The sequence below is a fragment of the Populus trichocarpa genome, chromosome 1 (genome assembly GCF_000002775.5).
Source record: "Populus trichocarpa isolate Nisqually-1 chromosome 1, P.trichocarpa_v4.1, whole genome shotgun sequence".
NCBI lineage: Eukaryota > Viridiplantae > Streptophyta > Magnoliopsida > Malpighiales > Salicaceae > Populus > Populus trichocarpa.
The window spans coordinates 34372538-34444626 of NC_037285.2; the positions used below are offsets into that span (position 1 = coordinate 34372538).

The 72089-nt window shown below is 33.2% G+C and overlaps 5 protein-coding genes and 1 long non-coding RNA gene across 8 annotated transcripts; 2 read left to right on the top strand and 4 right to left on the bottom strand.

Annotated features, from left to right (window-relative positions):
* Positions 1-13327: 13327 nt before the first annotated feature.
* Positions 13328-17406, bottom strand: LOC7467693 (uncharacterized). The gene is made up of 2 exons (XM_024585425.2): positions 15798-17406; positions 13328-14912 (listed from the first exon to the last, which is right to left on the bottom strand). Exons 1-2 carry the CDS (start codon positions 16500-16502, stop codon positions 13584-13586), a joined length of 2034 nt encoding a protein of 677 aa, XP_024441193.1. The 5' UTR covers positions 16503-17406; the 3' UTR covers positions 13328-13583.
* A 4369-nt stretch (positions 17407-21775) lies between these two features.
* On the bottom strand, positions 21776-23309 carry LOC7456209 (54S ribosomal protein L37, mitochondrial). The gene is made up of 2 exons (XM_024596953.2): positions 23197-23309; positions 21776-22454 (listed from the first exon to the last, which is right to left on the bottom strand). The coding sequence occupies exon 2, from the start codon at positions 22430-22432 to the stop codon at positions 22037-22039; it is 396 nt and encodes a 131-aa protein (XP_024452721.1). The 5' UTR covers positions 22433-22454; positions 23197-23309; the 3' UTR covers positions 21776-22036.
* A 5734-nt stretch (positions 23310-29043) lies between these two features.
* On the top strand, positions 29044-32699 carry LOC7467692 (prohibitin-3, mitochondrial). 2 transcript variants are annotated; one of them, XM_002300048.4, is made up of 3 exons: positions 29044-29478; positions 30075-30606; positions 32234-32699. In XM_002300048.4, the coding sequence occupies exons 1-2, from the start codon at positions 29167-29169 to the stop codon at positions 30600-30602; spliced, it is 840 nt and encodes a 279-aa protein (XP_002300084.2). In that variant the 5' UTR covers positions 29044-29166; the 3' UTR covers positions 30603-30606; positions 32234-32699. The 2 variants fall into 2 exon arrangements, with proteins under 2 accessions (XP_002300084.2, XP_024449423.1); XM_024593655.2 differs by lacking the exon at positions 32234-32699 and adding an exon at positions 31346-31607 and having other exon boundaries at positions 29046-29478.
* A 4378-nt stretch (positions 32700-37077) lies between these two features.
* On the bottom strand, positions 37078-40938 carry LOC7467691 (glyceraldehyde-3-phosphate dehydrogenase, cytosolic). The gene is made up of 11 exons (XM_002298558.4): positions 40644-40938; positions 40471-40571; positions 40234-40349; positions 40038-40137; positions 39403-39549; positions 39247-39307; positions 39063-39160; positions 38225-38367; positions 37839-37922; positions 37524-37613; positions 37078-37390 (listed from the first exon to the last, which is right to left on the bottom strand). The coding sequence occupies exons 1-11, from the start codon at positions 40669-40671 to the stop codon at positions 37345-37347; spliced, it is 1014 nt and encodes a 337-aa protein (XP_002298594.1). The 5' UTR covers positions 40672-40938; the 3' UTR covers positions 37078-37344.
* Positions 40939-41153: 215 nt separating this feature from the next.
* Positions 41154-42117, top strand: LOC112326968 (uncharacterized). Its single transcript, XR_002981006.1, has 2 exons — positions 41154-41586; positions 41679-42117. It is a non-coding gene; the product is annotated as an uncharacterized LOC112326968 (long non-coding RNA).
* A 2302-nt stretch (positions 42118-44419) lies between these two features.
* On the bottom strand, positions 44420-47832 carry LOC7456208 (probable flavin-containing monooxygenase 1). Of its 2 annotated transcripts, none has more exons than XM_024611634.2 (5): positions 47335-47832; positions 46404-46644; positions 45594-45772; positions 45119-45468; positions 44420-45028 (listed from the first exon to the last, which is right to left on the bottom strand). In XM_024611634.2, the coding sequence occupies exons 1-5, from the start codon at positions 47782-47784 to the stop codon at positions 44680-44682; spliced, it is 1569 nt and encodes a 522-aa protein (XP_024467402.1). In that variant the 5' UTR covers positions 47785-47832; the 3' UTR covers positions 44420-44679. The 2 variants fall into 2 exon arrangements, with proteins under 2 accessions (XP_024467402.1, XP_002298593.1); XM_002298557.4 differs by having other exon boundaries at positions 47329-47832.
* Between the last annotated feature and the right edge of the window lie 24257 nt (positions 47833-72089).

The window sequence follows — 72089 nt, forward strand, 5'->3', positions numbered from 1 at the left end:
CTTTCGCCATCTCATTTAGTTCTCTTTTGTGTCCTCTTCCTTTATTTATGATGTGTGGCATCTAAAGGTGGTTGATTTGTCGCCAATGACCATTCCTATTTTCCCTTTCATTTCTTTCTCCTACACCAGAAAATCAACTCATGTCCTTATTGTTATTAGTCCTTCAGATTCAGTCCTTTTAGTTTTGATTTTTGATTTTTGTCATTTTCCTTTTTGTTAAAGTTTTATTTGTTTTCAAATTAATTCTTCAATTCTAATTTGTAAATGTAAGTTTTTCAATTAGGTCCTTCTACTTTTGATTCCTTATTTTTTTTCATTTGCTCTTTTGTCAAAGTTTTTATGTTTTTTAATTTTGTCCCTCATATCAGGTTTTTTATTTTTTTTTCCAATAAGAATAACACTAATTTTAATTCTAATTAGTAATGATGATAGTGGTGGTGGTGATGGTAGTAATAATAGTAATAGTAATGATAGTAATAATATTACTGATAATTATAATAATAATAATTATACTAATAATAATGGTTGTAGTGGTGGTAATGATAATGATGATGATGATGGTAGTAGTAGTAGTAGCAGCAGTAGCAGCAGCAACAATTGTAGTGGTGGTAGTGGTGATAATAGTAATAGTAATAGTAATAGTAATGATAGTAATAATATTACTAATAATACTACTAATAGTGGTAATAATGATAGTTTATAATAATAATGACGATAATAATAATAATAGTTGTAGTGGTATGCTGCTGATGATGATAGTAGTAATAGTAATGGTAGTGGTGGTAGTGGTGATAAAAATGATAATAATAATAATAATAATAGTTATGGTGGTGGTTTTAATAGTAGTAGAAATAATAATATTAATGAAACTAATGGTAATGATATCAATACCAATAATAATATTAATAACAGTGATAATAATAATAATAATAATTAATCACAACAAAGTAATTTATCTAAAATTAGTTGGAGTGGCGAATGGTAAGTTTTTTTTCATAATTTATATTTTTCAATATTTTTTAAATAAAGCAAAATATTTTAATAGAATTAAATCATTCCTCACTGCCTTCAGTTAAGGATCTTTTCGAGGATTTTAGCAATAACATGATTTAAGGACTGAGGATTGTATGGATTTGTTGTGTTGACACCGATGTTGTCTCCAATTTGATATGGATTTAGTTATAATTTGGTGAGGGTTTTTCCTTTTTTTTGTAAAGTATTGTAGAAGACAATATTTTAAATATTAAATAATGTTATTGAGAGGGATGGTTAGTTGAAATCAATATAAAAATATTCTGTGCGTTAAAGTATCGTGTTTGTGTTTAAGAGTATTGTTGCGGTTGCTTTTTAAAGTGTTTTTCACTCGAAAATATATCAAAATAATGTTTTTTTTTAATTTTAAAAAATTATTTTTGACATCAGTGCATCAAAATGATCTAAAAACACAAAAAAAAATAATTTGAAGCAAAAAAATAAAAAAAATTTAAATTTTTTTTAAAAATACTTTTAAAACGCAAAAACAAACAAGAAATATGCTTTTAGCTTTTCATTGAATTTGAAGTTATTTAATGTAATTGAAAAGGTTTCGTACATTATTGACAAGTGAAATTTATATTATTTATGTTTATATCCTATCTCTTCTTTTATTTATATATCCTCTCATAACCTTATTAATTTTCCCTCCTTCTCTTTCATTTCCTATCAACTTTCTATGATAAATCTTGTTGACATTTCTTTCTTTTCTTACAAGTTATATATATATATATATATATATATATACATGACTTGTAAGGGGGTGCAACAAAATTAAATAAAATTAGTGTATCTAATAAGTTGACTTTAAGATTCTAAGCACCTCTTTGCGTCAACTCCTTACACCTTACTCAACTTAAAAAGAAAATGATTCATCATTGATTCTTAATGAGTTTTGCCTGCCTTGTTTATATTTGATGCTTTCAATGATTGAATCTTTTTTAAGAAGAATTATTGAATTTTGTATTGGACTTTTTATTGATTAATATTTTTACTAATTGTTTTTTGTGCCTTTTCTTATATTTTTTTCCCAATATAATTTGCTTGTAAAACCAAATTATATCATATATATATATGAAAGAATTTATTGGTAGAGAATAAACTTAATTCTGAATATGATGAAAGTGATGAGAACTCAGAGCATTATTCGACAATTTATAATTAGAGAAGGAAACTCCTTCGTCGTTTCATTCAAGAGTTGCTTAAATCTGCTGTTGTTTACATGGCTGCGCGCAAGTAACTTCACTCTTCATTTTTCTCCCTTTAATAGGGGGTCGTTTTCCATTTTTTTATCATCCTCTTCTTTTTTAATGCAAGTTGTGTTGGAGTAATTTGTGTGTCGCAGCACCAGAAGTCAAGGGCTTTTGCCCTTTCCCCATGCACTGCAAGATATTATTGCTTGCTTTCTCCATGATAAGGCAAATCAATTTGCAAAACGTTGAATTATCTAGCTGGCCAGTGATAAGAGTTTGGGATTAAGAGGTTTGCTCCCTCTGTGGTCTCAAGTTCGAGCCCTGTGGTTGCTCATATGATGGCCACTGGAGACTTACATGGTCGTTAACTTCAGGGCCCGTGGGATTAGTCAAGGTGCGCGCAAACTGGTGCGGACATCCACGTTAAACTAAAAAAATAAAAAATTTGCAGAACGTCGACAGACACAGACAGCCAAAATGAATTGAGCAATGGGAAAGAGCTTGTAATTTCCTTGAAAAGAACCTGCTCATTTCCATGACGATGACTCCAAATTGTACCCAGCAACACATTCAAAAATCGATCCCAAATATAGATATATTGAATTAGGGCCCTACATGTTCTTCTTCTCTTTTATTTTCTTCAAATTGTACCCTCTTTCTCCATACGTGTGTACCCACCCTATTTGACATTTTAGTTTAACAATAAACTAAAACATGGGGGAAATTCCTGCAGCAACGAAGATTACTTTCCCTACGGTTTTTAGTGGTGTGGCCTGCAAATACATTTTTCTTTGTTTTTTTTTTAAAAATTTTATTTTTTAATATTTTATTTGTTTTCTATTGGGTTATCTCACTCTCATGACATGAATCACTGATTTAGCGGGTTAACCCAGTTGTCTAGGGTTTTTTTTATTTAACTTTTTTTCTCAATTTCATCATTTAACATTAAATTAATTAGAAATTAGGTTTCATGATTTGTTTTATTTGCCTTCTATTAGGTTATTCCAGTCTCATGACATAAAAATAGTGCTTAATAGTTTAACCCGAGTTGACTCGAGTTATTTTTTGTTTTTTTTTCTAATTGATTTTTTTTTAATTTTATCATTTAATATTGGATCGGTTGAGAATTGAGCTTTATAATATGTTTTGATTTATTTTCTATGGGGATATCTTAGTCTCATGGTCAGGGTCACAAGTTTTGGTATTTTAACCCTTGTTAAATAGGTCGTTTCTTTTATTTTTTTTATAAGAGGTTATCTCAGTCTCATGTCCTTCAACATTAGATTTGCTTTTTATTGGGTTGCTCCCGTCTCATGACTCGGGTTGCGAGTTTGACAGGTTAATTCAATTGACTCAGTTTTTTTTTAATTGTTTTTTTTCCAACTTAATCATTTAATATTGTGTTTGATTGATAATTACGCTTCATGATTTATTTTGGTTTGATTTTTATGAGGCTGTCCTGACCTCATGACCCAAGAATAATGCTTAACGAGTTAACCCATATTGTCTTGACTCATTTTTTTGTCATTTTTTTAATTGAGATTTTTACAAATTTCATAGTTCAACATTGGGTCTGGCATGATTGATTGAGAATTGAGTTTCATGATTTGTTTTAATTTGTTTTTTATAGAATTATCTCAATTTCATGTCGTGGACTTGGCAAATTAATCCGGGTTAAATCAAGTTGTTTTTTTTTCTTTCTATGTGGTTATCTCGGTTTCATGACCCAAATTATGAGTTTGACAGATTAACTCGAGTTGTTTTTTTAGGTTTTTTTTTTTAATTTTATCATTCAACATTGGGTTCATTGAAAATTAGGCTTTATAATTTGTTTTGGTTTGTTTTCTATGAGGTTATCATGGTCTCATAACCCGGGTCGCATATTTGACATGTTAACTCGGGTTGACCCAAGTCAATCCAATATGTTGTTATTTTAATATTAAAAAAAAATATCATCTTGAATTTTTTTTTAATCAAACTATATTTTTACGAGTCAACCAGGTTACATCAAGTCAATCCCCATATGGTTTAAATTTAATAACATTAGCAATATATGAACATTCTTTTTATGTTCAAGAAAAAACCGACCCGACGCACATAATAGTGCTAGTCAATAATATAATTTGAATTATAAAGATTCAAACATGTAAATTGAATAACCGAATCTCTTCATTTCTAAAAAAAAAAAATTGAGATGTTTGATTCCAACACGAATTTCAATTTATTCATTTTCTTATCTTACAAAAATTCAAATTGTATAAAAACTATATATGCTGTGAATTTGAAGTTTAAGTTTAGAAAAATCAATATGGCAAAGCATGGACTAAACCATGAGATATTCCTTCCTAGAGATGGTTGTAAACTGAACACCAATGGGAATATTAGGTGTTCTTCATCCAAGCAATGACCCATTTAGGTTTGGCATTCTAGTTTAACTCTACTTTTGAAAATTCTTGAAATTGTTTTAGCTTTAAATTAATTTTTTTTGTGTTTTTTTATTGTTTTGATATGTTGATGTTAAAGATTATTTTTTTTAAAAAAAATATTTTTTTAATAAATTTTCAAAAAAAAAAACTTTAAAAAGTAATTTCTACAATTTTTACCATACTCTTAAACATACACTAAGTGGCTTGTCAAATTTCACTGTACAATTTTTTGTAAATCGAACAAAAAAAGACTGCAATAATTACTTTTGAGTGTGCATTTCATTTAAAAAACATTAAATTAATATCTTTAATATTTTTCGATGGTTTTGATGTGCTGATATTAAAAATAAAAAAAATCTGATAAAAAATTATTTTAATATATTTTAAAACAAAAAATATTTTTAAAAACAACTTGCAATACAAAATCAAACACTCTAATCTCTATATTTCCAACTTGTCAACCATGCAATTCAAAATTATTACGCATAAAGTAGTCGTAGTTGCTTTCTTAGAGACCTTTTTTGGAGGGTTTGACTGATATTCCTTTAAATCAGTATACCATCCAGCTTTTTTTAGCTGTACAAATTTGATTTCACAGGCTTTCTTATAAACCATGTGAAGGAAATCGTTGACCTGCCATCTCCACACTTTTTAGATAAACCCTAATCGAATCCATTCCTTTGAAGAATCTCATACTAATTAATTTCTCTAAAAGTAGAAAATTAATTTAATGGAGGCGGTCTAAGGAGCCGCAAATTAATTTATGTGCGGTCAATGAGAGCATATGTGCGTACTCCTCGTTGCGTTTACACTGAACCTTCCATGTTCCTGCACTCCAAATTTTGCAGTGTGTGGACTTCGAGTATTACTACGGATGAATTGTCTCAGAGATGAAGATGTGATCATCTTCAATTTGAACAAGAAAGTAAATCGTAAGAATAAAGAGGAAATTTTTTTCTAAATACATTCGTCCGTCCGACCAAAAGTTAAAACCTATTAGAATTCCTAGTTATTAACCCTGTCTTGTCTTGAGAGTTGAACTCCGTAGCCCATCAACTCAGGATCCAGCCTAAATCAAGTTTTTTCTAAACCAGTTTGGATATCAACTCAATTAGATCAAAGTGATTACGTAAGTCAATCTAGGATTCAGTTGACTCGAAGAAATCTGGATTAACTCCAAAGTTTATATATGCATAAATTCCAGTACAAAACAAGAATATTTTATTTACAAAAATATTAAAACAATGTTATTTTGAGGTTGATTCAGATTACATTGAATGTTTTTCCGGGTCAGCCCGATCCCACAATTATATAGCCTGATGTATTGATTTTAATTGATGTCAAAACTTAATTGGCAGGCGAATAATGTTCACCTGCAAGTGGGTTTTTGCCACCCACCCACCTTTTCTTTCGCTCTCAAATACGTCTGACCATAAGAAAAAAAAACATGCAATTGCAGCCATAAGATTACAGCTCTTGGAAAATTCGGCAAAGCCGCACGAAGACTTGGACTAAAACTTGCCATCAATACTATGTATGTCATGATGATGCATTAATTTTTGTGATATAATATTATTTTTTAAAGTATTTTTTATTAAAAATATATTTTTAAATTTTTTTAAATTTATATTTAATATCAACCTCTCAAAACGATTAAAAAAACTAATTTAAAATAATAAAACAAACATGATCTTCTTCTTTTGAAATATTTAAGGCTGCCAATGTATATAGCCCACAGAGATGGTAACTCCAGACGGTTTGTTCAACTCGACGTTCTCGTTTTGCCCTTTCCCAGCTGTGGCTCGTTGGAACCATTTCACTCTTTCTATCTCTCTCTCTATGGTACAAGCATTCAATTTCTATTTTAGGGTGCTAGAGAAGTCCACGAAACATCCGTACACTCAACTTGTTGATTGTAGGAGAGAGTTTTGTTGTCTAATGTCGTACTAGTCAGTCCACTTGGTTAAACAAGAACCAAGATAATCGAAGCCGTTTGAGGAATTGTTTTCAACTCCATCCGGGAAAATGATGATCGGAAATTTAATATTTTCAAAGCATATGATGTCAGAGTACAAGAAACTAATGGTTGCTAGGGACAGGTTTGTGCTCATCGTTGAATTTGAAGTGTCGTGCTCCGGCGTGGACCGGCAACCGTGGAAGCTTTTGCTTGGATATATATACGATGATGTTAACATTGAAGAAATTCGCTCAAGTAATTTTGGTTTTTTATTGATTGAGGGGACCAACTCAGATGCTGTTTGGTTTTGTGGCTGCGGGTGAGGTTCACCCGCAGCCACACATTTTGATGTTTGATAAATGAAGCAAACCTGATTTTACTTGGTAGGGCCTACTGGTTTTTGCTGCACAGCCGCAGGAATGGAGAAGCAGCAAAATATGGTAATTTTTTGGAACAGTGGAGCATGGCTCCAGCCATGCTCCACTGTTGCAATGTTCAGCTCTTTTTTTTTTTTTTTTTTTTTTGAAAAATCAATGAAAAAGTTTAGTTTTTTTTTTCCGAACAACACCAGTGCAGTTAATCGTGGACAATATTTTTTTTTTTGTTTTTTTTTTAAAATTAGTTTAAGGTAAATTAAATTTATTCGTATTGTAATGAAATTGTAATTTTTTTTAAAAAAAATTGTGTTGTACTCGAAAAATTAGTATTTAATATTATTTAATAACACTACATAAATTAGAAAGATATCGCATGATGACGTAACATTTATGGAATTTGATCGCAATTCTAATAATAAAGATATCACAATCTTTATTATTTAATAACACTACATAAATTAAAAAAATCAGTTTTTGTTGTTGCGCGCTTAAGAAACCATGAAAAATATAATCCTTGTTGGATAGATTTCGTATGTAATGACATTGCATATAGTTTAATGGAATAATAAAAAATATTTGATATCAATATTATTTATTTCATGATGTAATAACAGTAGTTAAATTTACAATATTTAAGTTAAAAATCATTAATATATATATATATATATATATATATATATATATATATATATATATATATATATATATATATATATAACTTCAATTTGAAAAGCATTTTTTTAACCAAACACGTTAAAACTACTTTTTCTTCAACCTCAATTTCAACCACAGTTTTAACCAAACACCTATTTTTTCAAACCAACCTCAACTAAAAGTACTTTTTATAAAACAATTTTTTTCAAATCACAACCACAACAGCTACCGCAATACCAAACACACTCTCAGTAGCAAACATAGCTGAAGTCCAAGTCACTGAAAATCTCGACATTTTTTATGAGAGAAAATTTCTTATTTGTGGAATAATTGTGTGTGTGTAAGAAAAGGTATGGAAGACACTAGTAACTCACATGGAAGAAGATGTCTGTTGTTGGATTTGCCAAGTCCACCTCAAACTCTAGGTTGATGTTTGATTCAAAAAAATAAAACTTAATTTTACTGATTCAAAGCAATTGAAACTTTAAGGATTATATTTAAAATTGAAATAAATATTCAACTATTTTCTTGCCAAATTAGGGAATGAAGTGAAAAGGAAGGGTAAAGTGTTTAGTGTGTGTAACACGCGCACCAATATACGAGGGAGGCTGCAATGATACGGAGGCATGTGCAGCTTCCTTTGAGCATCAAAGACAGCCTTTCATTGTATCATTGGAATCAACTCAACGTATGATCATGGAAAAGCTCATGTGTGGTTGTGACAACCTATTCTTTCTCTCTCTTTTTTTGTCTTTATTTTTTTTTAGCAAAACTTATAGTTTGGTTTTGTAAAATTAACATTCGTTAAACCATGAAGTGGTGTTTGAAATCATGAATACATGAGCCAATACGAGATGAGAAAAAATATATAAAAAAGATGGAAATGCAATATTCGAGGAAGGCACAATCAAATTGCAATAGTTACATATAATGTTTTCTTTTTTCTTATGGTCCTTTGAATATTTTTTGTGTCACTTAGCTGCTTCTTCTTCTTCTTCTTCTTTTTAATTTAATCATTTCACATTGATTTGGTTCCAGACTACGCATGTTGATATGTTTTATTTGGTCTGATATGTGGTTCTCTTGATGTTAACAATACATTTTGATATTAAATTTATGCTTGGTTTGGAAAAAATAAAATTCGATACTATTAATTCAAAACAATTAAACCATTAGGGATCGAAATTGAAACTGAAAAAATATTTAACCTCTTTTTTTTCTATTATGCATGGAGCATTTTTTTAGTCCCTATTTATTTTTAATTTTTGGTCTCTGTTTCTTGAGGCTTTTACATTTGGGTTCAAAACTTCATATTCTTTATCTTTTAATTCATGAGATTGAGAGAGGAGTGAGAGGGTTGCTAAGAATCAAGGGAGGTGAGAGGAAATGGGTCAGTTGCTCGCAATTCACCTATTGAAAAAGTTGTTCATCGTGTGAATGGATTTCATTTAGTAAAAAGAGTTCTATTATAGTGTTTTTTACCCTTTATCTTGGTGAAAAAGGGTAGATTGGAACTCTAGAATTTTTTTTGAATCATGTTGTTTTGTGTTTTGGGGAGATAGAAAGCTAATTTGAGGTTATTAACGGGTTTATTGAGGTCTCTAGAAAATTATTTTAGGTGTTTTCAGGTGAAAAAAGAATTGAAAAGTAGAACTTTTTATGTCAAAAAGGTTGGAATATGAATTTCCTACCATCTTAGATGGCCAGTCATCATACTAAAAGGCAAAGCGTTGTTTGTCACTTCGCAAGATATATCACCTTTTTTTTCAAAAAAAAAAATGGCCAGACAAAAAAAAATGAAAATACTTGATTTATAGTTTTGAAAAAGTTGGTACATTCAAATGAAAAATTAAAATTTTTAAGCTCAATAGATAAAAAAATTAAAAATTTATATATTTATGATAGGTCATGTATATAGAAAGAAAGAAAGCTAAAAATTACAAGATACACTAGAACGCTTAGGTAAAACACTGCAGTAATCCACAGTAACTTAAATTTTTTTTTTTCCATTTCCATCCTCAATTTTTATTTCAATTGCAGCCTTCTACTCCCAAATTAATTAAAAATTTATTTATAAATGAAAAAAAAAAATCAATAAAAGAGGCCCAAAGTGTAAAACAAGGAGTTCTTTTTAGTCCATATACTTTTTTTTTCTTACTCTCCAGTCCCTTTAGTTTTTGTAATTATAATTTTGGTTCAAAAGTTGATTTTCTTAACATTTCAACTCCTTACTTTGAGAAAGTAGAGAGCAAGTCGCTTGAAAATGATGAATGAGAGAGAAATTTGGTGAATGGTTACTTTTCAGCGACAAAATCCATCATTTTTTTAACGGATTCTATTTGATGAGGGGAGCTCGATGGTGGTGTTTTTCCCTATAAACATGACTAAGAAAGCAAATCAAGTTTCATTTAGATCTTTTTTTTATTTGATTGATTTTTTATTTTTTTAAGTGATTTTGGAGTGTTTGGTGGTTGATAAGTGGTTTATGGAGGTTTTTATGGTGTTTATTAGTTTTTTTAAGTGAAAATTAGTTGAAAATTAATTTTTAGGCAGGACCCTTGATTTTTCGACTATCGCAATGATAGCTGAGTTCTAGGTAGACAACCACAACCAACGATGAGTCACCTACCACTATAGGTGACTTATCGTCCTTTAATAATAATAAAAAAAACAGAAGCAAACAACTCCTCAAGTAAAAAAACAATTTCAGGCATGGCTTGAGCTTTTTTATTAAGGTCAGGCGTGTAGGCCTAGCCCATCAGTGTCTGATCTTTGTTTTTTGTTTATTTTCTTATCCCTTTCCATTTATTGCTTCTATTGAATTAACTTTGTTTTTTTAAATATTGATTGATTTTTTTATATTTTTTTTGTTGTATGATATTTCAAAGAGATTAGTTTAATTAGTCATGAATTGTTTTCCTTTTATATTTTATATGAATAAGTTGTATTTGTATAAAGTTTTTATAAAAATAAAAATCATTTGTTATTAACAACAACAATTAACATGTAAGATAAAATGGATGAATGTGTTAAAACAAAAATGATAATCGATGTAAAATATTTGCATGTGCATCTATATTTTATTTCTGCTATGAAGATTATCTTTCCATTATCGCTTTAATTGGTTTAATAACTTTTTATTTATTTATCACGTCTTATGTTTCTTAATTTATTTTATAAAACATAAATAATATTTTTTTGTTTCTCAATTAAAGAAAAAATAAATTAAGAATTGAGTTTCATAATTTATTTTAGATTATTTTCTATAAAGTTATAGTAGTCTCAAACAAATATCTCGATATTAGGTTGATCCTTGATTTTTTAAGTGTTTAATTTTTATCATATAATTAAATAAAAAATAGTTTGGTAAAATTTTATTTATTAAACCTGGTGAAGTTTATGATCCGGATCGCGAGTTAGGTGTATGAACTTAGGTTAACCTGGATCGATCCAATATGCTGTTGTCCTCAATGTAAAAAAAAAATTATGTCATTTTCAAAAAACATTAATTTTGAAACCACGCTTGTATGGTTCGATCATTCGATCTATCTTTAGATCTGCTAAGTTGACTAAGTTATGCAAAGATAACTCCCAAACATTTTGATTTGAATCACGAGTAAAGTAGATAGTTAGATTGAAAAGTTTTAAAGCAGACATGTTACATTGAATTTAATGATATTTTTAAAGAGTTTTTTATTATCTTGATATTTTTTAAAAAAAAAATTAACTTGTAAAATAGCACAGACTATTTATAAAATAAAAACTATAAGAGGTGAAAAATAAAAAGAATCTACGTGCATTAAATCCAAAATAGGAGGAACCAACTCTTAGCAACGAACCACAACCCCTTCGGCATCTGCAAAACCTTACCGAAATAAATAAGATTTAATGCAATGATCATATTGTTGGCAAGTAAATGTTCGCATGACATTATTCATGACTTCGAGAAAATATGAACGATTATGTTCTAAATATCATTGTTGATTTTATTTATTTTTTATTTGGATTAAGTGAGATAAATATATAATTAGGAAGAGCTTAAACAGACGTGGAGCTTAGGAATAAAGCCATATTGACTTTGATCTTCTTTTGGGGATGTGATTAGGAAAGTAGCCCGACAACTCACCAAGAAGCAAGAACCCATCTTAACTATGATTTGCTTGGTCACATGCACGTTTCGGTGATTTAAGCCAGCCCATTGGCTTCATAAATATTTGCTTCGGATCATAAATTTATTAATAGGATAATTAATTTTATTAATGAATAAATTAAAAGAGAATGGTATTAACATTATCCAAAGCCTAAACTAGCTATCCTTACATCATAACTCAGGACATCAGAAAGGATCTCCGCATCAAAGAAATGAAAATACGAGGTGCTAGAAAAAAACAACCAAAGTAATAACTCTTGGCAGACTATCTTCCTCTCAAGCTCACACACACAAGCCAGAAGCTGATCATGAGGTAAGAAAATGCAAGGCAAAGAGGACATATCAGTGGTGAAGTTGTTTGCAAAGCTTAATTAGAATCATCAAATCCAGGTATAGAAGCACCAAATACAGGCCATCAGCATGCTCCCTGGCATCAAAACTCGATAAAATCACCAGCCACGAATCCTGACACAAACATCTTCCAATGATATTAGAAATTGCTGCCATAGATCTTCACAAACTAGTTCCTCATTGGAACGTAAACATTCATAAGAACACACTGAAGACATTCGATATCACCAGCTCTCACATCCATATGGTGTTTGTGTGTGTGTGTGTGTGTGTGTGTGTAACCTAAAATTCAAATCTAATAACTTCGAACAACAAGTCAACCCTTCATGCTTATTGTCTAGTAAAATACTTGGCATCATATTCAGGCATTCTTTTACCCACAAGGATATAGTGTAGATTTCTTGCAGAATGAGAGAGGTCATGAGAGACTTGATGCTACTAATGTTTTTAATTTTTCTTTTTGGAGCATGCGCCACTAGTGATTTTTAGTATATTAATAATGGACTTTGTAATTAAACCGGAAATAAAGAAAAGGAAAAAACCGAGGAACTGGCAAGCTTTCTAGCATTACTTGTGGTGGAATCTTCAGAAGTAAAACTGCTAGTTAAATTGTCTTCAGTATTTACGCAGTCAAGGTGCTTCTGCATAATTGGAGTACTGGACAGCCCTGATTCAACTCAGCTGCATGAGACGTATTGCCGTCTAATATTTCCCCCGTTTCATATGGTCTGTAGGCTGTACTTCCCTTTAAATTGCAGCATTCCATTTAACTTTTAAGACTATCTGTCCATGCACAATATAACAGCAAGATCATGAACCAGTTTGTCCATGCACAGAACAAACAGATCTTGGACTTGAAGATATTGCCCATTGTCCAACTGCTTCTTCATTGGGTTAATGCTTCTAGGTTACAAATTCAGGCTGTTTCAATCACTTGACAATAGCTCAATTTACGTGAATAACTTGACAATAGAAACGACAACACAACTCACGTCTAAAATCAATGGTAGGTTTTGCTTTCCTAGACATATTTTAAATGCTTCTTTCCATCTCTTTTCTCGTATTTCTGATGACCAGAAACAAAACCAACCTCTCTTTCTGTCATCTTCTTGAAAGAAATGGTTCGGATCCCAGAAGACAATGATAACTGCTCCTACTTTGCTACCAGAAGTAAATGAAGGTGTAACTTCTCAAAGGCGTCAGATGTCTTAATCACTAATTTTCTGCGGATAGAACACGAGATGTAGTTCAAAGGAGCAGTTCTTTTCAAGTACATTTTTACATAACCTACTCTTAACAAACAAGGAAACATTCTACGATGAAAGGCAAACTGGACCAACTAGAGGACTTGCTAATCTTCTTCCTTGTTAGTTGATTTTGTGCTTGCATCAATCTGGTCAGCTGTCTCCTTACATTGTTTAACAACTGAACTACCTGATTTAATCAAGCCACTGAAAGAACAGAAGGATTGGAACCCTGGCTGCGGTGCCTGCTCACTGGTGTTTTCACTGACAGACTTGCAGCACCAAAACAAAAATACTGGCTCCTCAACTTCTTACTGGTCGAGCCTTCTTTCTCTTTCACATTTGGCGTTCCATCATCGAATAATCTATTGGAAGTAGATGGCCCAGCGACATCACTTTCAATAAACACACCTTTCTGTTTGTCCAATGAACTAGGAGAAGAAATGGATGATTTTGAAAATGAACTTGAGCGTGATCGACCTGGGATAGTTATTTGTGGCAAGCCCTGCATAACACCATGCATCATCCCTGAGGCTAACTTCTTCTTGGCTGTTGGACTAGACTGATTACTCCTGACAGAAAGCGTCCTCTTGTTGTTTGGAATGGATGAAGCATTTGAAAATCGCTGACGAAGTGGGGTTGGAGTTTCCTCTGAACCACTGCATTTCTTGCCTGAAGCCACCGAACCCTGATCGATTGATTTCCTTAATTTTTCTGGCTTTTTATCCTTCAGCCGGGGCCATTGGAGAACCCTTTTCAATTGCTGAGCTGCATAATTGAAAGAATCTCTTCTCTTATGAAGTGCTGAGCCCTGGTTGTCATTGGTTTGGTCAGGGTGACTCAACTCAGATGAGGATGGACTCACTCCTGCTGTGGCTGGATCAGCGTAGGCATCAGAGGCAATTTCAATGCCCGTGTACAAAAATATTTCATTGTCAGAGATTCTAAATGAAGATCCTGGACTGCCTCCATTGCCTTGCATCTTTAAGCGAGAAGCAATGGCTCTTCTTGTAGTATAATCCTGACAACCAAATATTCCGCCTGCTGAAATGAGTTGCCTCATTAGTATATCTGATGATGCAGAATGTGGCCGTTGCCTAAGGAGATCAAGTGGGGTCATGCCATCTGCATCACGAACATTGACATTTATAGATCTTGCAGACATCAGGAGCTTTGTTAGATCAGAGTGAACATTCCCAATAATGGCCATGTGAAGAGTAGTCCTTCCCTCATTGTTTTTAGCATTTATGATATCTTCCATTTTGAAAACTTTACCACTCATCAACTGCTTCATCAGCTCAATCTGCCTATCCAATCTTCTAAAAGCAGGATTCTGGAAGCCAGACACTGCCATGTGGAGAAAAGTTTCTCCAGCAATGTTTATTGAAGAGGTCAATAAGGGGGATGCAACAATCAAAGCTTCAACAACTGATGATTGGCCCCTGTAAGCAGCAATGTGCAATGCTGTGTTCCCCAGATTGTCTGTGGAGTTCATGATTTCAAAGGATGCTATAAGATCTTTAACTACCTGCATAAAGAGCAGAAATGCTTATAAGCTTAAAAGATCCAGTAGTTGCCAAATTGGGATGTTGGAGTTTACTCATTCACAAAAGAACACATCATGATCTCATCATTGATAATATTTTCACAAGATAATTTCAGGGGATAATAATGGCATTATGCATAATGTTTCAAAACCAAGAGCGATGATCTAACTGTTTATCATCACCCATGATGAGCATTTAATATGGGAATTTACTCACTGTGAGGTTTAAATGAGTTGCTTGGTTTGATGTATGAACTAAACTCTATGATGCGTATCCTGGATCATCGTGTTACAAGATTTATGGGCATACATGCAAAAAATCTATAGTACAAACAATTATCCATTTAACTTCAGATAACTAATTTGGAACCACACATATTCAATTGAACACTTGTCAAAATATTCATCACATGATGGTTATATTACAGTCTCACTGGGAGATCAAAAACTGAGGTATGTTGTACTCCTTTCATGCCTCTTCTTGGGACACTAAGCATGGATAAAGGGAAAAAAAAAAACCTTACTTCTCAATCAACAATAAAATTAACAGGAAATGTACATTAATGATAGACAGGATCTAGATGAGCCCTTCAATATCACCTGTTTTTTGTTCGCCATTTTGAATACTAAATACTACTTAAAAATTCAACAGAAAGTCCACTAGAAAGAAAAGAAACTTCACACAGAGTATAAATTTGATGTCAACTGCAATACAAGGTTATGAATTGTGTGGAGCCTCTAATTTCACTTCATAGGAAGAGAAAAACAACAGATCAGCTTGCTATTAACAATGTAAGATTGTAATCAGAATTAGTTCAATAAATGGCATAACAAATCTCAACTTGAACACGTTAGTTAGAGCCTCACCTCAACCTGCCCTCTGGCGGCGGCAGCATGTAAGATCGTTGCGCCCTGCTTATCTCTGTAGGCCAGAACATCAGTGCAATTACTTAGGAGCTCCTTCAAAATGGTCAAACTCCCTCCTCTAGCAGCGGCATGAACAGCCCTGTTCATCATCTCCCACTTGTAAAGAGACGGAATTTCTCCTATGTGCTCCTCAAATTCTCCTTTAGCTGTCAAAAACCTTGGAGAGATAGCAAAATCATAAATAAGCCTAAAAACCTCAGAGTTCTTACTCCTGGCAGCAGCATAGAGTGTATCAGTAACTCCATACTCTCCCTCACCAAAAACAAGTAAAGGGTTCCTTTCAAGAAGTTCTTGAACAAAACTTAAGTCTCCAGCCGAGGCAGCTGTGTACATAAGCCATCCACCATAGCCAGCTTGGATGAGAGAGTTCTTCCCCTTCTTGGATTCACACTCGTGGAAAAGTTTTCTTGCAACTTGAGAGCGACATTTAGCAACATCATCAAACTGTTCCTCATCATCCCACACAGACTCAAGGCGGCGAATCCGCCTGAGAGACGTAAGGTTGATGAGGTGATTGTTATCAATTCGAAGGAGCTCTCTTACCAAGTCATAGTGACCATTAGCAGCTGCCCAATCAATGGGAGAGGCAAACCACCACTGGTCTCCTGTACTCTCCCATCGAAGAGGAAAATATGTAGGAGGCATATTGACAATTAGAGAACCACAATCAAGTCACGAATGCAAGGTTGATAAGATTATTGTGGAAAGACAAAAAATTTATGCAAGTTGATCAGTGTCCTTATGAAACAGAATTCAAGGCAGCTTAAAATGGCAACAAGCTGTCTTGTCAGCTAAACATCTATCACACTGTGAGCAACTGAGGAGAGTAGTAAAGCAGGAAAAGTACTTCAAAGGCAGAAAGGAAAATCCCAGCTCAAGACTGGAAGCACAGGACAGAATCTGCTGAACTAAAGGCAACAGAACAAGATCAACAAGTAATTTTATGAACTAACAAGACTTGAGAGGGCTAAAACTTACGAAACAAGAAGGGAATAACCACATGCAAAAAAAAAAAAGATAAAGACAAAAAAAAGCAGCTAAAAAGCCTAACCAGGGACTAAGAAGATCTGTTTAACAATAACTCAAGCAGTTGAACCACCTGCATCAAAACTCATTACAAGTCTGACAAAGACAAGGAACCAGAACAAGAAAAGAGCCACATGGAAAGAAAATAGAGGGCACCTATCACAATAGTTACTAACCAGCTAAGATTATACGAGAAGGGAAACAGAAATCATTCCCCACACAAAGAGAACCCAGAAAAGGTAACATGCAAGTCTAGATATAAAAGGTAGCATATAAAGCATTAAAGCCAAGAACCAAGCTGTTTTCAGAAGACAACAAGACGGAGATTATATGTGTTTTCAACAGAACTTGCAACTTTTTATGGTGGTAAACAGGAAAAGATTTAGACCCAAAAGAGTATTATAATGATGATGGTGATGTATGGGCACACAGAGAGATGTTTTTGCAGCTTTTTCTTTGGGCTTTGGAGTGATGGTAATGGTGGTACCAAACTTAATCAATGGAATGAAACTTTTACAGTACACAGATAGAAGTGGGTGTAATAATAATATTATTATTAATAATAATAAAGCTAAGCTAAGCTAAGCTAAATCTTATCTTTTTCACATCATGTACATATATCCTGGCAAATGAATTTGTTTACACTTCATCATTTAGGATTTAAATCTTTAATTTCTTGTAAATACACAGGTCAACATGAATGATTCAAGAAATACATAGATTTCAAGATTAATGATTAATTTAAAATTAGATTAGAAAATATTTAACTTTAATCATTTAAAAAACCAATATGAGAGAATATGCTAAAAGAAAAAATAAATCTTAAACTATTAATATCAAAAGAGGCTTATAATTTACTTATTGTTATGGTCTTTGGAATGTTGATTACGCTACCAAGACAAAGCTGGAGAAAGTGGTGGTTCTCGCATGTTGAAATTGTAGGATAATAATTTAAAATATTTTTTTGTTTAAAAATATATTTAAATAAATTTTTTTTAATTTTTAAAAAAAAATTTTAATAACAGTACATAAAAATAATATGAAAACATAAAAAGATATTTATTTTAAACAAAACAAAATTTAAAATCCGAGGGAATATGGATTGCATTGCGTTTCCAAACACACTTTAAATTTTAAAGTGTTTTTTGCTTGGAAATGTATCAAAATAATAATTTTTTAATTTTAAAAAAATTATTATTGACATCAACATATTAAAATAATCTAAAAATATTTTTAAAAAAACAAAATAATAATTTAAAAAAATATATATAAATTCAATCATATTTCCAAACACTATCTAGTCATTATGTTGATGTGTTTTTAGAAAAATATTACTTACCCCATTTAACAACATTAGTCTCCAGAATTTGAGTAATCAGCGCTCAATAATTCATGCAAAATCTTATTAGTTTACTAGTTATGAAATGGTCGGCTGCTTTTGCAACCGACTCTTTGATCTGCCTACCATATGTGCTCCCAGATAATTATTGTTGACCGACTTTTTTTTAATTGAATCAGCGGTGATAAATTTTTAGAAAATAAAGTTATTAATTGAATGATCTAAATTTTTTTAAAAAAAAAAAGTTAATTGATTTTACCAATCACACAGGTTTTTTACTAGATTAATTTCACCTCTTATTTTTTATGAAATTTGACCCCCACAAGGTCTGGATTCCGTAACAATGGTGGCATAACAAAAAAACCTATGTGCTACAAGGCCAAGAAGGACCAAGTATTTGTGGACCAACTAATCTAATTAATTTCAATTTAATTGTTTTGTTGAGCTTATGTTACTGCTAAAAGATTTCAGTTAAAAACCCACATTTTTTTTTAATAAAAAACACAATCAATTTCGAAGGAGAGACTTACTATACTAATTTAGTAATTTCAATTGAACTTATATAGCCAGACCACTTTAGGAGGTCGTCTGATTGATTGATGAATCCGTGCTCCAATTGCTTTTATAGCACTAGATAGGTTGTTAATGCTATGCAAAGGATCCTACCCCTTTTTTTCAATAATAATAAAAAAATTAAGGTGTTGTGAACATATTTTATAGCTATAAATAAATCATAATTATTGTTTCTAAATCAAGTTTTACTTTTAAAAAGTTCCTAATAATTTTAATAAGATTATATTAAAAAAACATTAAAAAAAACATAATTCTTGTGTGCTGTTGCGAGCAATTTTTTGTACGTTCCATCAAACTCGATTCTATTAGTAATTTTTAAACCTTTCTAGCTTGATTCTTGAATTCTTATCTAGCTTGAATTTTGAATTAAACCATTAAAGAAATCTACTTGATTTAAGCGAGTTGACTTGATGAATTTAAAAGCAACATGAAAAATTTATAAAAAACATGTCTTGACCTCCTTATAGTTTAATAAGTTCATTTAAAAAAAAACATATTCATTTAATTATATAACAACAAAAATAAAATATCGAAGTGAAATAATCAAACAAGCTAAAAAAATCTTGTGTTTTTAATTATTGATTTTGATACTTGTCTTTTAATCTTGTTTTTTTATTAATAAATTAGGAGAAATTGCCATGAAAAATGACCTAATCAAAGAGATAAAAAATCAATAACTAAAAGAAAAAAGAACTATTGAAGTCCATCATTTGCACTGTGCAAAACCTTTATCCATTTTAATCTTTTACTTAATTAGTTTCTCCATGTATTTTATTTTTTTTCTTTGCAAAAAGATCTAAGATTTAAATAATATTACTGATATTAAACTCAGTTTTGCCGGTAAATCGATTTAAAACCCAGCTTACGCATCCCCGTCCAAAGAAAAAAACCACTTGATGAAACAGTGCACGATGAACAGTCGATAAAATCATTACAGGCTTGAAGAAAATAGTACAACTGAAATGATGCTTCTTGGAGACAATATACAGTTTATTTCCAAAAGGAATCCATGTGAGAGGATCAAGCCTTCTAGGTACAAGTTATGATTTTGATCCCCTAATCGATCTCTGGCCCCCCTGATTGATCTCCGGTCTCCCTTAATTATTTCTTTATCTTCCCTCTAGCGCACCGTCTTCTCCATGGTCGGTCAGCCAGAGTCTCATAGCTCATGTTTCCACTCCACCATGGCACCATCCTCTAGCTACTACGACAGCCATGCGAGCAGAGAGCCTTGCTGGGGACCAAAATTTGCTGAATAAATTGTCCAGTTGGGAATTTAGGCTTGATGATTTAACTCCCAGCTAAATCTTGTTGGGGTTTGGGCTGCGCATGCAAGGATTTCGTTTGAGATTTGGTGAGCTGTAATGGCAAGGTTCCATGAAAGTTCCAAGTCCAACTACTTGATCACTCATCAGCTCTAAAAGCGAAGATGGCCATGTGAGAGAGGCAGCTTTAACTTTTTGGGGTGCCATAATTCAAAGGCCTGTACAGAGGGTGGGTTGCCATCTTTATTTAACCACAATAATGCATGTTCTGTCAAGTATCAGTTCCCTGCTCGTATCATTTTCTTTCTTCCCCGACCTTTTCTTTTTCATCTGCTCTTACTTCCACTGGTCTATTTCTTGCGTTGTCTACGATACAATGGGAGTGCCGAACCCCTCGTCTTCACATGGCATAAAGCAAGGCATGACAATCTCCATTGCATCACAAGCCAGCCTGGTCCCCCGTCCATAGCCGTGCTAGATATTTGTATCTGTGGTTTTTAACGTACTTTTTATTTGTAAATATTTTAAAATTATTTATTTTTATTTTTTAAAAATTTAATTTTAATATAGTCCATCAAAATATAAAAAAAAAATCAAAAAATCAAGATTTTTTAAAATTCCAGGCAAAACACCCCCTCCTTAATTTTTAAAAATATTTTTCCTTGAAAATATATTAAAATAATTTTTTATTTTTAATAACAGCACATCAAAACCATATGCACATCCACAATTTCGAACACAAAAATAAAAGGACAAGGGCCAACGACATACCTGGGCCACTAGATTATAAAGATAAAAGGATTATTGTGATCATAATTACCTGTTCCAATATCACACTTTTCTCTACATTATGCAAAAGGAAAAGTTCGGTAAATAATAAAAATCTCAAGACTGTCGTACACCAATTCATTATCAAAGAAGGGCCACCAAGTTATGATTCAAGAGAAAAGGGATATGCATGCACCACTCGGCGTATAAGTTAATAGAAAAAGGATATAATCACCTCTGCTAAGTTGGGTAGGGAGGCAACAAGAGGTGGCTTCCACCTATCAAGTTCAATGGCAACGTTTGGGCCCAACTGTATAAATCAATGAACTTGAATTGCATGAGTTGAAGCAAACCCTACTCCTGTTTTTCATGTCGATGCAGAAACAAACAGATGGGAACCCAACAACCGATGAAAGCTACTGCTTCCCTCTGAAAGGGTGGCTCCGTATGTTAGGCCAAAACATCTGTCCGACTACAAACTATCTCAGCAAGAGGTTTTTGAAAGTGTTTCGCAATCTGAACATCAAACTTGATCGCAATTTAAACATACCATATGCCTAATGGGTCCTGCTCTGCAAAACTACAAAAGCACACACATGCCACGAATTGAATGAGATGATACATATGAAAACGAAAAAACTCATAATGCATGTCCATGGCTCAGCTGAATTGCGAGGCATCCTGCCATGATACTGCATAATTTACCACCACCCCACATTGTAATTAACCAAAACACGGTATATGGCAATCACTTCATAAAGTGAAACAGTTAAAAGTCGAGGTTGCAATTCTCTGACCAAGCAATGAGGCACTGCTGTCTGGTGAAAAGAATAAAAAGCCAATATACAGTAGTCTCATTGTAATTTCTTTCCGTTTATTCAGGAAGAAACCTCATTATAGCAATCAAGTAAAAGAAAAAACATGGTAGAGGTTGTAACAGTGGCAAGTCAACAATCAAAATCCTTTATCCATTAAATATGATGGATTATGCTCTTTTAAACAGCTAAAAATGTCCCAATGAAAAGATAGAGAGTATAAAAGATAAAGTACTGGGGCAGGTACTACATACACATGTTAAAACATTTATGCATCCCGCGAGTTCCATTTCATCATTTTGCACATGCAACTCAATCACATCAAGGAATCCAAGAAGAGAAGGATGGATCGTACTTGACAAAGAGACAATATATCTTGCGGATTTATTTCTATCAGTTCTTGGCCTTAGAAAAGTTATTTTCCTTGATTCTTGCCCGGTTGTCCAGCTTGACAAAGCGTTTGAGATCTTCGAATGGGAGAGTTTCAATATTCTTCCTTCTCAGTTCACTCAATGCTGGACGTTTATCAAGCAATCGCCATAGCCAATCAGGGTATTCAGAATCGTCCAAGACCTTGGGATCTGTTCCATCCTTGAGAATATTGGCACCAACTGTAGTTGTAGACTTGACTTCTTTACCCAGCGATGATGCTTTTGGAGCATCAGCTGCTGCTCCCCCTTTGCCACCTTTCTTTTTTGCCCCAGCAGAAAATGTTCGTCGATCCACGATCCCCACTGCCTCCTTAGTAATCACGATACCTCTCAAAGATTTAATGCAGTTCATTGCCATAACTTTAACCCTGCAACACCAACTTTCACAAACACAATGAGAAAAACATCCAAACAAATAAGATCTCATTCACATTCATATATAAGTACACACTTTCACAAAACCACAACTTAGCATATCTCTAACTTCTACTCAATGTGGTATTGCTTTACTTAAAAGATGCCAACTTAAATTCATGATGAAGTCCCAGTACAAACCCCATTCCCACGTTCTCACAGGAGCTCAGGGGACATTCTAAGCAGATAAAAAAAATCAAATTACAAAGAACAAAAAACAGGGATTCTCTAAAAATAGTTATTTCCCTTTATCAAATACAATCTATAATTGCCTCAATTACATTTTTCTACAACTGCATACATTCAGAGTGGCTGCAAAGAAGGGAGACGCAATATTCAAACTGCAGCTATGGAATTACAAAGAAGGGGTTGCTCCTAATTTTTCTTTCGACGTAATATTCAAACTGCAGCTATGGAATTACAAAGAAGGGGTTGCTCAGTATTTTTCTTTCCTTTTTCTTTTATCACACGACACAAGAACTGCAAACCCTCCTAAAGTCTTAGCCAGGATGCTGCTTGGATGAAAACAAAAACCCCTATTTTAGTTTCCAAATGAAAAAAAAAAAAAAAAACCTTATTTTCCATTTCTACTACTATAGAAATCTCAAGTAAATCTCTAGCAAGCATCCAAATTCATTTAGAAAGCTGAGAAGCACAAGATCATGATAACTAAGCACTAAGTAACTCAGCAGTAAAGTAGAATGGTACCTGGTAGTGCCAGTAAAGGAGATCAAAATCTTCTGACAGAGTTGCCGTTGATGCCGAGAGGGTGACTGAGGGAAGAGAATAAGCCCTAACCAGCTCTTGATGCTTGATGGCGTTTAAACTGGGCTCACTAACTTACAAAGCCCACCTTGAGTCTTCTAATCAGAGGCTTTTAGCCCAACATTTCCATTGGAAAAGAATGGGCCTCAACTTTTTACTAGAATGTTTTGCTAACTGAGACTATGCATATCTACCACTGGTTTTTATACTTTATCCCTCAAATAAAATAAAATAAAATAAAATATATTCAAAAATAGACACGCTTACGCCTCGTGTGTGTTGTTAAAATTGAACTGAGTTATCATAAGTTTTATGAATACAAAGTATTATTACACTACTAAACTCGCACCAGTAAACTCAGGGGAAGTTCGTATAAAACTTAAACAATAACCGTGTCTATTAAATAGCCTTGCATACATAAAAAGATAACAACCCATAATTATACAACCTCTAGAATCGTGGTAAATAACTAGATAAAAAATAGAAAAATCAACATGTCCATCACAAATAGGAGGGTTATTAACACATCCAGGAATAAATCCTAAAATAAATGAATCCTAACTACTAGAATCTTGACAACTTCAACATCCTCCCTTGAAATGAATATCATTGATTTTAAGTTTATTCCAGGGTATTCGTAAACACCCATTAAATCTCGCAACTTCAGAAACACTTCAAGCTTTAACGGCTTTGTTATGATGTCTACCATCTGCTCTTGAGTAAAACAATGCAACAGCTCCACTATCCCATCTTTGATGAGATCTCGAAGAAAATAAAATTGTATATCTATGTGCTTGTTATGACCATGCATTACCGGATTCTTTGAAAGCTTAATGGTTAAGACATTATCACAAAAAATCACTATCGGACCAGTTTATCTCAAACCTAAACTTTTTAAAATTGTTCTTAATTACACCACTTAATATGCACTTGAAGCTACAGAAATAAACTCTATTTTAGTAGTGGAAAGAGTAACCACTGGTTACTTCTTCATGGGCCATGAAACTACTCCTGAATTCATCATAAAGACATAACCTAAGGTACTTTTCTTGTCATCTTGATCACCAGCATAGTCATTGTTCGTGTAGTCAATAAGTTCTTCATCTCCTCCCTTCTTGTAGAATACCTTGAAACCAATAGTGTCTTTCACGTACCTTAAAATTCTTTTAGCTGCCAATAAATGAGACTCAGTAGGATGCTCCATGTACTTACTAATTAGACTTACAATAAACATAAGATCATGACGTGTGGCTATTAAGAACATGAGACTCCCAACCATTTGTTTATAAAGGGTGTTGTCAACTCTCACTCATTCTTCATCACAAGTAAGTTTAAATCCAAGAACCACAGGATTATACACCGAGTTGCATTGATCCATGTTAAACCTTTCTAACACTTTTTGTGCATATTTTTGTTGACTAATAAATATGTCATTTATTGTCTGCACCACTTCAATTCCAAGGAAATACCTTTTTTTTTTTAGATCAATCATATCAAACTCAATCATCATAGACATTTTAAATTGCTTGAACAATAACTCATCATTCCTAGTGAATATAAGATCATCAACATAAAGGCATACAAGTAAAATTTTACCTTCATTGGTTGTGTTGATGAACAATGTATGCTCGTAAAGACATTTATCGAAACCCTCATTGATGAAATACGATTCTATTGACTGTACCATGCCTGTGAAGCCTGCTTGATTCCATTTAATGCCTTTTTAAGATGATATACCTTGGATTTGCTCCCCTTCTGTTCATAACCAGGTGGTTGTTCAACAAAAACTTCCTCATTAATCTCTTTATGCAGAAAAACTGATTTGACATCAAGTTGGTAGATCTTCCAACTCTTGTATATAGCAAGGGAAATAACCACTTTGAGCTATTGGTGTAAACATTTCAGAAAAATCCACTCCATATTATTTTGACTATATCTCTTGGCAATAAGCCAAGCCTTGTACTTGTCTGCCTCCCCCTTTTCATTTAGTTTTGTTTTCAAAACCCACTTTACTCCAATAATTTCCCCCATGATGGCAGATCACTCAATTCTCATATATCATTCTTCTCAATTGCTTTTATTTCTTGATCCATTTCTTGTTCCACTTCTTACTCTTTACAACATCATTATAAGTAGTGGGATCACCATTAGTAAACAAGGCTAGGTGAGCCAAATTCATGTCTTTTTTATGAGAAATACCTTCACCAGTTTCATAATCTTTTATCCAAATTGGTGGTCTTTGAGTTTATCCCTCTTTAATTGCACTGCCTTCATTCGTGATATCTCCTGTTTCTAATGAATCACTATCATTATACTCATTGTTTTCCATATCTTTATTAGCTTCAGATCCTTTAGCTAAAATAGCATGTTCATGACTGTCATCCCAATTCCAATGTTGATCTTCCTCAAAAACCACATCTTGACTTACAATAATTTTTTGTGAAATGGGATCAAACAATCTATAAGTTTTTGATTCTTGACCTACCCCAACAATATACATTTAAGGCTTTTATCATCAAGTTTCATTTTTTTGCTATCAGGTACATATACATGAGATAGACAACCAAAGACTCTAAAGTGATTAATTGATGGTTTGCGCTCACTCCAAGCTTCTTCAAGTGTCATGTTTTTCATAACAAGAGTTGGATTTCGATCAAACACATACATTGTCCACTTCACTGCTTCTAGCTAGAAAGTCTTTGGAATTTGCTTCTTTGATTACATGCACCGAACCATATTCATGATAGTGCGATTCTTTCTTTTAGCAACATCATTTTGTTGGGGAGTGTAGACAGCCGTCATCTATATGTGAATGTCATTTTTACTGCAAAAAATTATGAATTCATGTGATGTGAACTCACCTCCTCAATCTGTCCTCAAGCCTCTTATAAATGCTCATGTTTTCTCCTTCACTCTAGCTTTATACATTTTGAACATAGCAAAGGCTTCTGATTTCTCCACTGGAAAATAAACCCAAGTTCTTTTATTGTAATCATCAATAAAAATGATGAGATATCTCTTCTTACTATTTAAGATTGGACTTATTGGACCACATATATCAGAATATATCAATTGTAGTATCTTGGAAGCTCTCCACACACTTTCCCTTGGAAACAAATCACGATGATGCTTTCTCACAAGGCAGTATTTATATACTTTCTGAGGAGCTTTGAACTTTGGTAGCCTTTTAACCATATTCTTTTGTTGTAGCACTGTCAGTCCATTCCAACTTAAATGCCCATATCGACAATGCCAACGATTTGCTTAATATATGGTTGTCATGGAGAGACAATTTTGTTCCTTTAGTGGGCAACAAGTAACCAAGGCAAACATCCTATTATATGTTATCTCAGTTTCAAGAATTAGACATTTTCCAGGATGAAAAACTTACATTTTTCATGTTGCATGAGCATTGCGAGTACCCTTTCTTGTAGTTGAACAATACTCAACAAATTATTTTTTAACTCAGGTACAAAGAAAACTCATATAATTATATGCACGATCCTATGCACCTCTATTCCCACCTTGCCTTTACCTTATACATTATGACTGAAGTCATTTCCCAACTTCATTGACTATTGGAAATTGCCATCCATTTTGATAAATACTTCCCTTCTGCTACACATATGATTGCTATATCCAGAATCAAGAAACCAAATATACTTAATCTCATATTCCTTAACATCTACCTATGCCATTAACAACATTTCTTCTTTTATTTATGCAAAGTTAGCCTTAGAGTCGCTGGTTTTCTTATGAAATTCCTATTGAAAATGTCCTAGCTCATTACAGTTGTAACATTTTAGGATAGATTTGTTGAACCCAAATCTACCCCTTCCTCTTCCTCTTCCATGATAGGAGCTATGACCACCACCTCGTCCTTCTTGTTGAACTCTAAAAGTTATTTGGAGAGCTTGTTCTTCCACAACATATCGACTTATTCTTTGTTCATGCACTAGAAGACTATTCTGAAGCTCATCAATGAATAAAACATCTAAGTCATGCGACTCTTTAATCGAGCAGACAACATAATTATATTTTAAAGTCATAGACCTTAAAATTTTCTCAATTATCATCATATCCTCTATTTTTTCTCCATGAATTCTCATCTTATTAGTTATAATGAGCGTCCTTCCAAAGTAATCATTGACAGTTTCTCCAATCTTCACATGCAGTACTTTAAACTCCTTTTGAAGTGCCTGCAATTGAGTATGCTTCACACGTGCTATTCCTTCATACTTTTGTTTCAAGGAATCCCATATATCCTTCGCAGTGTCCTTCTTCAAGATCATTTCCAGGATCGAACGATCAATGGCTAGGAACAAATAGTTCTTGGCCTTTAAGTCTTTCAACTTCTACTCCTTTAGTGCCTTCATTTACGTGTCACTAGAATCAGCTCCTCTTGCTACTACATTGATACATGTCTCTAACAAATTCTAATATTCCTTAAAACACAGAAAATTCTCCATAAACATACTCCAATGATCATAGTGCCCATCGAACCTTAGAATGACAGGTTGTATAAAACTATTCTCAAATGCCATGTTCTTGTTCTTTCACACTGATAACTATAATTGCAGATGTTGGTTAGGCCCCATGATAAAGCTTTGATATGAGATGTTAAAAATGAACTGAGTTATCAAAAGTTTTGTTAATACGAAATATGATTACAAAGTATGATTGCACTGGTAAACTCAGGAGAAGTTCATATAAAACTTAAACAACAACCATTACTATTAAATAACCTTACATACAACAGAAAATAAGATAACAACCCACAATTATACAGGTCCTAGAATCGTGGTAAATGACTAGATCAGAAACATAAAAACCAACTTGTCCCTCAAAGATAAGAGGGTTATTAGAACATCCAGGAATAAATCCTGAAATAAAGGAATCCTAACAACTAGAATATATATATATATATATATATATATATATATATATATATATATATATATATATATATATTAGATTTGAATTTTGTTTTGGATTGAATTGAAAATATATATATTTTAGTTATTATCTATAAAATAAAGTAATTATTAAAAAAAAATCATCTATATAGATCAATCTAAGCTAACATCTCTAGTTCATATATATAATTTTACTCTTCTAAGAAAATGCAAAAACTATAAGAAATGTAAAAGTTGTTTTTTATTTTTCTAACCGTTAATTTTCATTAGTGGAGTTTGTGAGTTTTTATTTATTAAAAAAGTTTGTGTTATTTTCTTTTTCAAAGATATCAATTGATTATTTCTTCTCATGTAGAATAGTTAATTTCTTCAAGAATTTAAATCAAGTTCAAATCTACAATGCCATCTAATGGTGAGTGCATTTTTTTATATTCTTATTTATTTATGCTTTTGAAAAATCTAATTGAACACTCTAAAATTGCTAATTCTAAAAAAAAAAGTTTGAATTTCATGGTATAAAAAACTCCAAAATTTAAGATCTCTAACTCATTGTTTTTTATATAATTTAGAATTGTGTTTGAGTGGATTATATATATATATATATATATATATATATATATATAAAAGAATAACAAATTGATATATTTTTAATATTTTCTAATGATTTTGATGTATTGAAATAAAAAAACTGAAAAAATATATTAAATTATTTTTAAATAAAAAAATATTTTTAAAAAATATCATGTGTCATAAAAACAACAACAATTCCAATCTATCAAAATAAATAAATAAAACAGAAAAGAGAAAAAAAATTAAAACAACATATATTTTTATTTTACTTGTCAAGCAAGCAGCAACCGAAACAAAATTAACCCGACCCGCCCCATTGATTTATGTTAAAACCTCTCCTCTCCTCAAACTCACGGCTGTCATAAACCCTAAGACCCACCCACCACCTCTTCCAAACCCCCAAAACACCTACTTCACGTCTTCAACGATGGGTAGCAGCCAAGCAGCAGTTTCCTTCCTTAACAACGTCGCTCGCGCAGCTTTTGGTCTTGGTGCCGCCGCTACCATTCTCAACTCCTCTCTTTACACCGTCGATGGAGGCCAACGCGCTGTTCTCTTTGACAGATTCCGTGGAGTCATTGATACTAGCATTGGTGAAGGGACTCATTTCCTCATCCCTTGGCTTCAAAAGCCATTTATCTTTGACATCCGTACACGACCTCACACTTTCTCTTCTGTCTCTGGTACCAAGGATCTTCAGATGGTCAATCTTACCCTCCGTGTTCTCTCTCGTCCTGAGGTAATAACGAAATCATTTGCTTTTGATTGAAATGAACGGAAATGGATGTTGCTAGATTTGATGGTTTTGTAAAGGTATAGTTTTGTTGTTTCTCTTTGTATTTTTCAGGTGGATTTTTGTGTGTGTTTTGGCATGGTTTAGTTAAGTAGCACAAATGTGAGGTGTGTTTGAGATGAGTTTTAATTGGTTTAGCTATTGAGCACAGAAAGGAGATGAATTGTCTGTGATTGTCATGTTGCTTAGTTGTTGGGTTTGTCCTTGTGATGGGTTTTTAGAGGGCCTTTGTTTTGTTTTTAATATGCGTTTCATATGGTTTAGTGAGCTAGAAAAAGTTAGGGAGATGGGTTTTTAGTTCAGATTGCTAGCAAAAAGAAAGAGAGACTAATTTAGCTTTTCATTGTATTGTTTAGCTGGGCTGTTAAATTATGAATTGGGATTTTGGTTCTGAAGATTGAGTGAGGACTGAAGTCTTCTGGGTTTTTTTTACTCCTTTTCTTTTACTAAAATCAGACTGAATCAGGATTTTACATGGTCAATTTGTATGATTGTATTTTTGTCTTGTGTATATTTTTACTGAAAAATGGTTATTTGAGCAGGTGTCACGTTTGCCTCATATCTTTCAACGCCTTGGGCTCGAGTATGATGAGAAGGTGCTCCCCTCGATTGGCAATGAGGTGTTGAAGGCTGTGGTTGCTCAGTTCAATGCTGATCAGCTCCTCACTGAGCGTCCCCAGGTGTCAGCTCTAGTCCGTGATGCACTCATCAAGCGTGCAAGGGACTTCGACATAGTGATGGATGATGTGGCTATTACCCACTTGTCTTATGGAGTGGAGTTCTCAAGGGCTGTAGAGCAGAAACAGGTTGCGCAGCAAGAGGCAGAGAGGTCCAAGTTTGTTGTCATGAAGGCTGACCAGGAGAGAAGGGCTGCAATTATCAGGGCAGAAGGTGAGAGTGATGCCGCTAAGCTGATCTCTGAGGCAACAACAAAAGCTGGTATGGGGCTGATTGAATTGAGAAGGATTGAAGCATCAAGGGAAATTGCTTCAACTCTGGCTAAGTCACCCAACGTGGCATACCTTCCTGGTGGTAACAACATGCTTCTGGCACTGAATGCAAACCGGTGAATAGGTATTTTCTATTTCTTTTCATGTTTACATTTGGGTGTTTGAATTTACCTATGGGAGTTCGATTGATATTTGGTGCTTGCGACTGGAATCTATGGGTTGGCAATGGAGTTTTGATGATGCAGCTTGGTGATTAGTATGAATGTTTTTTTCCCTATGTTTGGGTGCTTGAATTTTCCTGTGGGGGTGGGATTGATCTTTTCTGTTCACCACTTGAATTTATGGCTTGACAATAGAATTTTGATGCTGCTGCTTGGTATAATTAATATAAATTCTTTTTGTACCTGTACTTGGGTGCTTGGATTTCAATGTGGGAGTTGGAATGATGTTTGGTGTTTGCCATTTGAACATGTGGGTTGTCAATGGAAGTATGCTGCTGCTGCTGCTTTGTGATTATAAGTGTAAATGCTTTCCCATTGCTTTTGCCTCCTCACGTCACCCTGAAATCCTCCAGTCAGCTTGTTTGTGGTTTCATTTTTGTTTCTCATTCATCTTATTTCCGTGTAAAACATGGTTATCAAATCTCCTTTCAAGCTAGTCTTAATAAGCTCATGGATCTCAGCCCAATAATTCTGCTACTTCACATTGTCATTGAATATCTCCACTCAAATCTCCTTTCAAGCTAGTCTTAATAAGCTCATGGATCTCAGCCCAATAATTCCACTACTTCACATTGTCATCGAATACCTCCACTTATAGATCTGTCTTCATAACTCTTGATTTCATTTTTATATTTTTTGCAGGGTATTCTGGCATGATGTAATGGCATTGCCTGATTGTGAATTGCTGGAGTATTACTTCCTTTATTAGCATAAATCTTTTGATTTTGTAGAGACCATATATCATCTGAATCTGTTAAGATTCAGAAGTTGCAGGATGTCATGTTGAAGGGAAAACTTATGGATTTTGGTTATATGACTATGCTAAGCTATTTCATAACTCACAAGGATTTGAATACTTGTGTGCTTAAAATTTGGTGAATGAATGTGGTTCTTGTTCGTGGCCTTTTTTTGTGGTTGAACATGCTTGAGATACAATGGCCTTTGCCATGATACATGCTTGAGATTTGATTTTCGAACATCTGATTACATAGCTGTTTAGATGGAAATATTCATAACTGTTATAGAGAGGGAGTGGTCACAGGTTTTGGTAGTCATAGCTATTGTGCAGGTATGTGGATGATCTACAGAGGTTAACATCACCATCACTTGCGTTGTGGAGAATGTTCATTTCCAATGCAGAATAGCTATTATGAATTTACATGTGGACGTGATGCTCTTGACTACAGTATAAACAATGTCTATCAATACAAGTTACTTGCTTGCTTCTCTCTCTGTTTAATAATAATTGATTTGCCCGTGATGACTGTTATGGATGCTATACTTGGTCATCGCTGAAGGCAAATAATATATAGCATTTACCATACAATAATTACATGTTTGATACAACATAAGGTGATGAACAAGTTCTTCCATTACATTATATTACGTATTGTGAAAGTGAGAAGCTTGGCTCCTCTTACTTGAAAATTTATTCTTGATTTTAATCTTAATGTTGGCAGTGAATCTTTGCATGTCTTGGATTGATTATTACCATGTATTTGAACATGTTTGTGTTTGTGATCTTTGCAGGGAATAATTCTGTATTTTGACGACCATTTTCTTAATGGCCCCAGCTGTTATGTCGCAATCAGGATAGCCTTCTGTTATGATATGAATAAAAGGAGGAAATGATTTAAAATTTGACAAAATTCTAAATAATATTGTTTACCACCTTAGCTAGTGGATAACACTGACTCCTACTTTTCAGCACACATCCCTTTTAGTCTGCAAAAATAGGTATTTGTCTTGTTTTCCTTCGTGTCTAAGTTCATGTACACAGGTACTCAAGAAGGTAGATTGATTCTGTGTTATCTAAATCGAGTCAATTGACAAGTAGTGTGCTGGGGGGCTCGATTGCACTTACTCAGCACGCCGTTCTCAGATCTTTAGTTAATGTGAAATTAAGTGATGTAATTTGATGTCAATTTACTGAGCTTGAAACATCAACCAGTTGAAACGAAAATGCATGAATGGCACCTGGTTTCTTCTTTTTGAATCAGAACTTCGTGATGAGTACTTTTTGTGTCCGAACTCCAGCAATCAATTTTCATTTGTTAAAGCCCATTCTCTGCTCCTCTCCTTGTCTCCTCTCGCTTCATCAATGAAGCATTCAAGAATTCATCCATCGCTTCGACAGAAGGCCCCCTGAAATCTTTTTAAAGTTTAACAGCATCCATGATCTTATCCCTCACTTCAGATGCATTCTTTCTCATCTCCTTACCCTTTTCCGTTTCATCCATTACCAATGTCATTGCCAACTCCATTTGCGATGCAGATATTGTGTTCTGTGATCCAAACGATATGTACAGAACTGAATTCACTGGTTTTGAATCAAGCTAGTTTCTACACAGCTCAGGTGTAATTCCAGCTTGATCTTGGCTTCTCTTCGACAAGAGAACTGGCCCAATTGACCAAACTGGGTTGCCTACTCATACAATATTTCACTCTCTTATAAAACAATGTTGATTGGAGCAACATTTTTTTTTAATTTTTAATTTGGTTCGCAAAGTTTGATCTTGCGTAATTTAGCTCTATTGAATCCAAATTAGCCTCCAATTGTATATTTTTTAAGGAGAGAGGGTTGAATTAAAAGACAGATGACTGAAATGAAAACAATAAGTAGAATAGGGGGCGTGTTTGAAGTTTGTTTTGGAAGTTCTTTTTTGTCCCCTATCTTTTTGAGATATTAGGTTGCTGGTCTTTGTAATTTTTAAAAATTTTCATTTTGATACTAAACTTTATTCTAGAAGAGAGAAAGTCGTCAGATTTCAATATATATAGAGAAAGTTGTTGGTGGTGACGATTTCAGCTACCAAAACAGCTGTTCTTTGTATCAGATATTCTATATGATGAGGGGGTTACAATTAGATTTTTTTTAATCTTGAAAGCACCTAGAAAAACAGATCTAGAGTTGAGAATATTTTTGGATTTCAGGTTGATTTTGGGTTTTAGACCGTTTTTTTTGTGTTTTTAGAGGTCATGGATTGGTTTAACGAGGTTTATAGGGTGTTTCTTAGGTTTTGTAGGTCAATAATGGGTTGAAAATGAGTTTTTGGGTAAAAGAAAAACCTTGTTTTTCTAGCCACACTAATGACTGGATTATAGGCTAAGCGGACAACATCATTTTTTTTGGAAATGATTGCGTCGTTTACCCCATTAAATTTAAAAATAATAAAAGGCCTAGGCGTGAGCCATAGCTTTATGGGCCGAGCAATGAGCCTAACCTAATTCTTTTCCATAAAAAAAGATGAATTTTTTTATTTGATGCTTTAATTTATATGAATTTTTAAAAATAATTTTTTGATATATGATTTAATTAATACCATCTCTCTGTGATTGTTTTCCACTTATTTAGCCTTTTTTTTTAGATTTTGATTATTATTTTATAATAGCAGGTGTGTTTAATTTTTAAAGAGGATTGTATGATTTATCTATGATTCTTTTTAATTTTTTTTTATATAGATTGAATTTGTTTTTTATTATTTTATTATTTTTTATAAGATTTTTAATTTGTGCAACATTGCATAATATTTTATCTTATTTTATTCATGTAATTTGAAAAGTTAATATGGATTAGAATATTTTTTTATCTTATTTTATTTTCAATTTCATCTAACATTATTTTTTAGCTTTTTTTAACGATGAAAGTACAAACAATTATTGTTTGTTGAAAAACCTATCGTCAATGATTTATTCTTTATCTTGTAGGGAAAAGTAGATGAAGGTTGATAAAGTAATTTTGTGACTTGATTTTGTGTTTTTAGTAGATCAATGATAAAGTAGTTGAAAATCTACTTGTTTTTCAGACCAATTATCTGCTAGTCAAAAGCTGGGCATTCAAACGACGTATCGTTTGATTAAATTTTTTTTTAAAAGGTAAACAATATATCATTTGTCCCTTAAATAAAGAAAATAAATGAAAATAAAAGAAAAGACTATACACGCGTGACCTTTTTATTTTATGGATTAGTCACACTGGCCACCTAGGCCTATGCACATAATCTCTTTTTCCCCTTTAAATTAATTTCTCTATGACTTAAATTTAAATTCATTAAAATAATATATATATATATATATATATATATATATTGTTTTTATCATTATTTTTATTTGATCACTTTCTTCCAAATATCTATTTTTAGTGTCTTATAATAAAATAAAAGATATATTAAAAAAAAAACATTATTGAATCCAAGGAAATGCATGACTCGGGCCTTGGATTTCAAGGGTTAATTAGGCTAGCTCGTTTCAATAAAAAATATTGTTGTCTCAATATTTTTTAAAAATAAGGTGAAACTACATTGTCTTGAAATATTTTTATTTTTTTAAGTCAAACTAGCCTAGAAATTTTTAAAATTAAGATTAATTAATTAAAATTTTATTTGGGGTTTTGTATGATAAATTATAATTTAGTTCTACTTTTTTGTAATAAGATTATAATATATTTCTCAAATATTAACAAGCACCTTTTTGTTATAGCCCTTAATGATATATTTTTATCTTAAATTTTATTTGACTGCTTTTCTTTGCGTGTCTATTTTTGTTATCATATAATTAAATAAAAAATAAATTATTAAACCCAACTGGATCCATGATCAATGTAGAGGGCTTGGATAGTTAACATGGGTCGATGAAAACATCATCATCCTTTAAATAAAATAATAATAACTTGAGTTTTTTTTAGTCAAATTAGGTTTTGAATGAGACTATCAAGTCTTGTTCGGATATGCTATTTCAAATAAGTCATATCAAATTAACTCAAATACAATTTTATTCAAAACACATCTATGCAAGGAGCTGCATCATAGGGTCAAGTTGAATTAATAAGAAGAAAAGAAACTATGCTAGCAAATTATTTTTTTATTAAGTTTTTTTTATTTTTCTATAAAAAAATATTTACATATAATTAAATAAAAAAATTAAACAACATGACAAATACAAGATGCTGTTTCTTTATTTGTATTTATCTTTTAGCTTCACATTTTAGTTTTCAGTCATTGTTAATAACTTCTTTTAATACTTATTAATATATATAATTATTGATTAATTTTATTAAATACATATGTTAAATTTTTTATTCACATATAAAATTTTTCTTAAAACCTTAACAACACATATATAAATTTTTGACGTTAAAATTAATTTTTTATCCAGCTCATAGTACCATGACTAGTGATTGCTGAATCAACTTCTAATAAAAGGTGACTGTCTTAAATCGAATTAATTAAAAATTAAAAAAGTATAACTAACCTCTATTATTTTTCTAGAGAATCTAAACTCTCTCATTCTTCTCATGCATCCTTATCTCTTTCAACGAAACAACTGGCTTGCCTTTTTTACTTTGGGATAATTACAAAAAAAAAAAAAACTTCTTATTCTTCGCTTTATTTTGTTTTTTAATTTAAGGTTTAAAAAATTATAGTTTGTCTCTGTGAGGGGAAAAAAAAAAAAACCAAATTAAACGAAAAACACACTCTTGTACTCTTGTCCTTGCATGTAATAAATATAATTTTGCATAATTTTTTTCAGAAACCTCGTTTTTCTCTTCCAAACATGATTTTTCTCTCTAGTCTCTCTCTCTAAGAACGCTACACTCCCACACAGAAATACTAAATTTCAAGCAAGATCTTCGTTTTTTTTTTATATATATATATATATTTAATCTCTTTGTTTTTAAGGATCAATAACGGTTGTTTTGCCAGGTTGAAGACTTGAATGGGATTGAAGCTCTAAAGACTTCTGTCAGCAGCGGCAGTAGCAAGAAGGTTAAAGAAGAAAGATCAACTCATCATGGTTCTAAAGCTGAAGCTAGTAAAGAAAAAATACAGTTCTAAGAAGATCAATCCATCAGCTAAGTTGCTTATTTCAAAAGAGTCCCAAACCTTTCGCCATTCCTTCGCCAGAATCAAATCCCTAATTAATTGGTTTCTAGCTTGCTTTTTCCCTTTTTCTTTGCTAGTTGTTTGCTGGATGTGGTTTCGACAAACGTTTTGAGCGCCCCATATGGCTTTAATGTCCATCTCTTCTTGTTGGTTCTAGATTTTCAAAACCGAGGCGGCCTTTGCGCCTTGCACCGCCAAAGATAAACATCTGTGCACAAAAAAAATTAGGATGATGATCCGACTTTTTATCGGGCCTCTGAGCTTTAGAGGAAGATGGACTTTTAAAGGCATTGATTGTTAACAGAGAGAATATACGTAACATGGGTGGAGGGAAGCTGGTCATCCGAGCAATCATGGCGTGCCTAGGGCAAATACCAGCAGGAAATTTATCTCAAGTTATCAACAATGTCATCCACAGCCACATTATTCATGTAAAATAACAGGTGAAAAAGGCATTTCCTGCCGGAGGAAAGGATGCAAGGAACGAGGATGTAAGCAAAACCCAAATTAACTCGTAGAATTAAGAAAATTGTAGCAGTTTCCCAGTTTGCATCAGGGGAGAAAACACAGAGGAAACATGATCATCAAAGTAAAAAGTTGGAAAGAGACCGCATGGTGTATATAACCAGTCCCAAAAATAACATGGTTCAATTATAATTATTCCCAAAAATCTCCTAACCCTGACTCATATTAAACTGCATGCTAAGCCGAAAAGAGGTGGCTCTCCATCGCAAGATCAGCCAGAACTACAGAGCCGGCTTATTGCACAGAGGCGATATGAATGATCAAGTCAATCACGCGAGAGCTGCATGGAAAATACAAATAAGAAAACATTAAGGATCAGATAAAAGAAAGACAAGGTGACAGAGAAAAGAAACAACAAATCAGCCAAGTATAAAATCAAGATAGCTTTGAATAGGTCTGGAAATAACCATTACCTGTAGCCCCATTCATTGTCATACCAGGAGACAAGCTTCACAAAGTTATCATTCAATGCAATTCCAGCCTTGGCATCAAATATGCTTGACCTGTCAAATTCCAGCCATTGAAAAGCCAGCATGAATTTTAAATCCACCCATAATAGAACAAGGAAACCCTTTTCTTTCCTTTTTTTTTTTTTGAAAAGAAGTTGAGAGTATGCGAGGGGATATGTTCTCATGTTTATAGAGAGAACTCCCTCCCTTTCTCTATGCAAGGGCAAACCATGTCACTTGGAGTCGATGCATAATTGTATATCATCATGATCTCCTCACCTGCTGTCACCCATGAAGTCGGTTGAGACAACATCATCCTCAGTGTAACCAAGGATTCCCTTCAGATTGGTCTCAGATTCCTCCCTGCATCACACAGCAAGAAAAAGGACACAAGGCATGAGCGATCAGAGACTTCAATAGGACAGTCAATCATATAATGCTACCCTTTGAATAATGTCTGGCAATTTAGTAAGTGTAATTTGTGAAGTCCCTTTAAAGACTGCCACTCAATCACTATAAGAAAAACTAAATGGTTCATGATCTTTTCATTGGATAGTATTCAAAGATTTTCCAGGCTACAGCAACATGCAGGGGAGAAACCAAAACAAAAAGGATGAAGATAATTACAGATGAAAAGAAGAGGGTTTATGGTTTATGATCCTTACTTGATAGCTGCTTTGATCTGGTCATATGTAGCCTTCTTCTCAATTCTCACAGTGAGGTCAACCACTGAGACATCAACTGTGGGAACACGGAAAGCCATTCCAGTCAACTTTCCATTGAGTGCAGGCAAAACTTTCCCTACTGCCTACACAATCACAAAATAACACAGATTATAAAGGGATTTGATGCCAGACGAGAAGGAAAGAGAGAGAGAAAGAAGAGAAGAGTGGGGAGGAAAAGAGAATTTGAGAAAGTGTAGTTTCAATGCCGTCTAAAGCCCCACCAAAAAATTAGATTAGGTGCTATATTCATAGACAACCAGGAGTCATTAACGAAATAACTGAGAGAATAAATAACTCATAGCCCAACAAAAAACAACTAAATTCAATACATTCATTTTTTGTAGATAAAAATAACAAAAATCCTCAAGAGGTTCCTCTTTCAGGGTTAGAGACAAGTTAGCCACATCGATGACAGCAAAATAACACAATATCATGCATCTATCATCACATAAAAAGGGATGCACAACATGCATACAAAAGTAAATTAGAAATCCAGATAAGCAGTTTTCTAGTAAGATAGGTATCCCATGAGGAGGTTGTTGATCTTTACTTCTTGGCATAAAGAGACAACGAGAAACATGAAATATGGTAGGATTGATGGTGAAAATAGACAAGTGGTTTTTGGACAATGGATACTTAAGATGTCCGAGAAGAAGTCCAAAAAACAAAGGTTCGCCTATTATTATCTCACTTCTATAAGAAACCATTGCTGCTCAAAATAATGCTTGCCGTATGCAAAGCAATGGCAGGTGAACTATTTGATGCCAGTCATTAGTACCTTAGCAGCTCCAGTGCTGCTGGGAATGATATTGAAGGAAGCAGCTCTACCACCTCTCCAATCCTTCATTGATGGTCCATCAACAGTCTTTTGTGTGGCTGAATAACATAGAACATAAGAGAATCAGTCAAGGAGAAAATGTCTACATCAATTGGATTTGAGTAAATAAAAACATAGCACACACCAGTAATGGAGTGGACAGTAGTCATAAGACCCTCAACAATACCAAACTTGTCATGAATGACCTACAAGCATATACAGACATACATGAAAGATGTCAGTACAAAACTAAAAAATTTATTGTCATCCCTTTACAACAAGAGAAAAGGAAAGAGCCCACCTTGGCCAAAGGAGCAAGGCAGTTGGTAGTGCAGCTGGCATTGGAAACAATGTTGAGATCAGGCTTGTACTCCTTCTCATTGACACCCATAACAAACATGGGAGCATCCTTACTAGGAGCAGAAATAATAACCTTCTTTGCACCACCCTAGGATCAAACCATAAAACCAAGTAAGATACGTATGCAATTCACAAAAAACATATTAAAAACTAAAACTAACAGCTCGACAACCAACATGCATTTTAACAAATCCTTCAAAATGTAAAAGCTACCAAACCTCAAAACAATAAGAAAAAGTTAAGCTTTTAAGCTTTGTTTTCCCAAGAAATGGAAAATTCAATAGAAACTTCATTCACACCCTATCATAAGAGGACGATTTCCCAGAAAAATTCAAGTGACAGATTTTTGAAACATCATAACCTTTTCCACCCAAGAACATGCATTTTTACACTACACATTACAAACCTACAGCATATAAAACAGGATAAAAAGTTACAATGATTGAAAACATAGTTCAAGATTTGAAGGAAACTATCGAGAAATAGTGCATTTCAAAAAATAAAAACCCAAGCAGAATAATCTTTATTATCCAGATACCCATATCGTAAAATATGAAAATAGAAAATATCAAACACCTTCAAATGAGCAGCAGCTTTGTCCTTGTCAGTGAAAACACCAGTGGACTCAACAACAAAATCAGCACCAGCAGCGCCCCATGGAATCTCCTCTGGGTTTCTAATTACAAGTAGAAACAAAACATCAAACCACCTCGTAATATAAGTACTTTGATTAACAAATTCTTCAAAAAAAGAAAGAAAGAGTTAGTCATACCTGACACCAAAAACAGCGACTGGCTTGTCACCAAAAAGAAGAGTCTTCTCATCCTTGACCTTGATATCTCCGTGCTTCCATTGCCCATGAACAGTGTCATATTTGAACATGTAGGTCTACAAAAACACAGCCAGCGTAATATATATTAGCGGATCAGACGACATGTCATTCAGGATGTTAGATTTCAAAAGAGCCAGAAAACGAAAGCTCAAGTAAAATAAAAAAGAGAGTAAGTGCCATGTAATCAGTGGTGATAAAAGGATCGTTGACAGCGACAAGCTCAACATCATCTCTCTGCAAAGCAACTCTCGCCACCAAACGCCCGATCCTTCCAAAACCTACATTTAATTTGATTTTAAAAAACAAAATAAAAACACTAAACACAACGACGACGACGTTGAATCGCTCACCGTTGATACCGATCTTAATCTTGGCCATTATGATGATGATGATGAAGAAATGAAGTGTAGTGTGATGGTGAGTGAGGTGCTTGCTCTTCTTTATATATAAATATTATACAACGGAATTAAGGAGCGATTCTTGCGATCTTAAGAAGAAACGGTTAGGTTGAGCGGACTTGTCGAGGCGGTGATTACGTGATGACCACGTAATTTCCTAAAATTGGAGGGATCATGCACCGTTGATTTCGATAACCAGCGGTTTAGAATTGGTTAAGGACTCCAAAAACAAGATTTTTTTTTTGAAAATGCAAAAATTAGTAAGCTTGGAAGGAAGAGAATATTTGACATAATGACAGACTCCGTGACACCATAGTTTTGAAACCCGATTCGGTTATTGATTCGGTCAAGTGATCGGGTCACGGGTCAGATGGGTTGACCCGGGTTAACCCGGGTCAACCCAAAAAAAACCTATAAAAAAAAGACAGATGGTGCTGTCTGGTGGGCTAGTTCTCTAACGTCTCTCTCACTGAAAATGCCAGCCAGAACTCGCCACGTCACCCTAGGTGAAGTTACCATAAGGGCCTAAGGCTCCTCCTCTTGTTCCAGTCCTTCCCCCTTTTGTTAAATTGTTATTAGCTACATAGTTGGGGGGCTATTATTAAGATTTGGCCAGCAATATCATTCACTCTTGTCAGAAGTGGAGTTCTTTGAAATTCTTTCTTCGTTCTTGAGGCCAGCAAGCAAACTCCAAAAACAACCAGAACCTACCTAAAAGATTCACTTAAAAGAGAACCACAAGACCCTACAAGATAATGCAAGAATCTTTAGCTGAACCAGAACCAGGAGATGAAGTGGTGAAACGTAAGTTCTTCCTCAGTTATGGCACTCTCTAAGCTTCCTCTCTCCACTATCTTCTTCTTGTTGTACACTTCGCTTTTTACAATATCACAAGGTAATTGACAGAAACCCACTTGTTTATCCACTTTTTCAAGAAACTAAGAACAACCCTTTTGTGATTCTCTTGTTTTTGTGTCAAATTTGCAGCTTTATCATCGAAAATAGCAGTGGCGCAAAATCAAGCCCAAAACGACGTCGATTAACGTCTATTAAGTATAAAAAAAAGAGACCGGGTCTTAGGCGGGTTTGACCGGGTGGCCCGGGTCCCGGGTCGACCCTCCGGGTCGACCGGGTTTCACCGGGCCAACTCCCAAGCGGGTTTTTGCCTCCACCCGGACCGGTCCCATGCCCGGGTCGGCCGGGTCCCGGGTCGACCCACCGGACCGGTCCGGGTTTTAAAACTCTGCGTGACACTATGATATCCTTATTTTCTATTTTACCTCTACTTTACTTTACTAAGATGTCCTCTATGCCATTATGATAACTCTACTAGAAACTTTAAGGAATAAACTTTGTTTGTTTGATTCCATTATAATGTATGTTTTGTGCTTTATATGCTGAATATTTACTTGTTTTTTTTTCTAAATTGTTTAATTTGATTTTTGATTTTTTCATACAATTATTTTGTTTTGAATGCATTTCATGTTTGCTTCGTCTAGATATGAATTTATGCCCTTGCTCCTACTACATCTATTTTTTTTGCACGCATATTGCCTTAAGCTAGCAATAAAAAAATTACCGGTGTCCTACTGGGTTTCATTGTGGACTAGAACTCATGAAACCTCGATTTTTATTGAAAGTCTACAAGGTCATGGTTAGTACCTAACCTATCTACATGTAATGGTTAGAACCTTCCTCTAAGGTGTCTCCTTATAATATTATTGGACAAGCTCGACGTGTATGAAATTTCATGAGATAGATAACAAGATAATCAAGATCTATTTAAGAACATTCCACAATTTACACTCATACTCATGAAACAGAGAGTTAATTTATATGATGAATTAATAGATCATTTTGCATATATTTTCTTATTTTTGGTTGAATGAAAATCTTGAAATTTTATTTTTGATATCTACGAGTTAATGCATTAAGCTATTTTTATATTTTCAGATGAATGAAATTTCTAAACTACTTGCCCATAATGCAAGGATAATACGTCAACACATTTCCCACATTTTTTATTGAATGGAAATTTTGAATTTTTATTCTCAAAATGGATGGATTAAATTTTAATGGTTTGATGTTGGAGAATATGTAAATTACCTAATTTTCAAATGAATAGAATTTTAAAGTTTTCTTCTCAAGTGATATGGGTTAAGGCTTGAAATGATATTCCATATTTCGGATGAAGGGAGTCTTAAACCAACTTCATAAAATGTATGGATAATGTGTTAAGCTATTTCCCACATTTTAATTGAATGAAAATCTTTAATTTTGTTCTCAAAATGGATGGATTAATACACGTTAAAGGTTCAATTTTATACGGATCTACAAGGCAGTTTACCAGATCTCGGTTCCGTATACCATGGCAGAATCAGACAAAATCCATATCCAATACAATCATTTTAGCACCCATCATCATGCATTCTTGCATCTCTTGCTTATTTTCTTTGCAAATTGCTCCAGTAGTAGAATGTAGAATAAATGTCCCTCCTGAATCCAATTCCCTCTCAGACTCTACAATACAAGACTCAGAGAGAAGCAAATGAAACACGAAAAAAGGGCCCAGTTAGAAATGAATCCTCAGAGAAAAGCAAGTGAAACACGAAAAAAGGGCCCAGTTAGAAATGAATCCTCAGAGAAAAATTGACAATTTAAGAAGAGAGGTAGCGAAAATTACAAATCTACTTGAGTAAGCGTTGCAAGTCATCCCTACGAAGAAAAAGACATTTACGAGAAATCAAGAATTTACTTAGGAAGAACCCTTTGTCAATAGGCAACCTAAATCCTGAGTGCAAGCAGTGTTCTTTGTTTTTTGTCCCCACAAAACCATGGAGCAAATGATGCCTCTCTAAGGTCTCTATATGCTAAAGTACCCCAAACAATTGACTAGACAGATGAGGAGCCAAGAATGACAACGACTCAAACCAAAGAATGACAACGACTCAAACCATGAGCAAGTAATGTGTAGGAAATGCCTGAATTGTAACAGGAGTTGGATTCTGAGGATCTAAGGGTAAAGAGAAGGAAATTAGGTTCTGACTTAATTACTCAAGAACAACGCCTTGCTATAGTAAGGAGAGAAAGAGACGACCTGCTAACCGAGATACAACAACATGTTTTCGAGGAATTGCAGGAGGAGTTCAGATTAGCATTGTCAAGACTCAAGTGCTAAGAAAGAGCAAGACCGCAAGATGACAAAAATGTCACAAGCAGTGTTGGAAGCTCAGAAAAAAGTCAAAAAAGCAAGCAGGTGGAAATGGCTCATAAATTAACAATAGCTAAGTGGTTGCAAGTTCTCAATGAAGAGGAGGAACTTCGATCCTCCGCTGTAAATTCAACAACAATAAATTGTTGGAGCCGACGTTTCCTTCACTGGTAGATTTCACCGAGTTCCTACAATTTGTGCTTGCAGCCTAGGTATGTCTGGTGGATGCTCTTCAATCTATCACTAGTAACTTTGAAATATAGAATGCGAAATGCAATGTTAACAAAAGACTCGTAATAAAGTGTAATCCTCAGCAAGATAGAACTTAAACTCGGTCTGATTTATCATTTAGTTTAAAAAATTAAGATATAAATTAAGTAAATTAATTCGATCAATTAAAAAAAATAATACATTTTAACCGGATCAATCCAATTATAAATTCACTTTCCAAGTCAGGCTGACCATGTTCAGAAAATGATTTAATAACCGTGGTTAGAACAAGGAGCAGGGTGTACCATTATACAACGGATACTTTATTAATAATCATATACTGAGGAATTAATTACAACAAAACCTTATTTTATCATTTATCAATCAAGTTACAGGAAGCTCAAGGACGTACGTAGATCATAGCTTCCACTTTCCCAAGAGTACACACAAGTAATTCCATCATACTATATTTTCTTACTAGAGCATGTCTGACCACAGAATATGGATTATGATACTATAATTATTTTTATTTATATTAATCTAGACATATGGATTATGATCATGCTACTAATTTTCTTTGTTTTCGTCGTAGTCTTGGCTGTTATAAGGGCTGAAAGCTTCCGAGAACCAATTCTTCTTCCTCCAAGAATTCCATCCCATCTCTTCACAGATATCATCACTGTGGTTGATACTGAAAGTGGAAATGCAATGCCTCTTGTAAAATCTGGTAGTCCTCTTCATGACTTGTATCTCTTCATTTGTTTGTTCAAGCATCTTTTCAATGCCTGGAAGCTTGAATTTCTCATCTGCTAGTCTAGCTAGCCAAATGCATCGCAGCTCTGCGGTGTGCAGGTTCGATACACTTTCAATATATCCCACGAAAGCCATGTTAGGAATCAATGGATGAATCGTGCCCCTGCCAGATATGTATTATCCATTTAATCAGGCTCATGTATCATCATTTTCTAGAAAATATTCACTGTGAAATCATTTTACATTGATTTACCTGTACAAGGGCATGATCCCAGAAGAGTCTACAACAAGACTGGAAAAGGGTTCTGGTAATAAATCTTGGAGCTTCTTTTTTCCTTCATAACCAGTGGCAAGAAGCACAACATCAGCCTCTAATCTGGTTTTATCTTCAAATTCAATTCCTCGACTCCAAAACCACCACTTTGATGCTCTTTTGAACAGTATATTTCCCTTGTCTGCCTCTTCAAAGAAATTTTCAGGCAAGATAGCCATTTGGCAAGATGCATAACCCTCCACAAATGGGTGGTCTGGTTTCAACCCATACTTTGCAAGGGGAAGCTTCCACGCCAAATAAGACTCTATGAACTTGGAAATTCCTCTTCTCTGCTCAAGAAATTAATCAAGGATAAATATGATATTTGATTACCATAAACAATCATAGTATATATTATATATTAATGTCGTCATTAATGGAAGGGAGAAACTAAAATTGATCAAAATATAAATACCATGGGAGATAGAAGAAGGCACAGAAGGGTCTTGAACAAGGTTTGGTATGGCCTTTCATGGAGGAATTGAGAGGACCTTGTTGAAAAGAACAAGAAAAATGGCAAGCCCCAAATCCAGTATGAAGGAACAGTCCAATGTAAAGTCCTTATCACCATTGTGCACGGTTGTCCTTCCGGCCCTTCATCGAAACAACAAAACCAATTACACGTCACATACAATATTTACTGTGAATACAGCCAGTCTACCACCTAATTGCATTAATTTCCTTGGCAATTAGTAAATGAGGAGACTCACTCCCTCTCTCTACCCCAAATGGCCAACGTACGAACTTCCTATATAAATATATAAAAGATGGGCAATTTGTTCCTTAAGTCAAGGAAGTCAAACTTTCCCACTTTTTGACCATTTTGACTGCTCTTCTCAGTCTAATTAACAAAAGAAAACATGGCGTCATGCCCCTATTATTACCCTAAAAAATAATTAACAAAAGAAAATTAATCATGAAATTATTATTTTTTGTTTTTTAAATACAAAGTCTAGTTCATAAGGGAAAAATTTATGATAATCAAATAGTAATTAATGAGTGGTATTTTATTAATTATTTTTTATATTCACGTAAAAATACCAAACATACAGAAAAGAAAAGGTAAAATCCATGATAATAAAAATATTTTTATTTAAAATCTCTTTTTTATAGTGTATTTTTTTATAAAGTGAACCCAAAAGTAAATAACCATGAAAGTTCTCGTTTATAAGGACCAATTCCGATCAATTAACAGGTGGTGATAGAGATTGATATATAGATATACCTTGGTTTGCAGCTGCACACTCCACAGCTAAATCAAGAGCTGATTTCTTGTAGCCAACAACGGCAACCTTTTTTCCTTTGAGAAGCTTATGAGCAGCATCTTTGTCGAGCTTAGCATAATCCAGAGCGTGCAAGACTTTGCCGAGAAATGCTTCTTCGCCTTGATGGGGTGGAAATACTGGCATTCTTGGCAAGTCTCCATACTTTCCAATGCATACGACGAGAAACTCGAAAGCATACCACTATATGTATATATTCCATAAGTCAGATCATCATGATATAACTCAAAAAAAAAAAAAAAATTTATATATACACACACACACACACACACACACACACAACAAGGTTTATTAATTAACCACTTTCCAATATTAGAGTGCATGAGATATCTCAACTTTTCTTAGCTTCAATGAATTAAAAGTTGAAACATTCAAGACGGCCTTTTTCTCTTTTCTTTTTGAGAAGTAAGCAACAAATTCAAGACTTTTTCATATTTATTACATAACATATATTTGAATAATAGCTAACATTTTGAGAGCTAGCTAGCAATAATTCAATTAATTGAATTATTTGATTTTGTTCTAAGAGATAATTAGATTTCAAATCTCACTATTTGGGAAGTCAAGGAAGAATCGTGGCTACATAATCAAGCAATTAATTAAACATGATTAAAAAAACTAAAAAATATCAATAAATAAGGAATATATATATATATATATATATATGGCCGATCGAGTTCTAATACTCATTAGGCATAAATCTCTTAATTGATGTGGGTACTGCTTATATCTCTTACGATGTCTTGAACTCGAACCTTTCTATAATTATATTAACTAGAAAAATAAAAGGGAGAGACGATTAGCAAAGCACACGCACACTCTTTAAAGCACGTATATATGTAGTAACTGATAGAGAATTAAAATAACCTGAACCTTCGTGGACTGGTTAGTCTCTACAGCTACCTCCCAAGCAGGATTGCCATTCAGCAAGGATCCATACTCTTTTGGTTTCATGTCAAGTTGGCTGGTTCGGTCACCAACGTACCGAATCTCCACCACCTTGGAGTTGAACTTGACATATTTCAACACATCGAAATGTGTAGCATAGTTGTGCAAGTATTCCAAAACTTGGACATGAGAAGGAAAACTCGCATTATCCCTCTCGGGCCAAGGGTAATCTGAAAACTCGAAATCACATCGAGGTGTTTGGAGTTTAGTAGAATTAAAAGAACAATGTTTCCAGACACCCCCAATTGAATTAGAGGCCTCAAAGACCAGTGGACTGTAATGTCGAAGCTGTTTAGCGGCAGCAATGCCGCTAATACCTGCTCCAATGATCCCAACTTTGCTGGAGCACTGAATGTGGTTTTTCTCACAAGCCATTTTGGTGTATGATGATATATAGCTAGAGCTAGGTTTTATAGCTTGTGTTGGCATGTTGGGTCTTCAAGTTCTGTATCCTATTTATAGGGCTCGAGGAGGTGACCCTTTCTTCTTGTAAATGCGAAGAAATGATTCAAGTGACCATGCTTTTTTTGTTTTTGTTTTTTTAGTGACGTAATATATACTTATTAAGTGAGTAGCTTCATTGAATAGTAGTAGTTCATGTTATTATCATTTTGATTTTGGTTAATGCATATGATGTGATCGCTAGCTATATTATATTGTCTTCAAAACGAGCTGTAATTTCATGCTACCTTCTCTCTTGTTTCATTTAAAAGCGTATCTGTCTGGGTAAAGACTTGTAACCAAAATGTTTGGCAGAAGAGCACTTTCCTCTAAGTTTAGGTTTCAAGTTCAAATATCCATTTGGAAATAAAATTTTATCAACTTGAGGGGGGAAAAAGGTATACAAACCTACACATTCTTGGTAGGTAAAACGTGCGCATGCATGATGATAGTCTGCAGTCTGCACTACACTCCTCAATGCTTCTATGAATTAATTAATGAATTTAACCTACCAGATGCCTCCCTATATTAATCACGACTTGCCTTCGCATCGATTATATAAAAAAACAATTTATATATATATATATATATATATATATATATATCATCATTGACAACACAAATACCAGCGGGTTTCACCTTATACATGAAGAATTAATTATGCATTGACTCCAACAGGAGTACGAAAAGATATATATGTTAGCTAGCTAGCTTAGAATTAAAGCCTTGAATTCATGTGTTCCCATGTAGCTCAACGAAGCTTTGAATTCCTGTGTTCCCATATATATATATATAAACATAATAATTTGACCACAATATTCTTATACCGCGTCTTTTCGTACTCCTGTTGGAGTCAATGCATAATTAATTCTTCATGTATAAGGTGAAACCCGCTGGTATTTGTGTTATTAATTATATGCATGTGTGAGAATATAAATTTGATTTTCAAAAAATATATTTATTAGAAAAATTAATCATAAATTTTGAATGAAACTAGTTTTATTATTTAAAAGGATTCGAAAATATCCGAAACAAATATATATATCCACCTCAGCTAATACCAAAGATTCTTAAGAATAATATGAAATTATTGATAATTTTAAAATGCATGTGTTGATTGATGCCTTAATACTAAGATAAAGTCTTCTTCTTTTTTTAATGAAATATTGAACAACAAGGTAGAGTCTTCTTTATCACATGTTGAAAGCATCATTTATTTTAAAATGTGTTGACTTCATACTTTAATATGTAAGATCAGGGATTTATGTGATCAGTTCACACCATTGGTTTTTTACCTTAGCATATTTATTTAAACATTATTACTTATACTGAGAATATTTTCTAATATAACTTGAAGAATTAAAACTTTAATAGTATATCAAATAAATATAAATAGTTGGGTGAAACAAATAAACGATTTCATACTTTTAATTATTTAGTGTTAAGAAGCAATATAAAACATTTATTAATTTAAGCTTTTGTTCGAATTATGATTATTTTTTAATATAATGTCATAATTTTGACGAAGAAATGCGTGTGAATTTAAATCTCATCATCATAATTTTTTATAATTAAATTATTTAAATGGTGAACTTTATATTAAAATAGTAATATACATCAAATTCTTAAATATTATCATATTATAAAAAATAAAAAATAAAATAAAATTTACACTAAAAAATAAATATAACTAATAATAATGTATAATCACTTAAATGATGTCTGCATACATGAAGTTGTAAAGAACAAAGAATAAATATTATGTAATTTTTATTTGTTAATTTAACGATGAAATAAATTTGTGTCTCTAAAACTCAAATTATCTTAATGATTTTTCTGATGCTCTAAAAGAATTGTCAATAACTTATTTTTTTCTTATTTAATTTAATTATTACTATATATCTATCTTTAATATATTTTATTTGTGTTAAAATTATGTAATTTTGAAATTTAAAAATAATAATATTATATTAATTGCTCTAAAACAAACGGAGAAAATAAATTATCATATTTGTTTGGAAAATATTTCACGTATAAAAACATGATTGTTGTTGAAAAGTATAACTAAACAAAATATTGAAGTAAATTTCTATTTAATTAAATATTTAAGGAAACAATTATTTTTTAAAATATTATTCAAAGTATTTTAATTTTACCTTAAAAATTTTCAAAACTTATTGCATATTTATATGACGGCATTTTTAAAGCGTGGGGGCTTCCTAGATTCTAGGTTCTTCGAGAATTAGGGTGAAAATTAAACGAGGGAAATGAAATTCCACAAACCTGTGATGTCTTTCATATGTGAATATTGGATTTATTTCGAGTGTGGAGCAAATAAAATGAGTAAAAACCCAACAAAATGAGACTTTTTAAAGGAGAGGGATATATCAAATATAAATTCAGCACTGACGACAAAATATAAGTTGTTTGGTCAAACACATTGTGTGACAAGGGAAGCATCCAAGAAGCGAAAGAAGAAGTTCTATGGGAAGGTGAATATTTGGATTTTATATCCCGGGGCCGTATGACTTTATAAAGCAATTAAACACGTTGGAAATTTGTGCATGATGCAGATGATGATATATATATATATATATATATATATATATATATATATATATATATATATATATATATATATATATATATATGGACACTTCAAAAAAATTTAAATGCAAAATAAATATTCAATGGCTACCAAAATATTTTTTTTCCTATTAAAAAGAATTTTAAATTATGTGAGGGTTGATTTGATATGATCCAATCAACTTGACAAGTTTAAAAAAACAACCCGAATAACCACTAAAGACATAGTTGAGAGGGCAATATATTGTACCGACTCGAGTTAACTTGTTAATCTGCTATATTTATGACCTGAATCATGAGACAATGATAATCCCGTATAAAGCAAATCAAAACGAATTATAAAGTCAAATTCTCAATCAATCCAATATTGAAAAATTCAATTAAAAAAGAAAAAAAATACAGTCCGAGTCAACCCGAGTTAACCTGACAAATTCATGACTTGAGTAAATCAAAACAAATTATGAATCTCAATTCTTAATCAATCTAATGTTGTAGGATGAAATTGAAAAAGAACAATAAAAAAATGAACATACAAAACAACCCGAGTCAACCTAGGTGGACTCACTAAACCCATTATCCAAGTAATGAGATAGGAATAATCTCATAGAAAGCAAATAAAAAAAAATAATTGGGATCGAACCGGGTTGAACAACCAAACCCGTGACTCGGGTCATGAAATTAAGATAATCTCATATAAAACAAATCAAAACAAATTATAAAGCACAATTCTCAATCAACCAATTATTAAAAAATTAAATTGAAAAAATAATAAAAAATACAATAAAATAACTAAAATCAATCCAGATTAACCCATAAAGCCTGTAATCCAGATTATAATACCGGAATAACTTAATATAAAGGAAATAAAAAGAATCACAAAACCTAATTTCTAATTAATCTAATTTTTTTTAAAAAGGAATTAATTATTGCTAAGTAACAAATAACAATATTGTCAATGTTACCTGTTTCTTTCAATTTATTGGACTTTTTAATTTCCTACTCGATGATCAGTAGCGATCAATGATCATCCACCACCCCAACGCTCGACGTTGTTAGGCAAGCAGCCACCAGTTAATTTACTCTCATGGTTAGACTAACAAGACAAGTTTGCTTTTTTGTTTTTTTCTAATACAACGATGCTAGCTCTTAGCCACCAGTTTACTCTGATAGCTAGACTAACAAGACTTGTACATGATGTTCCAATTATAGATACTAAATTCAATATGAGAAATTGGGTGAGTTTTATTTTTTATTTTTATTTTTTTAAAATCAAATGGGTTATCCACTAGATCAACTAGGTCAAATTGTATCAAATCCAAGTTGATTTTTTGAAAAAACAAATTTAAATTAGAAAATAAATCAGCTAAGTCCTGCGTTGACCAATTAAGCCGGGTTGATCAACAACGATTGCATTAAATAAAATGAACAGTATAAATACACTGAAAAGTTTCAAATGCAGAGAAATTACCTGGAAATCAAAAGCAGGCAAAATTTGGAATAACGACTGCTTTTTCCTCCTTTTCTTTTTTCCCATGGATCATGGAAAAACCTTTGCCCTTGACGAACAAAATTCTTGCTTTCCATTTTCCAATTGAGAAGAAAACATGCACGTGCAGTTTCCACCCAAAAATGGCTTAATTTGTCCCTTTGCCTGGCAATGAGCTAAAAATTCTACAGATTTACACGTGCTTTCTGAATCGCAGCAACCTTTCTTCCAACAATATTGAAGACTTTACACTGGTAATTAATTATAATCGGTCAGTAATGCCATGTATATATATGGTCATGATGCTCATGCTATATATGAAAAGAGGGAATGAAAAATGGTCGACTAGAATTTTGGTTTTTGGTCAACATCTCTTAATTTACCTCATTCTATCTCTTTTTTTTTTTTTCTTGAATAGAATCATAATTTATTAAAAGATGATACGCATAGATGTATATTTACACTTATTTATTATACATTCTTAATCAACATTTTTTTTATTGGAATATAAATTATTATTCTTGAACTTCTTCTTGTTAAAGAATCATCTCAACTCAATAACTTAAGCTGTTAGGTGAGGTTCGAGAATAAGATTTATATTATTCTCTAACACACTTCCTCAAGTGAAAGTCTTTTAGGCTTGAAACTTGCACATGTCCACATTACCTTGTGCTTAATTTTTATCAAATAAATAGAGATGAAGAGATTCGAACTTGTGACCGCTTGGTCATCAAGGATCTGATACCATGTCAAAGAACCATCTTTTGAACTTACATAAACAAATTCAAAAAACCATCACTATCACTCAAATCCACATAACAAAATATATGTTCTTAGAAGGCTAAAGATACTAAAATGCACATGACCCAGAACACAAATTGTACATGCAAGGAAAGGACCACTATCAACAGTAAAGTAATCTTTAGAACTAACATAAGGATAGAAACTTTGGAAAAACCCTAGAAAATTCTGAACCCAACACAATGAACAGAAGAAAACTGTAGATGTGAGTGGAGACTTTCTCTATTTTGCTGTTTTTATTTATGAAGAACGTGAGTATACAACGCTTGATAGATTTTATAGCAATAGATCTCTTTAAATCTATTTACAGTGATGGTAGGAGGGTATTTAAAGAGTACTAAAGATGACATTTACAAGGATTCTAAGAGCTAATGAATAGGGATTATCTTCTATACAATTTGATAGCAGTCATCTTGTTCTGCATGGATAAGGGTATGGAGTGGCATCCGGATTTATCATCATAGAATCCTTTTAGTTTCAGGAGAATCACAAGAGTTTCTTTATCTTGTTAGAATACCATTCTGACTTGAATTTGTTGTCATTGAAGCATCTTTATCCCTAACTTTTCTCCAGGAAAAGGTGCCAATTTTGTAGGCATCCACTGGCAGCATCGTAGGAGAGTTCTGCCTTATTACTCCAGTAGCTTTTTCAACCTTATCTCTCCATTGAATTCTCACAATGCTTGCTGTCAGATTGTGTTGTGCTAACATCCTCCCGCAAACTTGGTCGGGGCAGGAGGCAAAGTTTGGGCTGAAAATAATTGAGGGCAGCTTTTGAAACAGGTTTGGTAAAGATGTCAGCGATCTGATTACTGGAGTTTATATGTCGGGTGATAAGATGTCCAATAGCAACTCGTTCTCGTACAAAATGATAGTCCAACTAAATATGTTTACTGCGAGCATGGAACACTGGATTAATTGTCATGTGTAGTGCACTCAGATTGTCACAGTATAGGACTGGAGGGGTAGTGAGTGGGATGTGCAGATCTTTGAGAAGAAATGTCAACCAAGTAATTTCGGCTGCTGTGTTAGCCATGGAGCGATACTCAGCTTCAGTGCTTGAGCGAGAGATTGTATGTTGTTTCTTTGAACACCATGAGATAAGATTTTTGCCAAGAAAAATGCAGTAACCAGTAGTAGAGCGTCTGGTGGAAGGACAATCTGCCCAATCAGCATCTGAAAAAGCAGAGAGATCAAGTGTAGTATATGAAGTAAAATGTAGCCTAGAGTATAATGTGCCTTTCACAAAACGTAAGATACGATGGACCATTTTTAAATGTGTGGTATTTGGGGCATGCATAAATTGAGATACGAAATTAACACTATACGAAAGATCTGGACTTGTGAGAGTAAGGTATTGCAGAGAGCCAACAAGGCCCCGAAAATAGCTTGGATCGTCTAAAGGAGTGTCAGCTGATAAGGTCTTGGTCTTTGCTTCAAGGGGTGTGCTTATGGGTTTACAGTCGACCATGTTCGCACGTTCAAGGATGGTAAGGGCATAATGAGACTGTGAGAGGTGAAGTCCATCCAGTGATTGTGATATCTCAATCCCAAGGAAGTGATGAACATGTCCCAAATCTTTCATGGCAAACTCACTGCTGAGGATTTGTATAAAATCTGTAACAAGTGGTGCATTTGAACCTGTGAGTAGTATGTCATCAGCATAGAGGAGAAGAATTAGTGAGCCATGATCAGCATGATATGTGAATAAAGAAGGATCTGCTAGACTGCACAAGAAACCATATTTAAGTAAAAAGGTGCTGAACCGATCAAACCAAGCACGAGGTGCTTGTTTAAGGCCATATAGAGCGCGTTGAAGCTTGCAGACATGCTGTGGATATTGGGAATCTGACATTCCAGGTGGTTGTTCCATAAATATATCTTCGGAGAGGAAGCCATATAGGAAAGCATTTTTTACATCAAGTTGTCGAATGGACCACCGCTGAACATGGGCTATTGTAATGACCATGCGAATGGTGCTTGGTTTGACAACAGGAGAGAACGTTTCAGTAAAGTCAATGCCATCAATTTGATGAAAGCCTTTGGCAACAACCCTTGCTTTCAGTCGGTCTAGAGAGCCATCAGGTTTGAGCTTTGTCTTGAGTACCCATTTGGATCCGATAACATGCATATCAGGAGTGTGAGGAACCAGTATCCATGTCTGGTTTTGGTGCAGAGCAGTTAATTCTTCAGTCATTGCTGCTCGCTAGCCTGGATGAGCTAATGCTGCCTGTGTAGTCCGAGGCTCTCGTGGGATAGAGGGAGAGTATATGATGGACAGAGCATACTTGGGATTTGGCTTAACAATCCCATGGTGTGAGCGTGTGGTCATGGATGAAGGGATAGGGACCTGAGGAGACTGATTTGGACTAGTTGAGTCATCAGTGAGAGCAGTTTGATGAGGATGTAAATTGGTATGCTTATTTGGGTGAAGCATATGCATAGGAGCTGTCAATGCTTGTGATTCAGGCAGAACAAATTGACTTTCCTCATGAGGCACAACAGGTGGGGGATGATAGGCCACTGATTGCAGGTGCTGCTGTATTTGATCTTGTATCTGTGATTCAAATCTTGAAGCATGAGTATCTGCAAGCCTCACGGTCTGCTGTATTGTGCAATCAGTAGGTGTGATTGTGTGTTCAACAAAACTGTCGGGTTGTGTTGTGCACACAATGGCAGGAGCTAAAGAAGTAGAGGATGCAGATGTTGCATTGGTTTTAGGAGAAACATTTTCCTCTTCCCGCACACAGTTATGTGTGGTGCCATCAGTGGGGAGAGCTAAAGGAGCAAGAGATGAAGGTGTTTCACCAAGGGTTGCTGGTATAGATGTGTCAACAGTGAGCAATGAGCTCTGACATGGTGGTGTTGCAGCTGGCTCAAGTGATCCTGCAGAAATGTTAGTACAAGGCAACCATGCATCATATATGCTAAGAGCAAGTTATGAAGGAGGAGTAGAAGCATAATTACTGACAGGTTTATATGGAAAACATAATTCATCAAAGACCACATGTCGCGAAATAAAAAACCTTTTGCTCTTTGGATGGAAACATTTATATCCTTTATGAGTAATGCTATATCCTACGAAGATGCAAGGAACAGTTTTGGGATCAAATTTATTGACTCGTGTGTCCCAAGTGCAGGGAAAGCATTTGGAGCCAAAGATACGTAGTGAAGAATAATCAGGATGAGTATGATGTAACTTAAAATATGGAGTTTCAAAATTAATTGATGATGAGGGCAATCGATTAATGAGATAAACAGCAGTAGTAAATGCTTCTACCCATATAAATAAGGGTGCACAACTGTGAAATAGCATGGTCATACCTAGCTCTCGTATGACACGATGGCGTCGTTCGACCATACCTGTTTGTTCAGGGGTATACGGACATGATACCTGATGGATAACTCCTGTGGATAGAAAATGAGAGGAGTGTTTAGAGTTGACAAACTCTCCACCTCCATCTGAATGAAAAACTTTGATTTGTTTGTTGAATTGTCTTTTAGCATACTGTTCAAACGCTAAGTATATATTCGTAAATTCAGATTTAAGTTTGAGAGGGATTATCCATGTATACTTAGAGAAGTCATAACAAAGCAAGCATAATATCTAAATTTTCCAATGGATAAAACAGGGGCAGGTCCCCATAAATCACAATGAAATTTTTCAAAAATATCGGTACTTGAGTGTTCAGAACTAGAAAAAGGTAATCTACTGCGTTTTCCTAACTTACAACTATCACAGAGATGTTCAGTTTTCATTGCTCCTATGACATCAATCAATCATTTATTTTTTAATAACTGCAAAGTTGAAAATTGAGGGTGTCCTAAACGTTGATGCCAAATGTCTGCTGATCCAGATTTAAAACGATGGGAAAAATATAGCTCTGGTGAGTTGTGCAGAACATAAAGGTCACCCTTGCGTCGTCCTGTGATTACTGGTTGTCCAGTTGCTCGTTCATTAACACAGAAATCAACATCAGAAAATTCACAATTAACAGGAAATTGAGTAGTTAGTTGACTTACTGAAAGCAGATTTTTTTTCAAATCTGGGACAAACAAAACATTCTTGAGAGGTAAAACAGTATTCCTTTGTTTAACAAGAGTATCACCGATACCAATAATTGGTAGGGAAGAGCCATTTCCTATAATAACATAGTCTGTGCCATAATATTCGTGAATATTGGACAACATACCTGGTTGACCTGTCATGTGATTTGATGCTCCTGTGTCTGATGTCCATTCAGTTTCTGCTACCGTGTTATCAAGAGTGAGTGCAGCAAGGGCTTGTGGGATATCATCAAGTTTTGTAGACTTTTTGGGCACCCACCAGCAAATTTTGGCAATATGACCTGTGGTGCCATAATATTGGCATTTTTCATTACGGTAGAGGTTTCTTTCCACTAGAGTCATACGACGCTCTCCTAATGGAGGAGGACGTCGTTGTTGTGGAGTATCAACATTGCGGTTTTGTCCTTCATCTCGGGTTTGCTGTGCTTGAAAACCTCTTCCATTAGATGAAAATTTGTGAGTTATTACGATACCTGTAAGGAAGATGGTGTTGCTGTTGTTGTTGTCCATAAAAAGCTAACTGCGGGCTGAATGGTGAGTTTGTTGTATCTGAATGACTGGAAAACCAACTGCGTTATTGATCAAGATTTTGGATTTGTGAGACCAACTCTGTGTATGATGGTCTTGGTGGTTTTAGCATGGTAGTTGTAAAGTTTTTGTACTGAGGACCAAAACTTGTGAGGAGGTAGAAGACTTTTTCTTTATCAGGAACAGGCTTCCCAATGGCAGCAAGACTGTCACATAATCTCTTGAATTTCTGAATATGCTCACCTATGGTTTGGTCTTCCTCCTTACGAAAATATGTTACCTGTTGTCGAAGTGTGAATTCACGTTCTTGTGAATCTTGGGCATATGCATTTTTAAATGCTTCCCAAACAGCATGTGCTGTGTCAAGTCCTACAACAAGACTTAGTGTTTCTTCAGAGAGTGTTCCAATGATCCACCATCGCAGAAGGCGGTCTGCTTTCCTCCAGGCAATGAAGGTTTCTGTTAGTTTGGGTTCAAGTTTTTCTCCGGATGTGATGTTACTAATATCTGGTGTGGTGTATTGAATGGGTGCAGGGTCTTCATTAGTTAGATGGCCAACTAAGTCTTGGCTTTCTGCAAGGGCTAAGTCTTGCTCACGCCACAAAGGGTAATTGTTTGGGGTGAGTTTGAGAGTGATGAAGTTTCCAACATTTAGGGACAGTGAAGACATTATGTTTTTGTATGCTCACACAAGCTCTGATACCAAGAAGAAAACTGTAGATGTGAGTGGAGACTTTCTCTGTTTTGCTGTTTTTATTTATGAAGAACGTGAGCATACAATGCTTGATAGATTTTACAGTAATAGATCTCTTTAAATCTATGTACAGTGATTGCAGGAGGGTATTTAAAGAGTACTAAAGATGACATTTACAAGGATTCTAAGTGCTAATGAATAGGGATTATCTTCTATACAGTTTGATAGCAGTCATCTTGTTCTGCATGGATAAGGGTATGGAGTGGCATCCGGATTTATCATCATAGAATCCTTTTAGTTTCAGTAGAATCACATCAGTTTCTTTATCTTGTTAGAATACCATTCTGACTTGAATTTGTTGTCATTGAAGCATCTTTATCCCTAACTTTTCTCCAGGAAAAGGTGCCAATTTTGTAGGCATCCACTGGCAGCATTGTAGGAGAGTTCTGCCTTATTACTCCAGTAGCTTTTTCAACCTTATCTCTCCATTGAATTCTCACAATGCTTGCTGTCAGATTGTGTTGTGCTAACACGAACAAGCACATAAATGAACAGTGTGGGTCAAAATTTTAAAATTATCAGGTTGGTTTCAGCTCACCAAACAAACATACAAAGTTTTTCATCACTCATACCGTATATTGCCAAGTCAAGGGCAATCTCCACAAGAAATCTTGCTTTCGGAGGTTACAATATAGAAAAGTATGGGGTTTCGAGGGCCATGAGAGAGATACGTGCATTACATGCATGAAAAGGTGTGTGTGTTAGAGAGTGAGTGAGAGAGAGAAAGTAAAAATAATAAGTCAGTTAGATATATTAAAGAATTATCTCAACTTAATAATTTAAGTTTAAATGTTTGATCATGTATTCTATAATACCAAGTCAAATCATTATTTTAATTTAAGAACTTAAATTGTTAAGGAATGTTTAATGAATACTAATGATAGAAGCCTAATTAGACAGTAAGAAAATAGATAGGAGGTGCTAAAGGGAAAGAAAAAAAAAGTCAAACTTAATCGAATCCAAGGCTGGCCAAACACGACCCAAGGAAAAAAAACAAAGAAAAAGAAGAAAAGAAAAGAAAAAAAGAAAGGGTCAAACCCAACCACCAAGTTCGAAGCTGGCCCAACCTAACCTTAAAAAGAAAGGGAAGGGTCAAGCCTAACCAGACTCGAGGCTAGCCTAACCTAATCCGAGGAAAAGAAAAAAAAAGGAAGAAAAAAATAATCCCAGCTAGACAGAAAAAAAGAAGAAGATTAATTAAGTCTAATTTTAGGTTTAATTGTGTCCTTTCTTAGCCCAATCAAGGCTAACATATCAAAAGAAAGAGAGGACAAGGAAGTTGGCTTATGCAGGAAAAAAGAGAAAGAAGAAGTTAGGCATGAGATTTGACTTTTTTTAAAAAAAAATAGCTCTGAGATTTTATTTAATTTTTTTTATATCGGGTCATCCTGACCCTCTGATTTAGAACGCAGGTTTGGTAGGTTAGCTCAGATTGACTTACTTTTAAACCTGAAATTACATATCTATTATGCTAACTCAGGTTGACTCACATGGGCTTTTTTTGTCATTTTTGTCTTATTTCATCATTTCATAATTAATTAGCTGAAAATCGAACAACATCGTTTTATGCTCTTGAATAAAAGTTTTTTTTCTCTAGCTATCATTGTCGTTTTTTTTAATAATTTTTTTGTTTATTTTTTTTTTCATCTTATTAAAATAAAAATAGTTTATTTAGCTAGTTGAGATTATAACTCGAGTTATTAAATTTTATTTAAATAAATATACCTCTAACACCTAAATATTTTTTTTTAAAAAAAGTCAGACATGCGTTATATCACAGGACCGTCTAGTTTTGTAATTGTGATTACATTTTTTTTCATAAATGAATATTTTAACATCCTTCAATTGTCAATCTATGGAATTTGTACATCTATTTGATTTATTATTCATTTTTTTTTAAGTTTCAATACATTTGATGTATGCTTTAATGTTAACCAGTACATATGATGATATTTCTTATGTGAGTTTTCAGAGAAAAAAAAGTAAACACACCATTCAATATTACAGGGGTATTTAAGAGTATGGTTGCAGTTGTTTTTCAAAGTGTTTTCCACTAGAAAATACATCAAAATAATATATATTTTTTATTTTTTAAAAATAATTTTTGATATTAACGCTTTAAAATGATATAAAAACATCAAAAAAATATTGATTTGAGAGGGATGTTAACAATGCTTACCTTTTAATTATTTTAAAAAAGCATTTTCTAATAGGTTATTTAATTTTTATAATAAATAAACCCTAAACGTAAAATCAAAACTATATTTTACTTATTAAAATAATATTATTCTTATTAATTAGGATTGGATTATTATTGAACCAAGTTTACTTTGTATTTGATCTATTTAATATACAAGTACTTAAATACAAATCAAGATTATTGTATTTCAAATCCATTTAACTACATCAGGCTCAAATTCAGATCAAGATTCAATGTATTGACAGAGACAAAAAAAAAAAAAAAAAAACTAAATTGTGGAAATCATTAAATTCTATAATCGACAAAATATTCAAAAGGCAAGTACTCCCACTTTCTTCTTCTTTCTTTTGGGTTCTGGATTTCTGATCAGAAATGCACCTCACAGTGCATGAAAATGATTCCTCACAGTGCCATTCAATTGAATTTAGGCTTAATTTTTGGGTTCTTTAGAAGTCTTTTGGTCTCTTTATATTCTACTTTTGTTTTTAGTAATATAAAAAAGTTGACAATTGGTGGTCAATTTTTTTAAAACTAATCAATCAAAGTGATTATGAAAATGGTAACTGTGTTCATTGATTTTCAAAGACGTATAAGAACTGAAGACTATTAGAATTAATATCGATTCAATCCTATATTTTGATACGCTATCAAAGCTTTTTTTTTCATATCTTGCTATCTTTAATTTTGTAGTAGAAATCTTGAGTTTTTTGTTTTTTTCACTCAAATGAATGGACATATGGGATTTCTATGATACTTTAACGTGTGGAATTTTACATTAAAAAAAAAAGGGAATATGCTCAAGGGGCTGATGAGACAAAGACGCCAAGTTCATATCCATATCAATAACAATGACAGAACGAACCATGCATGCATGTGCTTGGTGGCTCTGATCAATTGGCATTTGCACCAGGCGTCAGGCAGCTTTAATTAGAAGGGAATTTCTTGCAATCCAATGAACCTTACTATTGAAAGAGGTTGTCTTGTGACCTTGAAAGTTTACAGGAAATTGAAGCAACATTGACATCTTCAGCTGAGCTATATATATACTCTTGGCTGACAAACAATCACTTAGTCAAGTAGTGATGTCTATAGTTTTTGTTCCTATATATTTTGTAGAAAATACGTTGTTGGCTTTGTAATGTTTGGTCAGGATCGCGACGTCTTGTATATTTAAGGGTGATGGGTGATGGGTGCTGCCTGCTCAGGCTGGCCAAACTTTTCTTTCAGTCTGCGCATTTCACTTTTAATTATATATATATATATGGCAAGTAAACTTAGTCATAAAGACAAAAGCTTGCTTTATCTTCTACATTATGGTTAATTTTACACTGTTTGTGTTTATTCCACATCAGTTTTCGGAGAATTGATCACCAATTGAACGAATTTCCATGTTTCTTCTTTCCAGTTTCTCAGTCAAATGATGGCTGCTAGCTGTCTCATTTACACAATAAATTAATAAGAGATTTACAAGAATCTTGCTTTGCGTTACTTTAAAGACTTTAACTTTGATGACCATGAAAGAACTCCCCTCTTAATTCTCTGTATATTTATCTTTATATTTTACACATATCTCTAATATATCCTTTATGTATAATTGTATTTATTATATTCTTATGTCATAATATTTAGCCAAACTAATTACAATTCTAACGATTATCCTCCTAAAGTACATGGGTTTTATTAATTTTTATACAAATTTATGTGAAAATGTAGACATGTCTTTTTTTTTTAAGATTAACGTGGGTGTTCGGGCCAGCTTGCACGCACCTCGACTAATCCCATGGGCCTTGAAGTTAACGACCATATAAGCCTCCAGTCAGGAGCGGAACTAGAATTATTTGTTAGGGGGGGCCAAAATTAATATAACAAGATATAATATTTATTTTAATTTATTGTATATGAGTTGTAAAATAAAACCTGCATAATTTAGTTTTATTCAAATAACTTACTACAAACATATAATGACCTTTGTATAAGGTAAAATGTTTGGAGTAATACCAAATTGAGTCAAAGCAATGAAGTTAATTTCATCTTCATAATGTATCTATCACTTTAATGTTGTTTGTCTTTATATCTATCAAATATAAACATACAAAGTATATAAGAAACATTAACTAAAACAAAGCATTATTTATGTTTGATAAACTTTGAAATAAAGCAAATAAAAAATAAAAAATAATTCTTACATATTTATTTTAATTGTGCTCGTTGTTCTTTCATAGAATAGAAATCATAGATTATCATATCAATTGTGAATCTTTCAGCAATTTCTTTTTTTATATAGACAATCAAATAATTTGCAAGAAAATCATCCTCCATCCGATTGCGAAGTCTTGTTTTAACAATCTTCATCGTTGAAAAAGCTCGTTCAATAGGTTGTAAGTTATCAATATTTTTTCTTTTTTCTTAAAAAAAATCAATTCTTCTTATTTTTTTCATGGTTCAATCTAAAATCAAAACATATATCGTAAGAAAAAATTGATAATTTTGGTGGCTCTGCTAAAAACAAAACATAAAAAATCCAAGTATAATCAAAACAAACCAATAAAATATATCTAATTAATTAGAAAAAAAATCACTATAACAAGAATTCAAAAAATAATTTGTAGAACTAGCAGATCTGAGAAAAAAAAAGGAGCAAAAATGGTAGAATTATATATAAAAAAACCTCATCAAATTATTAACAAACATCTCAAAACAAAACAAAAATAGATTTTAAATTTAAGTTACCTTGTTTTGTTTGATGAAAGATAAATTAATTAGTGGCTCTGTTTTAATTTTTAATAGAAAAATTTTACTCGTGATTTGTGTTTTTATTTATATTTTTAATTTGCTGCATGATTTATATTAGGACAAATTAAGTGTTTTATTTTTTATTTCATAAAATAATATTTTTATATTGTTTTTTTTTTCCATGTAAGTTAAGAGTAAATTCAAAGAAAATCAAAAGTAAAGTTAAGGCCCACCTCTTTAAAATAAAATATATAACTTCTCCTCGTTTTTCATTACCCAGTAATGAAACAAAATTAAAATGTGTCAGGGGGGGCCCGGGCCCCTGCTTGCCCCCCCTTCCTTCCGCACCTGCCTCTAGTAGCCCTGAGGTTTGTGGGACTCGAACTGGTGACCTCTAGGAAGCAAACCCAGGGCCTGACCAGTTGAGCTACACACCTCATGGCTCATGTCTTTTTATTTTTAGTTTGACGATAAGGGTGTCTTCAGGCCAATTCATACATCAATCGAGACTAAGTTCCTCATTTAGATGATTTTAAGGGTGTACCTTCTACTTTAGTGTAAAAATATTATAACTACCCTTTTAATTTTAAATAATTTCACTTAGTAAATTTATAAGATAATTTCATATTGAAAAGGATAGATTAAATAAAAAATTGTATGTTCATCCCTATAACAACAAAGCACATTTGTTTCAAAATTGGGATCTTTGTTCAACTTTGCAATCCAAGTCTTCTTTTTTTTTTTAGAAAGAATGATATGATTGGTTAGACATTTGTATACCTTACATAAAAGTATTTCTTGAATTTATAATGTCAATTTCTTAGCATTGTTACTGTTGATGTACCTTTTTTTTAATAGCAGTACTCAATACTAATTCTAGCTTCTACCATGATCAATCATGCCTTACTTCTTATAACTCTCCTTTTATTCTAGGGGTAGTTATTGTTGTTATCACCTTGGATAAATGATCATTATCCACCTTTATCTTCTTTTTTAAGAAGGAAATATGACTAACCTCAAGTGTCTTTTAGATCGGATTTCTAAAGACAACACAACTATTAATGCCACGTCTTCGTGAGTCATGTAATTTGCAATATTTCTTCTTCTCAATATGTTTAGTAATGGGAATTGTGTGGTTATCAATGAACTTAATTTTTTCCCCCATGTATCAGTTGCTCAAAAGTTTCTTTAGCTATTTTGTTGTTAAAAAAGTATTGTTTACCCTTATTGAGCACTTCAATAGCTTTTGCTTCTTTGCTACTAAGCTTGCTGGCCTCTTTATGCTTTCTTAATTTATTAATCTCGAACAATCATCTCTTTTTAAGTTTTGTGATCAAAATTTGTTGTTGCTTAACTTTCTTAAACTCCTTGTTAAAATCCGAGTTGATCATTGTATAGGCCATTTCAACCTCATTCAAGTATCTAATAGGTAGGTTCTCCTTAATGGCTTCTTTTCTATTTATTTTCCCAACATGTTTTCATACCAAACAACATTGTATGAAAGGATATAAATATCAATATATTTGATTATGAATAACCTCTTCTAGTATTCCATTGTTTTCCCTCTAGAACTAACTTGATGCATTCTTACTCTATTATAAATGTAGTGGAATTAACTTGATGCATTCCTATTCAATTATATTGGAATTAACTTCATGCATTGCTACTCTATTATAATTGTATTGCATTTCATTTTGAGATTCTTAAAACAAAGTACATACTTTTTATAGACTATTTTAGTCATGAACAATTCTAGCCAACCTAACCAACATTACTGTTAGTTCTATTTTGTAAAAGTGCTCATAAAAATGAGTCTCTATTTGCTCTTAACTATTGATGAACTTTAGTTGTAATGTGGAGAACTAGTGAAAGGTAGCTTTGATTAATGAAGAACTAAACAACCTTAGGTTCACGAAGGGATTAACAACACCATTTCCATATTGATAAGCAAATTTGGTGACATGTTCCCTTGTTGACTCATTGTCTTCAACGAGACAAAGATAACTATGCTTAATGAGTATGATTTATCTCAATGTTGAGAGGAAAAATCGATCATTTCAAGAAATAAAGAGAAGTACTCTTAACGAGTATGATTTATCTTAATATTTTTAGGTAGAATTCATTAGTGCTTCATGCTTTATTTCAATCTGAGTTTTCATTGAACCAATTTTGTATAAAACACCTTATGAGATCTAGTTTGAGAAAAAAAATACCTAATATCTCTTACTTTGGTTTTTTATTCAATTTTTTTATTCTAAATTCGAAAGGAAGTTTGATACTAAATCCTATTAGAGTATTTTTCTTGGTTATTTCACTACTTGTAAATTATATCTAGTATATAATAAAAGGACTCTTATTATTAAGGAATCAATTTATGTGATTTTTTATGAATCTAAACCATTCGATGCAAAAAATACTAAAGAAACCTTTGTAGATATTGATTTTCATAAGTTGAACATGGATAGAGCTTAAGAGGTTACATTGAAGAATAATGAATCTATAGAGGAACCTTAAAATACACAAAAGTAAGATGACCATGAAATGATGTGTAAAACCCTTATGATCTTCCAACTACTATAAAGAAGTAAAGAGGATTACCTCAAGACATCATCATTAAAGATATTTAAAAAGATATTTAAACTAGATCTGCCTTAGTAAACTACATCGACAATATTGCTTTCATCTCTCATCTTGAACCCAAGACTTCTGATGATAAGTTGAAAGATGAGTATTGGATATTTGTCATGCAAGAGAAACTTTATCAATTTGAGATAAGCCAAGTTTAGGAACTAGTTCCTACATTTAATAGTGGTAAAACATCTTTCTTTTTTTATTGTCGCTGATGGTTTTTGCCAATATATCACAAGTACAGAAAAAAGAGAAAGGAGTTCTTTGTTGGTAGAGTTGAAAGGGATGTTGCACCACCACTACCGTTGGGTGAAGAATTGTATGTCATGGTGTTTTAGTACAATGACATTGTGTTTGGTTTTCAATCCAGTATGCAGAAGTTTCTTGGTTTTGATGTGACCCACAATTGGATAAAGCAAGATATTTTCTAGGAGCTTCTTTACTGGAAGATCAATCTTCTCCACCATGACCTTAATGTCATGTACATTGAAAAAAATGTGTTTGAAAATATTTTTAACACGGTTATATATGTGAAATGGAAGATAAATGACAACAGGAAGGCTAGAATGATTATCCGTAGTGAAAACCAAACCTAGATGTTGTGTCTAGGTTGTTCAAGATGGTAACAATGAAATAACTTTGTGAGATGATGTCTTCCAACTTGATGAGTTAGTTGATCTATATTGAGTTGCTTTGTCTATCAACATAGAAGAAAATTCAAATTCTCGCATCGTTGAGAATACTTTTTTTGATGTTGATGTTGAGGAGTTAGATGATGTTTTGAGAACCAGCGGACATACAGAAGTCGATGAAGATGATGATAGTGATGAAACCAATGTAGAAGATTGCGATGAAGATGATAATAATGAAGACGAAATTGAAGAAGAAGAAGAAAAATCTTATTAATTTACACAACATGAATGTGTAATGAAATTAACTATAATGAAATATTTCTAGATGAAATTAACTTTAATATAATCACACTGATGTGAATTTATTATTACATGACAACGAAACATTTACTTTTTGTGATTTTATCATTATACGCAAAATTGGTGTTATTGTATTGTGTTGTGCTGTGATTTAAAGTATTTGCAGGATTGATAGATAAGAAATACAGATAGAATTTAGACACATAATTTTTTTTACTGATGGACTATAAAATATCAACAGATACACCGAAAAATAATTTATGTCGGTATTTTCCCGAAAGCTTTAAAACTGTTAATTTCTCAATAACACTGTTAATTACTACTCATTATAGATGGAATCACCGATGATTAATGTCTGTCATTATTTCCCTAAGATCTTTGAAACAACTCATTTCTTAATGGAACTATTAATTACTGTTTATTACAGATGGAATCACCAATTTTTAATGTCCAGTGATATTTTCTCGAGAGCTTTGGAACTGTTCATTTCTCAATGGCACTGTTAATTACTGTTCATTATAAATAGAATCACGACGATTAATGTCCGTCGCTATTTTTCCAAGTGCTTTGGAACCGTTTCTTTCTCAATGACACTGTTAATTATTGTTCATTACAGATAAAATCACCGACAAAAAAAAATTGTTAGTGATAGTAGAATGGGTTTCTAATTTTTTTCAATTAAATTGAAATTTTCAATTAAAGATTACAGGCGGAATCACTAATGAAAATTTTAAAAATAATTATTTTAACTATCCAATAACAACTTTGTCAGTAAAAAAACCCCAAATTAAAAGACTATAATCCTTAATTTCATAATAGAATGCACAAACACTTCTATCTTTTTCTCTCAACAACTCGTTTCTCTCTTTGCACCCAACACCCATATTGTTTTTTCTTCTTACTCCCTCTCATTCCTTTCCTTCCTCACACCATCCTCACGAAAGGAAAAGACCCCACACAAGGTGAATCTCTTTCTTATTCCTTTTTGGTTTTTCATCTTTTTGCCAAGTTTTGTTAAATTAACTTATAATGTTTATTTTTTTCATTCTCAAGCTATTCCAACAAAGTCATCCACATCCTTCAAGGTCAATCTCCTTTATCATCCTTTTTCTTTAGTTGTTCAAAACTTAATTAGTGTGGTTATTATTGTTGATAATCTGAATGGCATGGGATTTTTAATCTGTATTTCTAGCAATTTGTAGTGTATATGTTTGTTTATTATGCTATTTGTGCCTTAAACATTGCTTGTAATTTGTGTCAATTTGTTTGGTGGAAGAAAATGAGGAAAATAGGTGAAGGAAGGTTTATTTTTTGGGTTTTAATTTGGGTTTTTCTGGGTGTGTTTGTTTGTTCGCTGAGAAATTGAAAAAAAAGAAGGAAAATTGAAGAATAGGTGCTTGATTTCCTTCAAAGACAAAATTAGTGAGGCATGGTTTCTTGACCACACTTTTCACTTCTTATTTATGAAGTTTTGGTTTTTTTTTCCAACTATAGTTTCTGGGTTTGTAAAGAATGCATAAATTTATGTATCAGTGATTGTCTCATTGGATTTGAACTTACCTTGTTGTCAATAGAAATGAGCTATAACTTCATTTCTTCTTAAATACTTTAAAGAATGGTTTTCCATACTAATTACTACTTTACATTTCCTTATGATCATTTTTTGAAATGAAAACAAATAAGGAAAAAGAAAGAGAAAATAATTATTTGTTGCTATTATTGATATGCCACTCGTGTTTGCCTAGTAACTAAGTGTTTCCCTCACCCGAGAGGTTTCCCCACTTTCCCAAGTTAAAAGACAAACGGAATACACAAGTAGAATTGCACAACACAAAGCACACCGAGAATACAAGAAGAACTCTCAACCTTTATTTATCTCGTCAGCAAAGGATTACACAATGTGTGCTATGCACAGAATTCGCATGCTACACAATCAAGCTTACACACGTTATTTCCTCTCTATGCATTCCTTATCTCGTATGCTCTCTATGCTACCATCTAAGAGCATCAACAACTATTTATAGCCAAGTATGTGAGCTGCAAGGCTCACCCTTGATCTCCTATTTTTCAGGACTTAGTGGGGCACTTTCTCCCCCATGATCTCCATAATCTCAGCAGCTTGGAGAGCACTCCAGTTATGCTCCCACGTTCTGCCCTAATGAGGCTGCCACTTCACCCACGTTCTGCCCCATGATCCCATGATCTAGGAAGACCATGACTGCCACTTTAATTGTCATTATTAAAGATTCTAGAGGTATCATTTGATTCACTTCTTAATTAATTAGTAGGATTAACATATTTTTATTCTTAGCCACCAACTAATTGTACTTTCATTAACACATAGCCAACCAATTAAGCAATAATTTACTAAGTTTTTTTCTCATCAGTATTGGCAGAAATAAAAAGTGTGCTGCTTAAATTTATGCATCAAAGAAATTTATTGATGTATAGAAAATTCAGCATATTAAACAAAGCTAGCTACTAGAGGGAAACATTTGTGTTCTTCAATATCCTAGGTGGTAAAGTCAAATGAGATTAAGATATTGGACTTATCTCATCTATGTTGATGAATGTTAGCATGGTTAGTTTAATAAGAAAGTGACAGAGTGGTCTAGTCTACTTTATAATTGAGTGGATGAATTGAAATTTAATTTTTTATGTTTTTTTTTGTGTATTTTATGCATGATAGTTTTATAATCTTGCTACGTATTATCTTTAAATTTGTTATTTTTATGGATTGAGAATTAGGTGATAACAACATTAATGTCACTATATTAGTCATAAATAAAATCAATTACTTTGTTGCTTTATTTTTCTTTTTAGTGTATGCAAGTAATAAAATTTTGGTTAGTTTCCCATATAAGGGAGATGCTGCCGGAGTTTTTTAGAATGAGAATTTTATTATCTTTTTCAATCCTTTAATTTGTGTAGATGCTTTTGTGAAAGTCAGTAATGCATCGTATGGATAAGATCTCTGCTAGTTCTTTTAGGAGCATTTCTAATGATCATAAGTCGTTAGGTGCTGATTGTAAACAGGCTCATGAGGCACAAACAACCACTCTCGACACGGGCTTGTCAAGTGCAATGTTGTCATGCCGAGGAGGGGTCCCTTCAAGCGAGATCCATTTAGTAGGAAATACCTAGCCCAGTGGAAGCCCGACCACTCAGTGTAAGTTTGTTTTCCTTTCATGCATTACTAAAAAATAAAGAACAATTAATAATTTTTGAAAAATTAATTTCAATTAATGAATGAAATTTCAGGTTTACAAATATTAAGGCTACTATAATGATAACATCAATGATAAAATTATTGATGGAAGTATCATTGTTTCAATGGAGTCAGGTTTTAAAAATCATGAATAGAAACTCATGATTGATGAATGGTTCATAAAGTTTAAGGTTAGTAATAACTTAAACAATTTTTTTATTATGTTAATTTGGTTAGTTTATTAATATTAATGAAATTATTCTTTTACAAATTTGAAATGCGAGGACAAAATTTACTTCGATACAGCTGACAACGTTGCTGCCAAAAGGATTTTGGAGAATCATGTTGTAAGGTAAAAATGAGATCAAGATAAATATTTTTTATCCAAATGTTAAAATTTTATTTTTTATTTATTAGCCGATAATTAATTTGTACCATATAGGTTGTGTAATTGTTTGTACGAGGCGCACAAAAAAGACAAAAATATGCTAAAGAAAGAGAGCTTCCAGGCTGGAAGGATGTAGCGATTTGGAAAGATTTCAGACCTCCGTACATCTCGTAGGTTGTATGGGCAAAATATATTCTTCACGTGATGTTCGAGCATTTTATGCGACTGTCATAATTGGTGTGAAGAACTAGAACAAGCAGATTCACGATTCTATTACCACGCATATCAGTGGATCCACTCCATTCGTTTCGCATGCGAAGCGGATGGGAAGATTCTTTTTATTACATCATTTTTTTAAATGTGTTTTTATATTAATATTTTTAACTAGCAACAATTTTCTCTTGTAGGCTTTGGTTTTTGGACACGAACCAAGACCAAATGAGCTTTTTGTAGAAACGCAAGAATGAAATGATGACTGTCGAAAAGGGGTGTAACAACTCGTGGATAGCCAAGCTCAGTACTTTATGGTATGTTAGATTTCAACAATTTCTTTTTTTAAGTATTATGTTTTTGAATTTTCTTAACTTTTTTTCAGGAAACATATAACACTCGGTTGTAGGAGAAATATGGGGACGATCCTTCGACCCATCTGGAACTTGATTCAAATTTGTGGTTAGAGGCAAGATCATCTAGTAGACCCAATAGAAATCAGATGTACTGTATCTCAAACATTACGAACAAAGACTTGCAGACAACCCGAAGTGTTTCAACCATTAGATGCTCGCAATCGGTTCTGAGCACTCAAACTCAAGAGTTCGAGGTGATTTTAAACTAACAAGTTGAAGCTCTGATAACCCATCTTGCTGCTAAGAAAAGGTGACTTAATGCTAAGACGATCAAACTTCACCGATTGTACATGGAGTTGAAATGACAGATGAGTGATACATGTGTTCTCCCTTATTGGCCCCACAGTCCAAGCGAAGACCCGCCTCCTCCTCCTCCTCCTCACGCCCCTCTATTCTAGATGAATTGTATTGGAATTTATAAATTTGTAATAAATATTTGATTTTTTAATTTAATTTATTTTAATTAATTGTTTTTAAAAAATTACTGACAAATTAAGTCCGTTGGTATATTCCAGAGAGTTGGAAAAAAATTATTGCAAATGTCATTGTGCCACTGTTTAATCACTAACAATTTAATTCTGTCGGTAACATTAAGAAAACCATTGATGAAATTACATACAATCTTTTTTGTTGCTAATATGTCCTATTCACTGATAAATATACCGACAGAATTAAGCAAGTAAGCTTTTTTTGTTTGGTGCGCTTATTTCGTTTATAAATCCATCGGTGATTATTTCATGAACAAAATTACAGACAAAACATGAATTATCAAGAAAAGTTTTTTCTACAAACTATAATTGTTTGTGAGCTCATCAGTAAAAGTCTTTTTAATAGGCTCAGTGTCTAATTACCGATAGAATATTCCGTTGATAAATTTAAAAAATATAGAAATGATCCCATGAGGAATTTTACATGAACTCAACATAAAAAGAAAGACGGCAAGACTATGAACTACCAGTTATATGGGCCTTCCCTAAGTGCTAGTCTTCAGTTTACTTAAAAACCAATCTTCTAGATTAGAGAAAAGATAGACCCCAATCCTGTTGCTAGCCATCAAGCCACTAGATTGTTTCATGGATTCATTGTATTGAGTCAAAGATGGAACATGTTCTACTCTGAGAAATCGAGAAATCATAACCTGAGACAGACATTTTGTAAAGTTAAGTTCTCATGTTAAATTAATAATACGGGAAATCATAACCTGACTTAGACAAGTAAGGAATTGAACTAAACAAGAAAATCTATTCTAACTAGGAAAGTAATTTCTCAAGGATCGATTCCTCTATTATTTTTTAAAAAAAC

Excerpts from the sequence above, each read along its gene's own strand:
- LOC7456209 (XM_024596953.2), bottom strand. The coding sequence starts at position 22,432 with ATGGCAATGAACTGCATTAAATCTTTGAGAGGTATCGTGATTACTAAG.
- LOC7467692 (XM_002300048.4), top strand. The coding sequence starts at position 29,167 with ATGGGTAGCAGCCAAGCAGCAGTTTCCTTCCTTAACAACGTCGCTCGC. Across the intron at positions 29,479-30,074 it reads GTGTTCTCTCTCGTCCTGAG|GTGTCACGTTTGCCTCATAT; the intron begins GTAATAACGAAA and ends TTATTTGAGCAG.
- LOC7467693 (XM_024585425.2), bottom strand. The coding sequence starts at position 16,502 with ATGCCTCCTACATATTTTCCTCTTCGATGGGAGAGTACAGGAGACCAG. Across the intron at positions 14,913-15,797 it reads CCGCCAGAGGGCAGGTTGAG|GTAGTTAAAGATCTTATAGC; the intron begins GTGAGGCTCTAA and ends CTCTTTATGCAG.
- LOC7456208 (XM_002298557.4), bottom strand. The coding sequence starts at position 47,784 with ATGGCTTGTGAGAAAAACCACATTCAGTGCTCCAGCAAAGTTGGGATC. Across the intron at positions 46,645-47,328 it reads ACCAGTCCACGAAGGTTCAG|TGGTATGCTTTCGAGTTTCT; the intron begins GTTATTTTAATT and ends ATATACATATAG. Across the intron at positions 45,029-45,118 it reads GGGATCATGCCCTTGTACAG|GGGCACGATTCATCCATTGA; the intron begins GTAAATCAATGT and ends CATATCTGGCAG.
- LOC7467691 (XM_002298558.4), bottom strand. The coding sequence starts at position 40,671 with ATGGCCAAGATTAAGATCGGTATCAACG. Across the intron at positions 39,308-39,402 it reads GCCTTGCTCCTTTGGCCAAG|GTCATTCATGACAAGTTTGG; the intron begins GTGGGCTCTTTC and ends ATATGCTTGTAG. Across the intron at positions 37,614-37,838 it reads GACTTCATGGGTGACAGCAG|GTCAAGCATATTTGATGCCA; the intron begins GTGAGGAGATCA and ends GGAATTTGACAG.